Genomic DNA, 72089 nt, shown 5'->3' on the forward strand with positions numbered 1-72089 from the left:
AAGAAAGGAAAGTTGAGCCCACGTTACATCGGACCATTTGAAATCCTGGAAAGAATCGGAGGTGTCGCTTATAAACTTGCGTTACCACCCGAATTTGCAAATGTCCATAATGTCTTTCATGTATCTTCACTACGAAAATATCAGCCCGACCCGTCCCATATCTTAAAATATGAACCTTTACCGATCAGGAAGGACCTATCCTTCATTGAGCAGCTAATTTTGATACTGGATAGAAGGGTGCAAGTGTTGCGTAACAAGGAGATTCCTTTAGTCCGTGTATTATGGCAGTACCATTCAAGAGAAGAGTCGACTTGGGAACTAGAAGACGAAATCAGAGAAAAATACCCCTATCTTTTTCAGTAATCAGATACACAAATTTAGAGGACTAAATTTCTTTAAGGGGGGAAGAATGTAACAATCCTAAAATTTCAAAAAAAAAAAAAAAAAAAAAAAAAAGGAGAAAAGATGCTTTTAAATAGGTGATGGTCTGATTGAGTATGATGGTCCTTGGGGACCATCACTATTTTCAAAACTTTTTACTTGGTTTAAACTTTTGCTGCTGCTTTTGTTTGCAGCCTTTGCAGTTGCTGTTTACTGCTGGCCACGTCCTTAAGCGGACGTGGTTTTCGTATGTTAAAAGCAGACGCTTAACGCGACACCTCAGGTATGAGGTAGAGCGTAATAAAATATTATAATAATACGTTATAAGAATTTAAATAGGGGAGGTGAGCACTCCCACCTTAGAAAATTTTGAGATATCTCTCTCTCTGTGGTCGAAACACAGTGAACTCCTCTCTCGAACCAAATTTTTATCGGAAGCTCCCTCTCAAATATTTGTGAGTAAGTGACATCGTCTTCCTGAAAAATAGTCTATTTTTAATAAATAGTGATATTTTCGTCTAGGATCTTTATTTTATAAGTTTTGTGTGTAAGTGACCCCATTGTCTCGAAAAATAATCCATTCTTTTTAAAAATGAAATGAAATAATTATTTCTGCTTATTATCATGAATTTTAGGCGCGATAAATTTTATGCGCACGTGACCTCATTATCTTGAAAAATAATCTTTTAATAAAAATTGTGATATTTTATCTATGTTAGAAATTTTGAAGGCTGTAAATTAGAAAAATAAATTTATTTATTTTCTTGTTTATTGTTAGAAATAAATGTGATATTTCTGCTTTTAGTAAAATTGTGATATTTCTTTCTACTGTTCTGAATATTTAAACATTGTAAAATTCATGTGCATATACCTGCCTTATTATTTAAAAAAAAAAAATTGACATTTTTGCAATTGATTATAGTATTGTTGTGAAATGTTTATTTGTGGATTGATATCCCATAAATTGTGATAATTCCGTATTCTTGAATTTTTATACGAGTTTTTCTATACATATTAAATTGGCAATTATGCTAGAATGCCTTTACAAACTGCTACCTTTCTAAATTTGAGCCCAAAATATTTGATTGGTTATTTTTGAAATGTTATAGAGAGTGACTGTTATTAATGGTTTAAGTGAAATTCATATTAATGATTTCAGTGATATGTTGAGTACATGATATTGCTGCTTTCGAATGTTTAAAGAGATTTAGAAATAATTTAAGTATGCAAGTGGACTCATCCGGTTCACCGGTGAGGTATAAGTGGACCTATCTGGGAAGCCGGTAGGGATTAAGTGGACTCATCCGGTACGCCGGTGAGGTATAAGTGGACCTGCAGGGATTAAGTGGACCTATCTGAGACGCCGATAGGGATTAAGTCGACCCATCAGGACGCTGATGGGGTCTATAGGTGACCTACTTGGGACGCCAGTAGGGTATTTTGTGAAATCCTTTGAATTATGTACTGCCGTTAAAAGTGTTATAAGCATTTTAATTACTCGGATTATACTTAATTATGCATTTATTGAAAGTGAAACTGTTGATGCATTTCTGTTAATAGATCTCATTTTGGAAAATATTGATATCTTTCAATCAGGATTATTTTTAGGATTATGATGATCACTTACTGAGTAGCCAAACTCATCAAACTATGGTAAACATTTTTTCACGATAACTACGGATTCATTTTGAGAGCTAGTCAAGATCAACCTTGGAAGATACTGTTGTTGTGCTAGCTTTCTTTATTTATTATGTAAGACCTCGCCACTGTAAATTTGTCCTATCAATAGATGTATATATGTTTTGCCTGTCACATCTCAGGAATAATAGTACTGTAAATTCTTTGGGTGTGACACCGTGGGACAAGAGCATGTGCCAAGCTTCGAGGGACCCGAAACCATATCGATTTTGACATTGGATAATGTCATCCATCGATGTCGAAGTTTGCAAAATTTGAGGAACAGGGTCGCCAGCCTCTAGGCGTAAGGTAGCACAATCTGCTTGCTCGAAGGAAGCGAGCAGGATTTCTCTGAGCTCCACTCCTACAACTAGCTTCTCGTTATGTATACTAGGATTGAGAAAAGCAAGGGATTCAGCGCATACCTTTGCAACTCCGTTTTTAGTTGGAAATTTGAGGTCTTGATGGAGTGTAGAGGCGACCACGAGGTTTTCATGCAACCACGGTCTTCCTAACACCATGTTGAAAGAAGGTTTAATGTCCAAGACATAAAACTTTATCACTTGGATGGTAAGGTCGATCTTGAGTGTGAGAGGCAGTATGCCTTCAGCTTGTCTTTTGGTTCCATCGTATGCAACGATAGTTAGTTGACATGGCTCGAAGTCATCTGGGCTTTTGCTTATCTGCTTCATTGTTTTCATAGGGCATATGTTTAAGGATGCTCCATTATCAACAAGCACACTTTGTATCAAATATCCTTGCATGAAGATGATGATGTACAGAGGTTGGACGTGAAATCGGTTGAAGTTGGCTTAGATGTCATCGTCTGTGAACACGATTGGTGTTGGTGCCATCAGCTGGTTGATCATTCCGCACAACTCAACCAGCTGTGTGTTGCTTGGGATGTGTGTCTTGGCAAGGACCTTCTGAACCTGGGCTTTATGTGCTGATGAATTGGCGAGTAGCTCCAAGATGGAGATTTGAGCCTGGATCTTCCCAAGATAAGCTGGTAGATCGTAGGTGGTTGCAGATCCTTAAATTTTCTTGTTCGGCTCGTGATCTACGACCCTCGCTGGTTGTTTGGTTTTTGAGATATTTTTCATTCTTTCATCAAGAGTGTCGACCATCAATTGAATGGGTTTGAACACTTGGCCTCTTCGGGTTAAGGAGTCGACCTCGCTACCCTGAAGCTCGATAAGGTCAGCCTTAGTAAGAGTAATGGGAGACTTTGGGGTGTTGGCCCCTTGTTTGGAAGATGACACCTTTTCATTGGTCCTAACCATATCAATCTCTAGTGTGTCATCTTCATCATATCGATCCCATTTGGGAAGGTTATAGAGGTTTGGAGATGAAGGGCTTCCTCTTAGGAGGCTCAAAAGATCTTCTTCAGGTTCTTGAAATTGATGATCACAAGCCAATAGGAACTGTCTGGGATCCTCTTCTTCGTCTCCACACTCAATCATGTGAATGACAATGTTCTCTTTCGAGTTGTCTTGAGCTCTCGGCTTTTCGATCGTTGTGGCCATATTTTTAGGGAGAGGATTTGTGAAGATACCCATCTTTTGATTAAGCTCTTCGACAGGTTGATTTCCAAGTGCGACAGTGATGTCCCCCCTATTGATTAACCCTTGAATCACCTGTTTCAAATATATGCAGTTCTGAGTATTATGAGCATGGTTTTGATGTCATTTGCACCACCTGCTCTTATCTGTGACTTGAAATGGTGGTTCAGATGTTAGCGTGAGATAAACCATATTCTTAGCCAAGAGTAATTCCAATACTTTTTCTAATGGGTCTTTAAGAGGGGTGCAATTATCTTCTCGTCTTTGGTTATTATTTTGAGCATTGACTCTAGGCTGACCCCGTCGATTTTGATTTTGATTGTTACACTGGGCAACTTAACCTTGGGCCGATCTGTTAACGATGATCTCATTAACCTGACCAGAAGCATTCCCTTTGTTTTTGTTCTTATTTTGGGGAGCTATTATCGGCTTGTTTTCGGGCTTGGTGCTGATGGGTGTCCCTCTGGCCCTTTCATGTCGCACCACCCGCTCGATCATGGAGTGGAAAGAGTGAGGGATAAGACCTTGGCTGAAGAAGGTCCTGTACTCAGGAGTAGCATTCTCTAAGACTATGGAGATCTTGGCTGGGTTTGTAAGTTGACATTCTATGATCCGCATTGCCGCCTCGTGGAATCGACCGATGAAATCCTCGAAGGATTCTCCTAGGTTTTGTTTTGTTTTGCCCAGGGAGAGAGGTCTTAGTGTCGACCCACGGTAGTGAGAGACAAATAGGTTGAATATTTCATTTGGAGTGATGTGTGGTCGAGCGGACATTGTTCTCTGATGTCAGTTCAAGGCCTCACTGGCCAATGTTTATGAAAAGATGACCTTCAGCTGATTAGGACTGTCTTGCAAAGCTCGAACGGAGAGGAGGTACGTGTTGACGTGAGTATTTGGATGGCTCTTCTCATCGAACTTGTTTCTAAATTCTGGGACGATAAATCCCAAGGGAAGGTCTTCTATGCCTCCAAGGGTCTCATGAACATAGGCCTTTGGGGGTAGAATTTCATGCATACCCATTCTTACAAGTATATCTTACATTGCTTTTATGTTGCCTTCTTGTTGAGTATTTGGCATGGCAGTAGGCCCACTGGTTGGTGGGTTTCCAAACGTAGACTGATAAGTTGAAATTTGGGGTATATATTGGCCTGCATGGGCTTGAGATTGATGAGTCGCAGTCACCTGGGCGGTTTGATACATTGGTGCATGAGGGGGGTACTGACCCATAGGTGTCGCCACTGGTTGCGGAAATTGCACGGTTTGTTGGACCGGATGAACCAGAGGGACCGATTGAAGAATCGGCTGACTCGGCTGTGCTCAGGGTTGACCTATACCACTAACTTGGTTTGGGATCGAACCGTAAGCTGAGGCATGAACAGTGTAACTTAGGTGAACTAGACTTTTGAGGGTAGCTTGGATGCCTATCTCTCCTAAGGATCGGTTTGAGACCTCTGCTTCGTACAGTGTTTAGGACATCATGAGCTGTACTATGGTGGCTCGAGGTTGGGTTAGATCCCCTAAACTTAGGTGGGTCTTGGTTTTGAGATCGCTGCACTTCAGAGTTATCTTGGTTCGAGTTACAACCATTGGCTTTAGATGTTGCATGAATTTCTTCCCTCACTCAACTTCTACTTTGGTTGCCTAAAATCCCCTGTAGGATGATGCCTGGTCGGACTCCCTAAATATTCAAGGTTTTTCGGGTAGAGCTGGCTTTTCGAGCCACACAGATCTCAAGATTAGGAGTGGATGCTTCGAACTCTGCCTCTAATTGAAGACTTGGGCATTGGATAATAGATTGTCTTGAGGTCTGTCAATAACTTCAAGGGATTGCAGCATACTGGTCCCTAGGTTTGAGCAGGTTAAGCTTATAGTCGGTCGTGGAGCAGTCATCATGGTCGCCTTGTGTGACTGACATGGTAATTGCTTTTAGCTAGGTTCTAAAATCTAAACTTAGGTAAGATCTAAACTCGACGACTTAAGGCAAACCTAGCCTGACACTAGGGGCAAAAATCTTAGCTAAGACCTAGGCTAAGACTAGACTGGAACCTAGGCTTACTAGACTAATGGATTTTGGTTAAGACCCTGAACTAGGGTAAGCCTAGTCTAGCTTTAGAGGCAACTCTTAAGCTTAAACCTATGCTAGAACCTAGACTAAGATCTAGACTAGATAGTGCACAAGTCTCGGCTCGGACCAAAAGTGGGTCTAGGTTTGGAGGGTAAGCAACCCTAACGTATTTTATTTTTTAAATTGTTTTTTATCTTTTTAATTTTGATGAAACATAATTAAACTAAGCATAGTGGAAGCATGGAAAATATGATTTAAGTCAAAATTAGCAAACTAAAATAAAATCAAAAGGGTAGAAATAGAACAAATCTATCTGACGCAATATATATATTTTATTTACACTTTTAAAATTTTTATTTTAGGTCAAAATGGAGCTAAAAGTCCTTAGAATGGTCCTGCGGGGTCTAAGAATTTTTTTGGGACACTTGCAGTTAGGCGACACGGGCCCTTGCAGGGTGGGCGACACTGCCAAAAAATTATATATATATATATATATATATATATATATATATATATAGATATATATATATTGTTAATCTTGATGAAATAAGACTACCTTTAAACTTGGAAGAAGCAGGAAATAAAAATATTTATGATGGAATAAAGTAAAATAGAAAAGCCCATATTGAATTGAAAAATATATATATATATATTTTAAAAATTATATTTTGATATGCATTTTTTTGTTCAGTCACAAAAGAGTCTCTAAAACAGCTCCACAAAGTTCTAGAGGTTACTGAGACCTTTGAATTTGGGCGACACGTGGAGGGTTGCCTAGAAAAGGCAGGGTTTCGAAGCACTGAAACCCTGGATTCTGGTCACATATGATTTTTGAGACCTTTTGTGACTGAAAATAGTGAAAAATAGTGAATAAAAATCATATTTTGAAGCTTAGATCAAGCTCAAAATAGCCCCACGGCGGGAGCCAAACTATTTACGATGAAAATCTGACAAATATTCCCATGAAGATCTCTCGAATTTTAACACCTGAAACTAATTAAAAAGATGTAAATAAAGTGGTAGAGAAAGTGGGACAGATCGAATTCAGATCTGAGGCCAGATTTGCTCGGAAACAAGCAGATCTACTCTTAGATCTGTGGCAGAGCCAACAAGATCCAGAGCATTAAAATATGATTTTTAAGACAAGTTAACAAATCAAAAATAAATACAAGAAGCAAAACAGTAAAAAGAAGAAGAAAGAGAGAGGAAGAAATAATATCAAATCGGGCCGGATGGCTCGGGATACCTGAGCCTTCGAGGGCTCGCTCGTATCAGAACTGGTTATCGTTGCCTCTCTTATTCGGATGTTGACCAACAGATCTCTAGTGTAAAGGGTTAGATCTAAGGTTGTTGTGCTCTAATTCTAGTTTTGATTTAGGGTTTTTGTGCCCTAGGTCTAGGTTTTCTCAGTCTTGGGGTTGGGATTTCAGGAGACTAGGGTTTATATCTTCTCTAGGGTTTTCATTCTAGAGATTTTTCAAAAGCCATCGATCTTTCTGGGGTTTAGAGGAGAATTTCCTTATTTTTCTAAGGTTTTGTGATCTCTAGAAGTTGAATATAAATTATGAGATTTTCTCTAATTTTTTGGGACTTTTCCTAAATTTTTAAGAATTTTCTACGGGTTTTTCCTAATTTTGGTATTTTTGAGTAATTTTCCTAATTTCAAAAATTTCTAATTTTTTTTTGTCTATTTTTCTCTCTCCTTTTGGATTAGGGAGAGGGGGTATTTATAAGATTCAATTGATGATTTTTTCTAAATTTTTTGGAGTTTTTTCGAAATTTTTGGATTTATCTTGAAGTTTTAACCTTATTTAATTAAAGAAAACGTGTTTATTGCATCATCAAATGCGTTGACTGCATCATCAGCCGCATCTGGGCCTGTCGGGCCAGTTGCAGCCCGTCCAACTGCCTGATAGTTGGGTCTCACAGGGACTAAATTATTATTTGTTATATATTTTTATACGTAGGTTCGATTCAGGCGATTCTTGGACCGTTGTAAAGCTCTTGAGCTCTTCTTCAAATTGGGATAGGATTTGGGTAGTTTTGAGGTAATTAAATTGTGTCTACTTAGATAATATGGTCCTAAGGGTTCAAAAAACCATAGAATTTGTCAAATTTTAAATAAGGTGTCTAGAACTTGTTTGACAAGATTTTATGATATTGGAAGGGCAGACAACTGATGGAGAATATATTGGTCATCGGTTTCATAGGTCACGAAGTGTCAATCTCTTCGGCACTTGGATTCTCCCTATCTCACATCGTGAAGAAATTTTTTTCTTCATCCCATCATTTTTAATATCACAATTTTGATTCTCCCAATGATCTTTAGCATTTTTTTTTTTTTCTACCACCAAGTCTATCTATATATCCCTTCATCTTGAAGAAACCAAGATACTTTTACATGTATCATGTTTCTTCTTCTTTATGTTATTCCCTGATTGAAAACTCTTCATATAGATTGTCATATCTGACTAATTATATAATATATCTCTTTGAAGTTTTACTATAATAAATCATACTCATAGCACACCATAAAACCTTTTCAAATGAGCCCTAAAAAGATCTCCATAATTAAGAATCCAAATGTGTCTTATCATGTCGCATCTTTTAATTTACTGTATAATAGAACTTGAGCATCACATGATAAAAATATGATATCCCTCATCTCATAAAAAGTTTATCTCTAAATCCTTTTGAGTATTGAAATAGACTAAAAAATATAGTCTTCATTTTAGTGACATTTACGTCATAATGCAATTTTCTCAGCAGAAAATTAAGTTGAGCACCTCTCAATGAAAAATTTGTTTCTATCAATCCTTAAATAATTTATTCCTAAAATCTTTTGTGTTGGAAACTAGATTCAAAACTAAACCATAACATTATAGTGTGAATCCCAAATAATACTTTTCTTCAGAGAAATAAATAAGTGACATTCAAGTCACAAAATAAATCATACTGCAGAATTTCAGGATGAATACTATTTAATAAAATTATCTTTTCACTCTACCCTCATAGAGTTTTCCTTTTAAACCAATTTTGTTTGAAAGTAAACACATAATGGTAACACATATGTTTCTACAAGCCTCATATCACCCCGTTAAGTAGGCTTGATAAATATATATATTTATGTCTCAATGAAGAACATACCAAATTGCAAAAAATTTAGGATAACATCTCTTTAATCCTAAAATTTTATTCCTTTCTTCCCATAGATATTTCTCTCTCAAATAAATTTTATTAAGAAATAGACTCAGTATGAAAGTCTAAAAACTAGGTGCGGGCCATAAAACATCACGTTAAGAATAAAAATAAAATCATGACTTCCAAGTCATTGAAATGGTTTTTGTTGCAGAAAAAGGCACTTGCGTACCCTTCAATAAATAGACCATATCATTCAAACCACAAGGAATTTCTTGATGAAACTATTTTTGTTTGAAAGTATACTCAATTTGATGAATATTGTCAAATTTCAACTAGAATAATGTCATTTAACTAGTGGAAAAAATCATGGAACTCAATGGATAGTTCCTGAATTTTACAGCAGAACTGACATCCTTCATAGATGAGTCTATAACTCTAAATTCCCTTAAGATCTCACGCTGAAATTTTGTAGGTAGATCCCACTCTCAAAGATACACAATATCACTGAATTATGCAATAAAAAAATACATTATTATCTTCTTTATATCGTTGCTCTAAAATATCCCAAAATACTCATTCTGCAGAGTGCCTTTTTCGATGTTTGAATATTTCAATAATTCTTAACCTTGGGTGTATCACGTGACCGTAAAGGTTATTAGCTTTCTCATATCTCATTTTCAAGCTTGATCTAGACTCAATAAAGAGAAAAGACAACTAATGACATCAAGTATCAATAGCTCTGATATCAATGAAAGAAAGACTAATGCGATATTGCCGAGTTTTTTTTTTTTTTCTTTTCACCTATTTTCTTCTCTTTTTTTTCCTTTTCTTTTGGCAAAGATCACTTACAAGTAGTCTTATTACAATAACTCTTGCTTTAAATAAAATAAAACTAACAAATCCAATATCTTAAAAACCTTGATGTCATTAAACCAATTTTCTTTAAACAAAAAAAATATCCACAATTCTTATGCTTGAGAATATAAAGATAATATAATTAAATATGACAAGAAATCAAAAGAGAGTGCTAAAGATTACCTCAACTGGGCGTATTACACCCCACACTGAGTCACTATCATCTGATGGTGCGGGATCAATGATCAACCTTCAATCTCAACCGGGAAAGCAAGTTTAGGCGGAGCCCTCTAATGGAATTATAAACTCGTTTCCCTTAGGTGAATCCCCTTAACAACCTAATTTGATATAAATACTTCTCTTTTCTACTACAACCCTATAGTTTAAAACCCCAATAAGAGATGAGAGATCATGAGAGGGTTGAGAGGACCACCATGAGAGAGATATCAAAGATAAGATAGTAGGGTATGCCCCTTTGGGTCTCTTGAGGGAGACAGAAACTTTCTTAAGATAGAGAGAAAGATATTCTAAGTGGGGCGTGCCCCCTTTGTGGGATATGAGAGAAAGATGTGAATTAGGTGTAAGAGATAAGGTGTAGAGATTTTCGGTATAGACAAACCATTTTTATAGGCTTTGAACAAGATTATGTTTTTTTAGCGTTTTTTTTTACTTGCCTCTTCTTATGAGATTGAATATGAACCATTGATCTTAGGTGACTTATGGGGTGAGAGATTTGAGTCATCCATTTTATAGATGGGTCATCAACATTATGGAATATGCTAGAACATTTGTCCCCCATTCCTAAACCATTTTCCCATTAATAAAAATTAAATAAACTAATTTCATTCATAATATAATGCTTACCAAAATTATGCACAAGCCTTCTCATGCTTTCCAAAAATCTTTTTAAAGCTTCCTCAAGGCAAATCTTTTTAAAACACTTCAGAGCTTTCTCTTCAAGCCAAAGCTTGAACTAATACAAGGAAAGTTTCATTAGGGTGGGGTGTGCCACGCTTATCCACATACCATGGTGGGCCCACTAATATATTGGGTCTCCCATGCAATATTAAAATTAATTATATGATTTTTAGAAATCAAATTTGAATATTTAAATCAATCTAAAATCGATATCTCTGTTTTTATAAATCCAAATTTAATAAATAAAATATCCAGAGATCTAGAAGAATTCAAATAACAATTCTAAAAATTATATATCCATAAAACATACATAATTAAATTCATTAGATGAGAAAAACATCCATATAGTCTAGGAATTAAATAAATAAACGCTGGGGCACTCCACCTTCAACTGTGGACTATGGTTCACACTTGTTTTATCAAATTGACCAAGTATTTCCCATGACCCACAGTCTATGCAGAGACTCATTAGCACCAAAGTCTGACCAATGAGCCAAGGGTTAGTAATATCAGTTTGTGGATTTCTGGTTCTACCCTAGAGATGTACCAATGTCATCTAGACCTGATGCGACTACAGCTCCTATTACGTATATGGGTATCTCTCACACATGCATAAGCTTCACCCTAAAACGTGGTTCGCTTTCCCGAAATGGCTATCATTATGCATGACGTGTGATGGCTTGCGAATGAGGCTTTGATCCCCGTCTCTGAAGGCCACCATCGCACACAAAGGTCATACAGTCCCTCGACTCACTCATCTGGGCATACTCCGACATCATCAAGGGATGACCTATTAGAACCCTTATCAGATAATTTTCTATGCCAATGTAACATAAGTTTTTTCCAACCGATTTCCCTAGCTCGTCAAGCTTAGTTCGATATTAGCAAACATCGTTTGCTTAGTATGGTCCACGAGGGACCACACTCCCACTGAGTTCATGTTCCACTATATCATTTTATTTTACAAGCACTCATAAGGCTTTTAATGGCCATACTCACCCAACAACATAAGAGTAATCTCTCCCACATTTACATGTTTCCTCAATAATGACTCACTTTCCCGATATAGTTATTATATGTACATGTCATGTGATAGTTCAATGATGAAACTTTGACCCTCGTCTCTAGAGGCCTACCATTACATACAATGGTCATACACTCCCTTGTTTCACTCGCCTTCGTAACTTCAACCTCATCAAGGGATGACCCTCATCAGTTTTGTTCCATGCTCAGACAATAGGGGTTTTCCAACTTGATTGGCCTAGCACGCCAAATAATATTGAAAAATAATATTTGTCTATCTCAGTCCCTCTAGACCATAATCTCTTAGGCCCTTCGACCATATACTTACGGTGCCTCAGGCCCAAACTCCCACTGGAGTTCTTCATTCCACTATGTTAGATATTGATTACATGCTCTTATAAAGCCTTTAATGGCCATCAAAACCTAACAATAAGTTGTAAGATGTACATCATATCTTGTACCATACGCGACACAAGTTGTGTTGTATAGATCACACCCCGTGAACGGTGTACAATACACCATGCTTATTTTGGCAACCTGCAGGATTTGACTATAATTTCGAAGTAGTGTATTTGATTGAGGTGAAATTTGGACTATAGGAAATCCTTTCTTTATTACCTAAGACATGAGTTAGGTTATGGATTGAAAAGGTGTGAATCATAGGGATAAATTCTAGTAAAAGTCAAGGGTTTAGGCATGGAGTACATTAGTGTCCCAGTGATCCTATGGAGTCATGGAAAACCTTTCTATAAGTCCATAGGAGCTTTATGCATAATCCAGGGCAACGATTCTTTGACTCTGTCATGAAATAGTAAAATCTTAGGCATTTACAAGTGTGTTGTAGACACTGACAAAAGCTGAATATTCTTTAGTTGTGCAACAATGGGCTTATTATCCTAGAGTTTTACTCGTTAGGACCCATTACTTGTTGGGACCTCCAAATTTGGGACCTTTGAAACCTTAAAGACAGCAAAAGCATATGTATTTTTGGGCATGTTGTTGAAGCAAATTGTTAAGTTAGTTATTTTGAAAAAAAATTGGGTTTTCAACTTGTTTAGCTCTATTTTATCTCAGGTTGGAGGCTTAAGAACTATGTTGAACCAAATATCCTCTATTACGAAGTACAAGCTCTATGCTTAGACCAACTAGTGTGCTTTGCCATATTTTACACTTGGGGAAGGGGTTTATAATTCTCATTGCATTTCAAATTTCAATTGTGGTAGTTAATGTTAATGTCAGAAAAAGTTTATACAAGGTGCCAACGTTATGCTGCAGAAGCAAAGTGCATCTTAAGAACTCATAAAAAAAGAGTTGTTTTGATACTGAAAAACCCTCCAATTGACCATCCCGATGTCGAGATGTATAAATATAGGGAAATTAATGGATTTGTAGCATATTCTTTAATTGTCCATTTTCAAGATTTTTCAGCATTATATTTTTTTGAAATTTTAAATTCTATAATTAGAGGTAAAAGTAAATTTTTAGGCCAATATAGGTGGACACCTTGGATAAACCATACCCATTAGAATTTTACCCCATAATTTAACAGACTTAATAAACTCAGCTATGAAGGGACCAAACGCCATCAGGTTGTCATCTATCTAGCTCCATCATAGTTCGCGATCTTCTGATTGTCAAAGTCTTTAATACATAAGGGCGTATAGTATTAAGTTTTTATAGGGCCTATGCTTTATGAAAAACAAAATAAAGCCCAATCTCAAGTCCTCATCGAGAAAGCACTTTTGGCATTAGAAATCTTCTTGATGGCTCTAAAATTAATTTCTATTGGTAATAAAATTTTAAACTAAAAAATATTACAAATCTTGTGGGTGAACACTTGTTTTTAAGGCAAAATGGATGGACTTAGATGATTTATTGTAATATACACTAATTTTATAATCTAAAATCTTAATTTTTGTGTACAACCATAATGTTTAAGCTGAAAAGTTCGATTGAAAGTTTTTTCAATAGAAAAAATTACATACATATGCATTATAATTTACGTTATTATGGCTACACCAAATATTTTATGTTATTACACAACTATTCAACATTAAAAAAAAAAAAAAAAAAAACTGTTTTACCCATTTTCGATGTTCAACCTTCAAATATTTATGAAAATAGTGCCATAGTGTATTTCACTCGTCTTCCCAAAGAAAATCGAAGCACCAGATACCTTTTGGCCACTGGGAGTGTAACACCCATTACTAAAATGACTACCAGATGGAGAATCCAGGCCCATGATTCGATCTTTAGGCAAAATAAGGCCTGTATACACTGCAAAATTTGCAGAAGTGCATGAATAGGCCTGAACATTAACACCCCATTTCTCAGAATCCAAGTCAAAAGCAGCTAGCGCTCTTTCACAACAGAGAAGTTGGATTTGATCGATGAATTGGTTTCCCCCATAATACCAAGCACCAGGCAAACTCTCTGAATACTTGTTCGTAAGGTGACTCCCTAAAGCTTCTAGAACAGCTTGACACAAAATTCTCGGAAACTCTTTCAAACCCTTTCCACATGAGAGCCCATAGATGAGGATCAATCGTGGCTAAATGTTGCTTTCCCCGAGCCCTAACTGCCATTCTCCTGGCTTCTAAATCCATAGGCGATGATGAACATGATTCATGTTGCTGCCTTTTCTGAGCAGAAACCACAGAGCCTTCCTTCTCTCTTCTTCTCTTCAAGCACGTGGGGTAACCCAATATGCTGAATTCTTCTTCTCTCTGTTCCTTCACTTCTGTGACTTCCACACAATTGCCGGAATTGCCGTAATCAGATTGCTCAAGCAGCTGCAGTGGTATCGAGGAAGCAAAATTCGATGACTGATCATTGGAAAAGCTCCAATCGAGTTGAAAGCAAATTGAATCATTAGCAATGGGGGTTCGAACAAGTCCATATGCTTCATCTTTGTCAGCAAAGGAATGGGCATTAAACCATAGAGAGAGGTTCGAGCGTGTATCAGATATGTCCATTTCTAGGGTTACGGCGAGGAATTTGAGTCTTCTCCTGAAACTGAAGGGACGATTGAGGGGCTATCACTATTAGGGTGTGGAAATTAAGGTTTGAGCGACAATAAGTTTTCGGATGTTATACATCCCAAATGAAGTTTTCGGATGCACAACATCCAAAAATATCATCATTTTCGAGGTTGGACATCCGAAATTAGTATATTTTCATATATTTTACATTTGAAAATGGCTCTGTGAATATCTAGCAAGTCTGGATATTCACAGTGAAGTTTTTGGATGTCATAATTCGGATATTGAACATCCGAAAAGGAGAAAAAATACTATTGAAGCGGCATCTATTTTTGGATATTGAACATCGAAAACCGGAAAAACAATACTATTGGAGCTGCATCTATTTTCGGATGTTGAACATCCGAAATTTTCACAAATTCGGATGTTGAACATCCAAGCAAAATTGTCTTTTTTAAAAATGATATAGAAGATGAAAAACGAATTGATATGTAATAAAGAAAATCATTTGATGTAACTACAGTAATAACAACGTAACTATACCAGATTTTTAGGTAATTTTCTCTTTTCAATACATGAATAGCAAATTTTTTATGAGTAACGAGGTGAAGCTCTACTTATTTGGCATACGTGCTGCCTTATCAAACCGTTTTCCTTCGGGAATATGCCACGTGTGCCTCAGCTTGGGTAGGGTGTACATAAACCGCACATGTAGGGTCATACCAGTAATTTAAAAATAAGTAACCCGATCCAAATCGGGTGATCCAGATTAGAAAATGCCGTGAGCTTCCCGGATTCAGTAAAAAAAAAAGCCGGGATTCCGAGTACATGGACATAGGTAGTTTACTGGCTTCTTTTTCCAAATTAATCCCTCTTTGAGGGTTTTGATTTATGAGGTGGAAGGTTTGTTTAGAGAGAGAGAGAGAGAGAGAGAGAAAATGGCTGGTATTGAGTCGATTAGTGTTGATGATGATGAGAGAGAAAGAGGAATGGAGCCTAGAAGGACTTCTATCGCTTCTAATGGCGAAGCTGCCCATCTAGAGCTGGAGATCAGTCCCCTGATCGACCATGAAGAACCCCATGTTCAGAAACCCAAGATGACAATCTTCACTGTTTCTTACCCAAGAGATAAATCCAAGGTACTATCTTTCTGTCACTAGGGCACCACATGTTTTTTCTTCTTTTACCTTTGAATGTGGGTTTGCCCAATTTGGACTCAGACCATTTGAAGCTTCTATTTTCTCAATATTGGCTTGCTTTTGGTCCATATTGATCTCTCTTTCTATCTCTCTTTCTCTCTCTAGCATACATGCGTTTCTACTGTTTTAATATTGGTTAAGCCCATTTAGATGTAAAGGCCATTTGAAGCTTTTCCAGTTTCCATATTGACAGGTTTTGGTCCCTCTGAGACGATTCATGATGCAAGTTTCTTATAATTTTCTTTCTCTGTCCTCTGTCAAATTCATCTGTTTCAACTTTTGTGAATTTGGGTGGAGCCGTTTGGATTGAAGGCCAATTCAAGCATTTACAGTCTGAATCTTATTGACTGCTATTTGGAGCCTAAAGCAATTTATGATTTTGTGGTCCTTGTCATGGGAAAATACACCTTATAGTATAATCTCCATGATGTGGATAAATTATCTAAAACATGGAATTTTAAGTAAGACTTCTCACATTTTATTATTGAAATTAAAGATTCATATACCAAATGAGCTTTGTATATTGATTCTATTCTGAAATTTGTTCTACCTTGTAGAAATAACCAATTAAATTTCTTTTTTATGAGTCATTCGTTTTCTTTGTTCCTTGTATTGTTCTGCTTAGGGTCTGTTGGGCTTTTTCCTTTTTTTTTTTTTTTTTTGTTCATTGCGATGTCTGCTACAAAGATTTAGAGCTTTTATTTACGTATGATGTTTTTTGAGATTGTGGTACATTAGTAATATCTAGGGAATTCCCATTTTGAGATAAATAAATGAACCTTATGCTCACTCTTGGGAAAAGATTTAGTTTGTTACAACTAAAAGTTCACTGATGCATACTATTATGTTAGTTTATTCGTATTAACAATAAAGGAGAGAAAATTATAATTCTGAAATGCATGAGTAACCCCTTGCTTCATGTATCGTTATGAAAAGGTCTGCGTGCTTCTTTCTCTAGTCTTAAGTTTTATTTTCTCTTGATTGTATTTGAAGCTCTCTACTGTCTAATGTTCTCTATTGTCTCAAACAAATTTTGGAAATTCTGGGTTTCTCTTACAAAAGCTAGCTTCTCCATAGCCATACTAATTATGCAGTCATCATTGATTACATAGTAGTATTGAACCAAACTATTACTTGTCCATGGTGATGATTTTATTAGTTGTTACCATGGGTGATGATCTATGTGTTTTTATAAATTTTGAAGACTGAAGACCTTGCTTCATTGAAGATATGGGTTGGTGGCCTAGAAGTTATATCCTCCCTCAGTTTATATGTACCGAAGACCTCATTTTTTAGTACGGGCTCAGGGAGAACAGCAAGGTGGGACCCCACTTGAGTTCAAAGTGAAGTATTTCTGTATGGTGGTGGAATCCTTTGTACTGCAGATAGATCTTATCTTTAGTGCGCAAATCCGAAATTGAGCTCCCAAATCCTTAACTTCAAGCTATTTACATCAGAGGTTTCGGTTACCCAATTAACTTCTTTAGTAACCATGAGTGCTACCACCTCCCTTTGCTCTGGTATGTGTAGATATGGCTGTTTTATCACAATGTTACTCCACCAAAAGAACAGATCCATTATGATTTTTAAATGTCTATTGAACATGACAAAGTTTCAGGCATCTTCCTAGAATTAAGAAAGATAGTATGGTACTTCTTGAAATCTTCGTGTGGAACTATAATAGCAGTGCTTGGATCTTCAATGTCCTTTCGCACTTAAGAAACACTCTCCAGAGGTTGTTCTTGTTGGGACCCTGTGATTGGGCAACCACTCAGTATTCAAATTTATGGAAATTGGAAAATCATTTTCTTAACCCTCCGCCAAACATCATACATATATTTTACCATTAATTCCCTTTAGGGCTCAGCTTAGTGTAGTGGTTTGCCCTGGAGCTCCCAATGCCCTTTTTGTTTGGATGTATATGTGTGCATTTGTGTGTGTGGAACCTTTTCATAGACCACCCTCACCACCCACCATGTGCTGGAGTCACTCAGAAAGCAAGTGTTGATTATCTTTCCAAGTACTTCATATGTCCTTGACTTTTGGACTGCCTCCCAGTTATCCAGATGAATTCTTTGTTTGATCCTGGCCACCCATAAAAGGAAATATTGCTTCACTTTTCCATCCTCTTTGTCACATCGATTAGCATTTGCCATATAAACAACTTGGATGATTAGCCAGAGTAGTAGTTCAGAAGAGTCCTTTGTCCCATGAAATATTCATTTTCCACGTAACCACTTGCCTCATATTAGGAAGTACATGCTCCCACTTATCATGACATATTTATACACAGAGGAAAACCCAAAGAAGCTTTCAACACGGAAGGTGTTGTGCTTCCAATGTTATTGCAGTATACCATTTCACATTTACCCGTCAATCCTGTAACCTTTTACCTTGCCACTTCCTCATAGTACCTGTAACCAAACATAAGGGCCAATTGTTGTTACCTTGGCACATTCCAATTAACCTTTTACCTTGCCACTTCCTCATGGTACCTGTAACCAAACATAAGGGCCAATTGTTGTTACCTTGGCACATTTCAATTAACCTTTTACCTTGCCACTTCCTCATAGTACCTGTAACCAAACATACGGGCCAATTGTTGTTACCTTGGCACATTCCAAAGTTGACATTTCTGACTTTAATATATATGAATCTTAGCCATGTAATTGATAGTTCCCTACAACGCTCCATTATTATGATAAATGTGTAGAACACATTCAAGAGACACAGGCTTATTTAAGTTTTCTCATAAACTCCAAAATTTAACGTTTCCCATGGATCTTAGAATTTTTAAATGGAGTGCTACTCAGTAAAGTTCAATATTTGTTATGTCTATAATTTGTCTCATCTTCAAAAAATATTGTGAGATTGGTTTTGCAAAGGCTGATTCTGTGAAATTTATGTCATGATAGGAGCGGGAAGCAGTAGAAATTGACACAGATTGTTCTGTATTTTATCAATTTGTTTTGTGGACATGGAGCGGATCGCGATACTCAGGTTTCCTATGCATGGCATCATCTTCCGTGATCTATAGCATCATGGAATTTTTGTTGCAACTATTCCCAGGTTAGAATTTTCTCAGAAAAAGTTGTTCTCTTTCCCAGCATATATAGTTCAAATCCAGTTAAGTACTAAAAAGATACTCTTAGTCTCTCTTTCCATGCACCCACACACATGTATCCACACTGTCTCTGAACATTATTTTTTTCTTTCTGCATTATTGCTTTCTTATATTACCTAAAGTTTTCTTATTAGAATCTCTCCTGTTTCTTTTTAGAATCTCTTCCCTCATTTGAGAAATCTCTCCTCTTGAATCTAATTCTTGGTAAAGATAGAAGCATTTATGCGGCACGAGGGAGTAGTTGTTTTAGGAGAGAGTGGTTAGGAACCGTATTGTGAGTCGAGGGGAGTGAGAAATGTTTTTTCCACTTGCTGAATCTGTCTTTGTTACCAAGATAAGAAACAATCAGATTTTTAAAATCTTGGATTTTTTGCATAATGATTAGAAACTTCAAATTGAGACAATTCTTAGGGTACGATGTTAGTAGAGTAGCGTTAGTAGAGTAGCATTAGTAGAGTAGCACTATTTTTATAGACAATTTCCTTAGTGCCCCTATTATAGTTTGGATTTTTCATTTTTAAAATTCTAATTTGATTGAAATTATGTTTTGTTTTTGTTTTTATTTAGTTTCTATATTAAGTATTTTCCTTCTTTTTTATGTCTATGACCGCTGGGTTGACCTGTGGAGTCCTCAATCAATCCCACCAGGTGACTAACTGACTCCAGGATCTAGGTTTGCAAACTATGGTCCAGCTCATTGAAAGGCCACAGAAATTTCCAAAATAGTTAAAGATTTAAGTAATGAATAACTCAAAATATATGAGAAAAATAAGAAAGATCAACTGGTACAAGGTGAATGATCTCTACACGCTTGAACTATTAAAGTAGGGTTAAGGTTTGCTAGAAACTGAAAAGTTTCTTCACAGTTACCTGCAGAATTTCCTAGAATAAAGTCGAACTCGTCCAGTCAAGACTTTCTGAATCTGGGTTAAGACTTGGCCAAGTCTTTTGAGTTTCCTCTTTTTTTCTTTTGTATTCTCTCCACATGACTCAATGTTGTCTGAGCTGGGTAAAGCAATTCTTGGGTTGCAAAGGCAAGTTTTAAAACAATCGGTGGCAGACTCACTGAATATATGGAGAGAATAATATGCTAGAAAATATATTAAGTTGTGGATAAGGTTTAATAAATGGATACTGATCAATGAAAAGTTCAATATAGGTTTACAGCCAACTTCCTGTTATTGATATTGTGGAGGTGAACTTCTGTTGGACTAGAGCCCATACAAGCAAAACAAAAGATGGGTGATTTGATTGTCTCCTGAAAAGAGATCCGATGATGTTGAAGAGACAATTATCTCATTTGCAAACATAGTTGGGTAGGATCAATTATATGGCAGTCCTTCCATCCAGATGTCGGTTTCAAAAATTAGAATTAAGGAATAAAAACATAGAATTACAGAAGATAAGCGCATAAAAACTGGAATGAGTTCCTTTAGTTTCATTCTTCGAATATTTTACAACTATGTTGGTGATTTGTGGGCAAGTATTTTGACTAACTAATAAAAAGGAAAAGATACCATGATATGTGCATCATATTGATACTAATGTCACCACCTGCATCTGTACTCAATGGTAGATGAAGATAGTATGTTCTTCCCTTTGAGCATACAATGTCAGACTTGAATGGAAGCACCCCATCTCCACGATCTGTTGTCTAGCATAGGTGGTAGAGATAACATATTCCATATGTTGTGGAAGTATGGAACCCTTAATGATAAATGAACTTTAAGGATGAAATAGAGAAATATGAGATTTACAAAAACCGAGATGCCAAGGTAACATCTCTATTGAAGACTCTAAACTAGTCCTAGAGCATTACAGGATCCACCTTTTCCACCCTCTCATTTGCCAAGGCACCTGTATCTTCATTTGTTCCTTGAAGAGCATGCTGAGACAATGCTATATTTATTTGAATGTTGGCTTGTTTTTATTTTATACAATTTAAACATGTAGAATGAAAATAACATCAAATAAATGTTAAAAATGTTTGAAAAATTCTCTAAAGCTCAGTGAAGCTGAATTTGTAGTAAAGAGGACTGATACATGAACACCTACGCTGGCTAAGGAATCTGCCAAATTGTTCGATTCTCACCAGACATGCACAAACACTATGTTACAGTCCATAAATCTTGCAAACACTTCATCAATGATTGTTGCCAAAACAATATTATGGTTCCATTACAATATCAAAGGTCTTCATGAATAAAGACAAGAAACACCACTGAACTAGTCCCTCCATTCGTGTCATCATTGCATTCAAGAAATCCCCCTCCACCATGACTAATTGACCATCTGTCATAGACCACGATCTCCGGATAGAGTGACAGCAGCCCAACTGTTCTCAGTACACCTTGATAATCCTCTGTCTTATGTCTTCCTGAAAACATCTCCTACTCCAGCTGGATGCGGATCCCTAGAAATGTTATCTTTTATTTTCATGCAATGTTTGCTTTATATCTATTGTTAGGATTTTACATAATCTAAGCCATAAGGAGATGCTTTTCATTTTTTTCTTTTATTTCCTTTTATTGTTTGCTTCATATCCTGCATTACTACTTGAAAATCATTAGCTTTTGCATAAATTTAAGACTTAAGGTAAGGGTTTTGGATTTAATTCATATTTTGTTAAGGGCTTATGCTGTTATTAAGGGCTTATGCTGTTATGAACTATGTTGTTTGACTTATGAATAATATTGTTAATACCTATTTGTTGCCATTTCTTGACCTTGACAGTGAAATCAATTCCATTATTCGAAATTATCTTTGCAAGATGTACAATTATCTTGATCTTGTCGCTTGTGTGGTTGAGAAGGTATGGGCAACCAGTACTTGGACCACCGCATGTCAGAACTCTTTTGATATCAAGAGCACTGATGGGGTATCTATCTCTAATGACTTTTGTATATAGGTCAGTGCTCCACAAGTGTTGTTCTCTTTGATAGGTGTTAGTTTATTTTATTAAGTTCTGGATTTCTTTACTTTCTCTTGCCTTGTTATATTTGAGGTTTTTCTTGTAGAATTTGTTGTTGGAGGAGATGTTGCTAATTCAAGGACTATTTTGAAATTCGACTATGGAAATAGACTGGGCACATTATTCGTGCTGCATATTTGATGGCAATTGGCAAACGTTTTTATGCATTTGCTCCCCAAACTGAAAGGATTGTCCAAACTTTGTTCTTGAAACAAGGCGAAATGTTTTGGCCTTGAAAGAGACTGTTGGTTCTCAAGCATAAGCAATGGAGAATAATTAAGTAGGAAAGTGTGAGTGTCACTGTTCTTGTTTCGGCTCGTTTAGAGGGTATTGCAATGGATGCTTTTAGCTTCTCTTTTCATCTGCTTCCATTCACCTATGTGTATTACTCTACTTGATCTACATTTTGCTAGTTTTCATTTTCTATTTCTTTTGACTTCTTTAAGTATGTTCCTCAAGCTATTTTATTTGACAGTGTGTAGTAGTTATGCTATTCCTAACAAGGAGGATAACAGGCTAGGTTTCAATGAGTCCCTCTCACAATTTATGAAACCTAGTGATGTGAACACTATTATTAGCTTCGCTTTGTGGCAGCCAAATTGGCTGAGGTATGTGGTGTTGGATATTGGACCAAAATGAAGCTAATCCAGCCCCAAAATTTTAAAATATTAAAACAAAAATTTGGAAATATGTCTTAACATTTCAAAAAATATTGTGGCTACACCTTAAAAAATACCAAAAATATGCTTGGTCTTCACGAAATTTTTGATAATGTACTCCATGTATTGAAATTAATCTTAAAGCATGTCCACTTTATAGCTAGAGAGAGATATATATTGAGAGAAAGGTTAATTTTTATAAGAGATATATACAAATAGTCCGAAAAGGACCTAAGGCTACCCACAATAGATGGGTGCTTTTTTTACAAATAATGGGCCAAATAAACAAAAAGCCCTTAGAATTCTTTCGTACAAGGAGTAGGCTATTACTAAAAGCACCGGGGAGGTCATGGAACTGAGAGAGAGAGAGAGAGAGAGAGAGAGAGAGAGAGAGAGAGAGAGAGAGAGAGAGAGAGAGAGAGAGAGAGAGAGAGTATATTCTTTGTAGCCGCTGTTTTAGTCGGTGTTTCCATTACGGACACTGGTGTGGCTTCTCCCTGTTTGGCAAGAAAATAAGCAATGGCATTGGTCTCCCTGGGGATGTGACATGATCTCCACACAAAGTGAGGAGATATGGTCGTAATGATGGGCTAGTCTCCATGGTAGTTGGGTTTGTCACATTTCCCACTATGACGGTCTGGAGTTATCAATAAGGGTGATTGTTCTTTTCAATCCTTCTAACAAACAGAATTGTTCCCGCAGTGTTGGAGGTCAGATGGCCTATGAAGCCTCAAAGGATAAGAGATTAGTGATACAATCTCCGAAGTTACCCCCGTATCCAGCAGTGCCCATGTTCCTGGTGAGCATCCATCAAAGTTGAGTTCCAGAGAGCCTGGGAAGGAGGGTCCCAGCGGACCCTATGATGGGACAGACTAGGTGCAAAATGCAAAATATTGTATCAATTGGAGATGAAGATTGAGGTTCATAGAGCGATGCACTGCCGCAGTCTCTCGGCCCAAAACAGACTAGGGCTTTGGTCCAATCGAGGAGGTAGGCCAGAGGGTGGTTTTGACTTGAGAAGGTCCTAGCATTTGTTTCATTCCAAATAGTCCACACGGTAGCAAGCATAGTGATCCTTCATATATTGCGGCCTATTGTCGGCAGAGGTTGGGCAAAATAAGCTTGGAGAAGTTGATTCATTTCCTTTGGGCAAGCCCAAAGAAACTGAAAAAGGGGCAGAAGGTACTCCCAAAAGGCAGAGGAGACTGGGGCATGTCCATTTTATATATATATATATTTTTTTGGAATTTTCTGTTTTTAAAATATACCCGAAGACTCACACCAAATCTGCCATAAAACTGAAGCTCTTCTATTTCTCAGCCAAAAGGGAGAACGTTTTGAAGCGTCTCTGATAAAATTGGATGTGATAACATTTTAAACACCCACTCATATATGTTGACTGCTCGTGTTTATTATTTCTTATTATTTGTATCAAATTCTTACGCTATAATGTGTACTCTTTGTAAGATGGTTTTGCTTTTTAATTAAGTTTATCATGTCACATTCACTAAAATTCTTTATTAAGTACCCTTTCAATAGTTTCCTAGTAAACCATTACGCTAATGTTAGATATTTGTTCTACATTTCATGTTGCAGTATTCAAAGGTTACCACTTTCTGATGCAATTCTTTTTAACTTGAGTACTCCCATCACCGGATCAATTTTTGCCCAAGTCATCTTCCATGAGAAATTGGCTCTTGTTGATATTGGAGGTATGATTATATGATACTTCAATGCAGATTCCTATGTTCTTGTGGTAAGCTTCTTTGCCATAAGCATTGTATTTCTTACAAAATTACTTTCATAGTTTGTTATTAATATTATTTTTCAAGAATGATTGTTGTGATGAAAATAGTCCCACTATATCCCTAAAGCTTCAAGTGGTTGTCGGTCCTTCTTGAGTTGATCATTACTTTCCTTGTCTGTGGAGAAATGCAGATCCATATAGCTATTTAACATGTGTAGCATGTCATGATGCAAGAACATTTTGGGATATTTTCAGAGAAAAATCCCTATAATATATCTTGGAAACCAAAATGCAAGAGATTCATTTAAGCTGCCTATTGGTACTGCATCTAACAGTTGTGTAATGCTATCCACTACATTTTCCTTTGGTACGTCTACAGTCTTGTTTATATCATCCATAACTTCCAAGTTTACAAAAGCAGCCAAATGATTATGAAAAAATATTGAAGTGTGTAATTAGAAATTTAGATGTAGATAACTATACCTGATTCAGTGACTAACTCTTGTCCCTGTGCCACCAACGATGCCACATGGCATAGGATATTTTTTTAAATTTGAGATTGAGAAACACCTGAGGAGTAAATTTGAAACCAGTCCAGGGACAAGAAGTTTGTTTTAGTAAAGGGCTTGGGTTGGTTAGGACTAAAATATCACAAAAGTTAGTTTCTAGGACTTAAATGGATTGTTTTGGGCTTCTGCGTATGTCAAACATTTGACTAATAGTAGAGGGTCTCAAAAGCAGCAAACATATCTTGGAGTTTTACTGATTCCAAAATGGATTATGGAAATTTGTGCTTGTTTGATTTAGAAATGGTCAATTCTGGGATTTGGTGCCAGATAAGGCTTTTCATTATGAAAGCTAATGTAAACCTTATTTCCTGGTGCTTCTATATGGGTTTCAAAAGAGAGTAATTCCAACTTTCAAGAAAAGACAAAATTAGGATTTTTGGGAAAAGGCGCCTTGGGAATTTTCTAGATGGAGGGGCTTAGGATTCACTTTTAGAAAGGAGAATTACATTGGGCTGCAATTGTTTCTCTGCAAGTATCCTAATTGGTAGGGCAAAGACAGGTTGCGGAAGAGTTATTATCTGAGGTAACTTTGCTTTTAATTTTTTATTGGCTATTATGGATGAGAATTTTTTTTGAAAGTTTATAATGAACCCATTGATTTCACTTATCAAAGAAAAAGGGGCACTGCTTTTTAAAACAATAAATAATCTCCCTTTGACGAATTTATAATCAAAGATTTTTTGAGGCTTTGTTGATTTCATAAGTGAAAATGAACAAGATGATGGATAATTATATCAGACAGATTGAAGCCTCTTTGTTCTTTCTTTGGGATGTATAGGAATTGGGAGGGATAGTGTTTACTTTCTTCCAAGGTTTGTCTTTAAAGGTTCAATCATGGGTGGTTCTCTTCTCTTGACTTTTGATGAAATATAGATGAGTTTGGATTCAAACTGGCCACCTCATGTCATATTTGTCTTGGTATGTTGGGTCCTGAACATGATCTTCAATGATGGTGTCTTCTTATGTACTTTCAAGTTAGTGGATACCAAGGGAGATAGACTCATTTCAGAAATCAAATTTATGAATAGATAAGTTATGCATTGTCTTATTAAAAGACCTCTGCATTCTGTCAATGATAGAGGGGGATGGAATGAAATAAATAGGATGATTTGTTTGTTCCCTCAAAGCTGGGGGAGTCAATTTGTCATTGGGGAAATTATTGAGCTTCAAATAATGTCTTGTACATATTTGTATTGAATCTTGAGGGTTAGCCCTCCAAGATTGGTACATATATAGTGCTTTTAATAACAGGTAGGACTTTGGTGCATCAGCTGATACACCTTTTCAAATGCATCCGTGCTCCAAAAGCCATTTGGATGGATTTTGGATCCAAAATTTCACAGGTTGATAGTCTTAGCCACCACGATCATGAATCTTCAAAAAAATAATTTTTTAACATTTAAAATAATCAGTTTAAACTTTTTTTTTTTTTGGGGATAATTCACTTCAGTTCTTCTCTGATCTGGACTATTTTGGGAACTGCAAATTCATGGATCAAATGCAGAAATGCATTTGTAGTAATTTAGGGTGGGTTTTAAATCCTAAACCCATGGAAAACCAGGGTGGACTCATGCTTCACCTGACGCATAATGAAATTTTCCTTTAACAAATTAAGTGGCTAGTTCCTTCCTATGCATTCTGGAATAGTTGTCCGAAAGAAAAATTTGATTGTAGTAGTTATAATGACTTGCTGTTTTTTCTTGCTCCATTCTACTTTTCTTTTTTTGGGTAAGTCAGTGGGGGATGAGGCCCCCTACCTGATGTTTCATTAATTAAAATAAAAAGGAATTACAATGCATCGTACAACCCTAAAATTGGGCAGTTGCGCTAGATCATGGAGTAAAGGAGTGATAAAGTCTGGTGGACGGTTGCGCCATACAGTAGCACCTGGGCCAGCAACTGCTTTCTTGGATAGAGCATCAACAATCATATTTGCCTCACAATATGCATCCGCAATGGACCATTGAAGGGTCGAAAGTCTTGTGCGGCAATTATCTGTGATCGTTTGTAACTGTCAAGGAGCTTGACAACGGTTCTAAATGACATTCACTAGAAGGGTCAAATTGCTTTCAATCTGGATTGGGGAGCAATTTCTCTGATGAACCTCATGAATGCCTTCTACAAGGGCCAGAAATTCTGCGTGATTATTAGAGGAAAAGCCAGCAGTGAAACCACCAGTTGAGTCTCGGATGACCCCACCACCACCTGCTAAACCTGGATTTCCCAAGGAGGCACCATCAATGTTGAGCTTGTAATGCCTAGCCTCAGGAAAGGACCATGCCATTGGAATGGGAGGAGCTGATATCAACTGACGCCAACTTATGTGGAGGTTCCCAATGATGGCCCTCTCAGATAAATGAAACGACCACCCTTTAGCCTCTGCAAGTCCTTGAACATGTAAGATAATCTGATTCACTATTTGTTCTCTCATGGTGGTTCTGAATTCAAATGTTCGCCTGTTCCGCGCACCCCATAGAAACCAAATAGTGGTGAAGAAGATAGACAACCAGATATTGAGCAATCCATGTGATTTGAACCTGAAAAGTGACCACCATCTATGAATATTAGGGCCAGAGATACCAAGGATGAATCGCTTCCCACATCTCCGAGCTAGAGATTGCTATATTCCATGTGCAAAACCACACTGAAACAGGAGGTGAAAAATACTATCGTTGTGATTGCTGCAGAATGAGCACAAAGAATCCAGTTGCATGCCACGCTGTTGTAGTAAGGAGGAAGTCGGTAACCGGTTATGCAAGGCCAGCCATGAGAACCATTTCCCTCTGCGTGGCATTTAGAAGACCATAGCGCATGGAATATAGGTTGAGATGAACTTTGCTGTCGCACAAAATTCCATGCTCCTCTAACTGAAAACAATCCATCAGCAGAATGGATCCAAATGAAAGAGTCATTTTTGGCCTGTAAAGGAAGAGCATAAGATTGAACCTCCCTTCATATAGTCCTCATAGTATCAGATGTGGGATTAGGCACGACCCAAGACTGAGGAGAACCTTCTATAAAGTCAGAAACCCTACTCCTTGCAGGAACCCCCAAATCCTCCTTAGAAGTATCATCCAAATCCAATAGCGACTGACTCGATAACCATGGATCGACCCAAAAATCTACCATTTGACCATTTCCAATATTCCACTGTACATTGTCTTTCAAATGAGATAAACCAAGTAGAATCCCCTTCCAAGCATGATAACATCTTCTTTGTACCTTGGCCTCCTATATTGAAGATTCTCTAAAATAACGGTGTTTTGAAGAACCGGGCTACCAGAGAGGATGAGTTTCCCAGAATCCTCCAAGCTAATTTCATCATACCAGCGATATTGAAATCTACCATATCCCGAACTCGCAACCCACCTTCTACCTGAGTACGACAAACCGTCCTCCATTTAACTAGATGAACACCTTTTTTCTCTACCTCACATGCCCATAAAAAATTTCTCTGTAACCTGTATTATGTTACATGGCTTTTTTTTTTTTTTGAGTGTTATCATATTACATGTCTTGCTCGGAAGAATAAAAGACAATAGCCAAAAGATCGCTGGGGCACTGAGAACCGATTTGAGTAACTGAAGTCTGCCTGTGTGCCATGGCTCAGTCTTGCCGAACACCTTGCCCACCAAACCATGGCAATAACTATGTCTAAGATGCCCATGAAACAAGGGGAGACCCAAATAACGAACTGGTAAAGATCCTTCAAAGAACCCCAACTCCTACAATATTCTCCCATGACCTCCCTTTGGTGAGCCAAAGAAAAAGACCTTGCTTTTAGAAGAATTTAGAACTTGACCAGTAGCCCTTTCAAAGTTAGAGACAAGATCTTTCATAGCGGTGGCAGAAGAAATAGAGGCTCCACAAAAAATGAGGACATCATCAGCATGGAACAGATTAGATACCCCATAATCGCATCCTATTGGAAACGCTCTGGGCACCATACCTTGCATTATAGCTCAATCCAGCTGCTTGCTAAAGAAGTCCATGACCAATAAGAAGAGATAAGGAGATAGGGGATCCCCTTGTCTCAAACCTCGTTTTCCTCTAAAATATCCCTTACGAGAACCATTCCTCAAGATAGAGAAATAAGTGGTGGAGATGCACAATCGAACCCGTGAAACAAAAATATCAGGAAAACCAAGAGCATGCAGCCTACCTACAATAAAGTCCCAGGACACCCCATCATAGGCACTGCTCAGATCAATTTGCAGACACATCTTTGGCCTCACTGCTTGAAATCGCTTAGACACTATTTTGCTGATTATTTTGTACAAGACATTGCAAAGTCCAATAGGTCTAAAATCTTTCATCACACTAGGAGTAACAACTTTAGGAATCAATCAGATGAAAGTGGAATTAATTTGCTTGAGAGGCTTACCTTTCATGAAGAAATCCTTAAGTGCAAGAAAGAGATCCTTTTTAATTACGTCCCAGTTAAATTTATAGAATTCAACTGAAAATCCATCCCGGCCCGGGGCACTCTCACATTTCATGCTCTAGATACACTCCTTAATCTCCTTCATCTCAATTGCATCCACCAATTTAGCCTTCTGAACCGGACTGAGTAAAGAGGGCGACAAGAACTGATCAGCCATACTATGGTCCATATTGCTCTCTTAAGCCAAAAGCTCCTTGAAATATCCAATCATATGGTGTTCAATAGCAGCCTCAGTGAGTAAAGAGCTCCCATTCTGATCCTTCAAGGAGATAATGTGGTCAGTTCTTCGTCTAACCACAATAGATAAATGGAAGTATGCTATTACAATCTCCTTTCTTTAACCAACTTTGTCAAGATTTTTGTCTCCAGAAGCTTTCCTCATGTCCCTAAAGTGTCTGCAATCTCTGCATGTACTCCTTTTCCTTTGTCATGAGTGTCTCATTTGTGGGATCACTGTGCAAACTATAATGTATGGCTGACAGCTGATGTCGAATTGTTTTGATAGACTCCCCCGCATACCCAAAAACATCTTTGTTCCAGTCCTAGGTCACCTCATCCCTGAGCCTTTTAAGTTTGGAAACAAAGCGATACATGGCTGTCCCCCCAACTCTATCTTGCCAGGAATTCGTAACGACGTCCAAAACATCCGGGTGCTTCTCCTACATAGAAAAGTATTTAAAAGGTTTTGGACCAACTGATCCCAAGTCAGAAGTCGACACTGCTAAGGGAAAATGTTTTGAGGTACCTTTAGAGACTAACTTCACTTTGGACTCTGGTTATCAAGAATCCAGTCAGTAGTTGCCAATGCACGGTCCAGCCTCCATCTAATACATCTCTTGCTCAATTGGCTATTAGACCAAGAGAACTATCCCCTAACCACACCGAGGTCAGCTAGGTTACCAATCCGACAGTACTTGAGCAAAGTCCCGAAAATCTGGGGATAGAGAACCACTACCCCCCACTCTTTCCGAGGTATCCAATAGAGTGTTGAAATCCCCTTCCACTAACCATGGGAGATTATATGGTCCCACTACAAGTACGAGTAACCTCAACAATTATCATCTGCTCATTTACATCAATCACTAGGATTGAGTAAATTAATGGATTCCATGAAAGTAGAATTCTAGATCTACCATCAATATCATTGGCAATAAAGTTCTTATAGAAACCATGTTTTTTAGCCCAAATACTGTTCAAATTGATAGGTAACTTAGTTTCCAATAGAAAAAGAAGACCAAGATTATACTCACCCTTCAACACCCCAATATCTGAAACTCTTCCCCGGCCTGAAAGCCCCTGACGTTCCAGGCTATAATAGACATAAAACTTTAAAGATTATGGTGCTTAGTAAGGGAAGCCTTACCTTAAGTAGTCACTGGGCCATGCTGTGACTTGTGAGAATTCCCCTTCCTGTCGCCAGTAGCTGATAAAGAGGCTTTGAGTTGTGACCGTGTGCGAGTTTTAGGGACTTCCTCACCGAGAGCATGATTAGAAGTACTCTCATGTCACATCAACTGCAAATTTCCATGAGGAGGCAAAGATCTAGCGGTGTCTTTGATTGGGCTTTTACCACAAACACCATCCTTTAGTGTCTTCATTGTAAATCCCTTACTAGTGTCACCATCAATATCACTGTGGATCGTTTCTAAATTACCAGAACTGGTCTTGTTCACACCCATATCAACTCGCACCTTAGTGTCAACAGCTCGAGGCAAGAGGGAAGAATTGAGAGAACCACTTTCCTCCAGAATGTTTGATACTTCGATGCCATTACCAACACCATCGATAGTCAAGGCCTCAATGCCATCACCATCACCATCACCATTTAGCTCACTGACTTCAACTTGCGCAGGTTCATCATCCACCTGTCCAGTAGGTGCTTTAGGTAGTTCTTTGGGTGAGTTTGAGAGGGCAGCAGCTGCCTCAACAGACCCACCACTAATCACAATAATCGCACCCTCAGTCACAGTCAAAATAGCTTGGACATTAACATCCTTAGGTGTATTTGAGAGGGCCACAGTCGCGCCATCAGTCACCCCATCAGTCGCGCCTTCAGTCGTGCCATCAGTCATGCCACAAGTTTCCCCAAGGCGTACTGCTGCAGCAATGGACCTGCCCCCATCCTCATTGAAGCCCGCATATTCTTCGGCAATACTTTGGCTGCTATTGTCTAGGATAATATCATCGTCCACAATCCTAGAGTCACCCTCTTCCACCGCCAAGACCTGAAACCCATTAGAGGTCGGGGCAACCTCTTTCTTCTTATAAGCCATCTGTTTCCTTTCTTGCATAACTGTCCATCCCTCCTCACCCGAAGGCAAGACAATGGCAGATCCACTTCTCTTCTTAGTCACATTGTTTACCTTTACTACACCTTGAGACTTCAAAGCAACCTTTGGAGCAGCCGAATAATGACATAAATCAGCCATATGTCTAGCTTGATTGCTTGCAATTGGTTGGGATAAATTCATAAACAATCTGTTGGCAATACACCTCCCCCATGATGTCAAACCAAACCTCTTTTAGACATGGGTTGTTTAAATCCATTGCAACACAAACCCATGGTTCAGCTCGAGATCGCAAACTCATAGGTTTGTCCATTAAAATGGGCTTCCCAACGCTTGAAGCAATTCTAAATAATATCCCGGACTCCCAAAACGTGAGAGGAAGGTTTGGAAGTTTGATCCAAACCAGAACCGTTTGTCGAGTGCCTTTGGAGGGTTTAACCTAAGGGCCCCATTCTTGAAGAACCAGGCACTTTTTGTTAACAAACCACGGGCCACCCGTGCGTGCAATTTCCATCTCTTCCTATGATCTGAACCAAAAAATGAGAAATCCATCATCAAGTGAAAATATCTCAAGATCATTTTTGAGCTTCCACAGTTTCTGAAGCACGCGCTTCATATACAACCATTCGGGCCTATGGCCCAAAAAATGTCCTAGGAGACAATTCTCCCACTTTTTCAAGCAAGAATCTACCAACTCCTTCTCAATTCTCACAAAGCATTTTCCATTGACATTTTCAGTAGGAGTAACCTCCATGCTTTCAAAATAACATACACGTGATTTTATAACTTTATCACCAAAGAGGAGATCTGTAGACTTCCCCTAATTCCAGCAGTTAGAAAGGGCTGTGTCCTTCTTCTTATCATGCATCGAACCAGGGACCAAGGTGGGAAAATTCTCCCTTGCAATGACCCTACGAAGATCAGCTGCATTAGAACTAGATCCAAGGCCACCATTGTCAAAGGTCAGACATGCAAAGGTCTCTCGGTTACTTTGAGCAGCACCAGAGGGCTTGAGATCCTTAGTTTCCTTAGAAGTAGGGTCACGAGGCACAAGACAATGGACCTCATGAGCACTCGTAGAGCTGAGTACATGTTCAACCATACCATCAGAATTGTGCACAGCAGAAACACACAACACAGAGCCATGAGGACGCTGCCCATGCCCAACTCCAATAAGCGAAACAAGGTCACCGCTAGTGACAGCACCAGAAACACAACCCATAGAGGAGTTGTGACCCATATCCCCATCAAAGCTTGAAGGGATATCATTCAAATCACCACTCTGTGGGCAGCCATTAACAGCATAATGCACACCAATGCGAAAACCAGATTGCACAGATATCGCATGCTGCAATACATTGAAAGATAATAGATGAGGATTAAGAAGCATACCAGAATTGGAGTCATTTATATTGCTCGTCGAAGATTTATAACTCTTTCCAACTCTAGGAACCACCCGATAACCAACTCCAACCTTCGCAGCTACATGTTGAGATCCACCAGAAGTTCCCTTCAAAATTGCATCAGGGCCCGAGTCTATCTTCTTCTTTCCACAATCAACCTGACCCATGGCACCAAGTTCACTAGCAGGCTTGTCATTCTACTTTTCAAGCTTAACTTTGGGTAGTTTTTCTATGTTAGGGTAGTGACTGGCCATGTTGGAGTCTGGCTCACTAAAGATTAAGTGTTGTTGGGGAGAAAGAGGCTGTCACTGAGGATAGGCTTCAGACAGTAATGACGTTGTCTTTTGTTTCCCATCCTAGTTTGGGAGGGTTTTGTAGATTGAATCAGATGCAATACCATGAAGAAGGATTCATGTGGAGATTGGTTTTGAGAAAATTAGATAGCTGTACCAAGATTTAAAGGACCTTCATAACGGTACAGAATGGGGGTGGTCCGTTTCTTTTTTATGTCTGTAGAGGGCGTTATGAAGGAAAAGAATGTTCTTCTACCAAAAGACGAAAAAAAGGCGAAAAGGAAAAAAAAAAAAAGGACAATGTAACAGGCGACATTAAAAAAATGTGTACTTCTTTTTTTTTTTTTGATGAAGTTAACGGTTGTATTAAAGAAAAGAAAGGGAGAACAGAGGGCCTTCGAGGTGACCTATATAAATGTATACTTCTAATTTTGTGAAAGAAGTGATTTATTTTTAAAATAACAACCTTAATTCCCATTCTTATATAAACAAACTGTTATTTTTATTTTGTGTCATTAATTTGCTATAAAAATTTGAGACGCATTCTGGTAGGCGTTGAGTTGTCACACAATGGTTGTTTTAAAGTACATAATGGCTGTTATTTACTGCACGCACTCTGTTATTGAACTCCACACATATCCTTTATGTAATGTCATGGGTGGGTTATTTCCATTATAAACTGCAGTTATTTCTGTTTCAAAGGCCATTTTTTATACCCTGAGCTGTACTTGTTGTAAATTGTGTTTTATATTTGCTAATGCGAGCCTGGTTTCACCGTTTACTTTTGCAGTCATTTACAATCGGTGCCTTCGTAGTTTGGAAGCTTACTTTCCTAATATATTAAGGGACTTGTTGTTGGGATTGCTCTTCTTGGCTAAATCCGAAATCCTGAAAGACAATATTGTGTTTTCTTGGTCTTGGATCCCAAGTCTAGATTATAAGAAACCATGCTTTTTGAGAGATTATTATGTTGTTCTGGGTTAGATTTTGGCTTGCCTAGGCTTTACATGGCCTAAAATAATAAACCTTGTCATAATAAGGTGGGGAATCCTTTCGTTTGTTCATTAAGCAATTTGGATGAAAAACAGACCTTTGTGAGAACCTCTTTAATTGAAACCCAAAATGAGCAATGGTGTAAACATTTTCTGACCTGAAGATTTTAATTCACTTGGAACCCTGAAACACAAATATGAATTTTTCTTTAAGGCAAAGGTACATTCAAAGAATTTTGTGTGAATAAACTTTCATGGTATGAACTTTTGCAGCTGAATTTACATGGAAACCTATTTTTACTTCTTCTGCAACTGACAGATTGTTGTGCCATATTTCAGTTAATCTTTTGTATATTTGTCTTAGATGCTCTTGTGCAGAAAAATAATTGTTTCCAGTTCTACCTCACCATTTTCAGGTTTATCTTGCAGCTTTCTTGGCCTGCTATTGATTTTTCGACCGATTTTTTTTCTACAAGGTGAATATAAATTTCCTCTTTTGTAATACCTATTTGTTTGTTTCCAGAAGGATTATGAAGGAAAAACTCAGTATAATTCTTCCTTTTCTGGAATGTTAATGGGATTTCATTGATTTTAGAATGTGAGTGGGTGGTGGGGTGTGTGTGTATCCTGTACAACAATGAGTAATCGAATTTATACATAAAGTGCTCCTGGAGTGTAAGAAATTGAAATGAGACTTCCAACAAGTATGTATAACAAGTTAGGCCTCAAAAGTGGTTATTGCGAAGAGATTTTGGAATTCCTTCCTGCACGAGGTAGTCAGTCAGCTTGTTAGACTACCTTCTAATGATGCAAAATGCAGTCCTCCTCATGGTGCTATGGTGATAAGAAAATCTCATCAAACACCTTTTGGTCCTCCCATGGACAAGGTTCTCAATGACTTTCCCAGGTTATTATTATACTAGAATCCCCTTAATAATTAGCCTCTGCTTTATTTGAGCTACACTCTTATAGTGAACGTTAGTAATATTTTTCCTTGATGATCTCTCACTGTCCCTCCAACTCTTGCACTCCCCTGGTTGCTCTATCTGGGTTGCCTCTTGATCTTCCATTAAAGTTCAGTTTCACAATGCCTTCAAGAGGTGGCACCCGGTTGGCAGATATTTGATCTTTCGGTAGCTGGCCAGTGGCTATCTCCTGTCCATTAATCTCAAAGTCATTCGTAGATCATTCTAAAAGCCCATGAAGCTACAGAAAATTTAGTATGTTCTTTCCTTTGTTCCTCCCATGCATTTTTTTGGAGTTTCTTTTATTTAACACTAATAGTAAGACTCCATAGGCTTAAGCACAGCTTAGGCGGGGGGAATGCACCACTGCATCAGAGTAACCAAATTTGATATAACCCAGAATCCTGAATAAATATAGAACAAAAGCCCATATATCACACATTGTGCTACAATGTAAAAAGTAAAAACAGGTGGTTGATTGACTGCCGCCTGCTTACATAATAAACATACATTTGGGATCATGATGCAACACCTAATAAGATGATCTGTACTGTTTACCCCACGAGTTATTTGTCAAGAATGACCAGCCAAGGGAATAGCTACGTCTTTCTAGGGGCTGGAAGAATTCGGCATAGTAAATATTGACATGCTGTATATAGGTAGTTTGACTAAGGTAGATTCAATGATGGCCAAGCTACCATAAACAAGTACTTTGTGTTACATATGCCAATATTTCAGTTCCAATGCCAATATTGCCTTAAACCTCACTACCAACCCCCCCTCGGTAGGGCCGCTGTCCTCTCAAAGCCGATAACGCACACATACCTTTATGGGTCATTTGGTGCTTTGTATTTGCAAAACCTGGTTATGCATCAAATCTTGAGTAAACAAATTCCAGTATTTGTAAAACATGGTTTTAGGAACAATATCGTTTGAGTAGCTACTTTGAAATCCGATCGTGTTTTTCATAGTAGTCCAAGGGGTTGGTTCACTTTTGGACATACTTCGTTTGCTTTGCTCTTTCGTTTCGGTATGGTACTAAAACCTTCTTCAAAGACGTTTTTGCTAGTTTCGACCCAGGTTTGGATGTACAAGTAGAATTTGGAGCATTCCAAAAACTAGCACTTCCAACTATAAGGAGACAAATAGTCTGATACAACAATGCTTTGGTCTGTCTTGCCTCTATTTGGTTGGAATGGTATAAGCTTGCCTGACTGTGAGACCGACTGGGCAAACAGAGATGAAAGTCGGCCATAGTGATCCAGGAGTCCAGTGTGGAAGGGCTTTCGCTCAACGGATCAAAGGTACGTCAGGGATAACAAGCTGATGACTCCCAAGAGCTCTTATCAACGGAGTCGTTTGGCACCTCGATGTCGACTCATCACATCCTGGGGTTGAAGAAGGTCCCAAGGGTTCGGTTGTTTGCCGATTAAGGTGGTACGTGAGTTGGGTTTAGAACATCGTGAGACAGTTTGGATGCTATAGGAACACGGGGGCCCTTTCCGACCCCGAGAAGGGGCTAGCGCCGCAGTGATCCCTTGGCGGACTAGATTGAAAGGCTACATAAGAGTAGTGCTGAACCTTTGATCGACTCGAGAAGAGCGAGTCCAGGTTTACTATTGATGGGATATCAGCGCGCGTCCCCTCCTACTCCTAGGTTGCAGGCACTGAGTTAATTGTAAAACCAGGTTTTGGCAGTATAATATTATTACATTAAAATCATTATCATCGTCATGAGAGCCTCTTCCCAACTATTTGGTGCTGGCTAAACGAATCTTGATCTACCATTCCGCTCTATCAAGGACGATACCCTCAATGATGCCATAAGTCTCCTTATATTTTCTCAATATTTCCAACTATACCCTTTTGGATCTACCCCTTGCCCCTTTTTTAGCCTTCTAGTTGAACCAACTCGCACATCCTAATAGGTGTTTTGCTAGGTCTGAGCTACACATGGCCAGCCCACCTAAGTTTATTTTCTCTCATCTTATCGCCTATTTGAGCCGCACCTAACTTCTGCCTAATGTATTCATTTCAAATTTTATCCCTTCTTGTTTTGCCACTCATCCATCTCAGCATCCTCATCTCAACTGCACTCATCCTAATGGTATGTTGTTTCTTGACTGCCCAATATTCCGCCCCATCAAGCAAATGCTTGTCTCACAGTTGTCCTATAGAATTTCCCCTTTAACTTCATTGGTATACACTAATCACATATAATTCCAGTTGCACATCTCCACTTCACCCACTCAGCTCTAATTCTATGTGCGGCATCTTCCTTAGTCTCTCCATTTTCTTGGATTATCGACTTAAGATATCGAAAGTGCGCTCTTTTTTGGTAGTTCTTGGCCGTCAATATTAACTAATATTATTATATTAAAATATAAGAAAAAGTTTATGCAAGGGCGAGGCCCCAAACAATCAAATTAAGACGTACCTCAAAAATTCACTATAAGGGGTTGTTTCAATGCATAAATATCCTCCAAATGATCATCTCAACCTCAAGATGTATGGAAATGAAATAAACTGGATTTCAAGTCTTGGAAATAGTTCATTTTGTAATACATTTTTAGACCATCAATTTTCAATATTTTTTAGTGTTCATAGATCTGCTCCATCTACATTATTTTTTAAGCTATAAATTTTATAATTAGAGATGAAAATAAATTCTCACGCCATCACAAAGGTTTTTAATATTGAAACAACATCTTTCGACATTGTTTGAAGGCGTGCCTTACTTTGATGGTTAAGACTTCGGCCTTATACAAACCACACCCTGAAATATAAACTGATATGTAGTAGTAGGAATCGGAAGCGCTTCCAGTAGTAGGAATCGGAAGCGTAGAATCGCTGCCGGCTAGAAGATTCCTGTTTCTGCCGGCTGCAAGATTCTTGGTTTTGGAATTGACGTGGTAGAATTCTGATAAATGTGGAAACCAGTAATAGTAGTAGTAGGAATCAGAAGCGCAGAATCGCTGCCGGCTGGAAGATTCTTGTTTTTGGAATTGACGTGAGTAGTAGTAGTAGTAGGAATCGGAAGCGCAGAATCGCTGCCGGCTGGAAGATTCTTGTTTCTGCCGACTGGAAGATTCCTGTTTTTGGAATTGACGTGGTAGAATTCCAATAAATGTGGAAACCAGTAGTAGTAGTAGTAGGAATCGGAAGCGCAGAATCGCTGCCTGCTGGAAGATTCCTGTTTTTGGAATTGACGTGGTAGAATTTCGATAAATGTGGAAACCAGTTTTAACAAGTGTAGAATCGAGATTCAACAATTGCGGTATCGAGAATAAGTAAATGTTGGAAACAAGATTCTATAAGTATTGGAATTGAGATTCCTATAACAACTCGAGATTCTAGACTTGACAGAAATGGGTTTCATGAATATTTCTAATAAGAATCTTGAAATCGGGGAAGCACAACCTTCGGTGTGGGATTTGAGTACCTATGGTATAAGGCAGCTCCTTAGAACCTATGAGGCCAGAAAGACCAAATTGTTCCTACAATGCGAAGCGGCCAAATACCTCTTGACATTGTTATGTGAGGTAAATGTTAGCCACATTCCTAGAAGGTTCAATGCCAAGCTAGTGCACGGCAAGAGTGGGGCCAGCTATGTTACCCCCCCTGAATCAATCAGTGCATGTCTTTGTTCAAGAAAGACGCGTCCATCCCTTATCATGGGGCTACAAAGTGTGAAAGAGGTATGATCAAGAGCAGATGCCGAGAATGACAACTTGCCTGCAATTGGCACCAACCATTGATGTAATACATATGACATGGAATGTGGCCTCATGACCAAACAGGAAGAGCTGCTTTGAGAAGGACAGCAACAAGTTTTACGTTTCTCAATGATGCTTTCTGCAGGAGGTCCTTAATGGCTTCCCCCTTCGCTGCCTCTCTAAAGAGGAGGATCAGCAAGCTCTTGGAAAGGTTCAGTGGAGTACAAACAATGCACCAATTAGGTTCGAAGTTGCATCTGAAGCTTGGTCACCTGGCTGCTGCTAGCCTCCCCTGGCCTCTGATGCCATGATACATGCAAAGCAATGTTGAGTCTTCCAGATCCATACTGACTTTGTCTACCAAGCAAACAAGCCTCCCCACCCCATAGTCTCATCAAGGCCGCCTGCAGAATTGTGAGTGAACATCATGAGCCCCATGCCCCCTATATCTATCAAAGGCCGCATCCAGATACTGGCTGCCACTGATTACTTTTAGTGGGCAGAAGCAGCAGAGCTATGTCTCATAAAATAGTTGCAGATTTTGTCAATACCTATCATCTATGGGTATGGTGACCCCAACAGAATCCTTGGGATAATGGTAACTCTTGTAAGCAATGTTTCAAGAACATGGAAACAGGCACCGAGGTGCAGCCCGATGACTGACCTGGGTGGGTTCTGTAGAAAAGAGGCGACAGAATCCTTTGGGATAATGGTAATTCCTGTAAGCAAAGTTCCAAGAAAACGGAAACAGGCGCCCAGGTGTCCACCCAATGACCTGAGCGGGCACGGTAGAAAAGAGGCGTTGAGTTTTTTTTTTTTTGTTGTTGTTTGTTGTTGGGGCGGGTGGAGTGGGTAGAGGTTTTATAAATTTATGATTTTGTTTTATATGTGTATATATATATATATATATATATATATATATATATATATATATATATATATATATATATAGGAAAATTCTGAGATTAGCCCAGTTGCTCCTAAGAACATATGAGTCCAACGGCTAATATTGAATCTGGGCCGATCTGACAGTCACGACCTCATTTCATGTTTGAATTTTAATTTTTTTTACTACGAATCCAAATGCCTTGAAATTTTAGGCGTCCATTCTTCTCATCAAGACGCACCTAATAAGAATATTTCGAGAAAACTAAATTGACCAAAATACCCTCGAAACGTTTCAGAGGTATTTTGGTCAATTTATTTTCTGCAAAAATTTTTTTTTATGTTTTTAGATTCTCCTATTTTTGAATAATACACACCTAAAATTTCAAATCATTTGGATTTGTAAAAAAAAACATTAAAATTAAAATACGAAATGAGGTCGTGACCGTCAGATCGGCCTAGATTCAATCTGGGCCGTTGGGCTCATTTGAACACATATGTTCATATGAGCTAGTGGGCTAATCTCAGCATTTTTTATATATATATATATATATATATATATATCTATATGTATTATACATTTAGCCAAGTAAAGCCAAACATAGCTAAAAATCTATTATAGATTCATTATTTTGCATTGTAAATTATAGTACATAGCCATAAACTAGTTGTGAGTCTTGGTAGATTGTTAAGGTGTCCACCCACATCTCACAGCCATTTCTAGACTGATAATAATGGCTTCGTACTCAACCTCATTATTGAAATAGGCCTTCTCAAGGGGGAGAGTGAAAGGAAGCATCTCTCTATTAGGAGTTATGAGGAGGATCCTTGCACCCCCTCGTGACCCCATTGAAGTACATTTGCCATGGCGGGGGTACCTCTTAGACAGGGATCTCTTCATTCAAAGGTAATGCAGTAGTGCGCTGGAAGTATGTCTGCAAATACCTGTCCCTCACTGTGAAGTTGAGGGCAAGACATGTCTGTTCTATAGGGGTACAATTGTGCTCACTCCCAATCATCATCCTGCTGTGATAGTACACTGCTGTCTCCTTGCATTCATTATTTTGTTACATTAGCAGTGCCCCCAAAGAACTCTTTAGGACAACCTCGTGCAGTAAGTGGCCACCCCTTGATGATATATGACAACACCTGTAGGTGTAGCAAAAATCCTAAAAAAAACCCTAAAACTAAGATTTAAATATGCATCATTTGAAAGTGAATAAAAGTTAAAGATAAGAACAATTTGTCTTGCATCATTCTCCCCTAGTTGGAGAAAAATCTTCCTCGAGTTTTGGAGTAGGTTAAGATGAATTTTGCATTAGTTCAACAATCTTATTTAACCCAAACACTATGCTTCAAAACTTGGACTTGTGGTTTATTGGCTCAATCAAATGAAACAATTATGCATTGAAGCTGGGGCTTTGAAATCAATTGATATAGTCATAAGCACTTTTGAGAAACCTTTAAGGGTCAGTTTAGAGAACTTGCTGAAATTGTATTAGTTCAGCCATATGACCTTACTGAAATTGCTTAGGCTAAACCTTAAAGCATATCATAGGTGCATCTTTGAGATGAGCATTGGATTCGATGACTGAACCAACACTTTACCTATTGATTCTCCTTGGAGTGCATCTTTTTCTTCGTTAAAGATCATTTCATCTAGGAAATCTTGTTCATAATCGTAGATCGGACCCCCTTCAAGATCTTGTTCTTCATTTAAGTATGTATCAAGATTGGTGGCAAATCCCAATCTACAACCTACTGATTTTGGATACAACCCCCCGTCAAAATCAGGAACATCAACCTTAATGTCGAAAACCTTGATGCCTCCCGTATCTAGGCCTTTTGTCATTGTCCTCATTACTCAACTCCACACATAGAATGCAATGGTGAAAAGGGTTATAATCAAGATCTTCTAAGGCAGAAAGATCACCATCTTGCCCATGATAGATATTCATAAACTCCTGCGTCAACTGCTGAATTTGAGTGACAATGACCCAGGAGTGAGCTGGGAGGGTCATTGTCCCTCATTCCAAATATGACTTAATCATGCTAACATCTATTTGGTGTCCCATACACACGATTTGTACAGCTCTATACTATTGATACTAGTCTTTTATTCTTAAAGAAAATCTATTAATTGTCTATACATGAATGCTTTTCAGGGATGGGACATTATACTTTGGTATAGGACCACATGAAATATTTTATCATAAGGGTCATCAGTCAATCAATGGGTGGGATGGTGATGGAGAAAGAGTGGCACACACAAATGCGAATAATTGACTCGCTTGGTGGGCCTCACTCGCCATTCCTATGTAACCATTGATTGGACAGAAATGACCCTTATAACCGTATTTAATGTTGTCATATTGCAGTGTACTTTATGTTTTTGGATTGACCTCAACTAATTCAAATGTTGTTCACTGTTTGTTAGTCTGCCTGTGCGAGAGTTTACTTATAAAAAGCACCTGGAGTGGGTTTTAAGTACCCGTGGCATCTATATGTTTGGAAAAAGAAAATAAAAAAGGGAGTTATTATCTTTGAACTCCCCAAGTGTTATCTTTTTATTGATAATTTAAACTTTCAGGGGAGTGTTGTATTTGGGAAAGGAGTATTGTGCAGTTGCAGCATGCAAGATTCCTGCATTGATGTACTTATCATTGAAATAGAAGGTTCCCACATCACTGTACATATCAATGAAAATAAAAGTTCCTATGCCTACAATACACTTGTTGAAGTGAGTATGGAGTTAAATTTATTTGAATTGACTGGTAGAAGTGTTGCTTTGTGAGGATGCGGTCGTTCTGTTAGTCCTGATATTTCCAATTGATTCATAAACTGGTAATTTTGGGTTTTTCAATAGATCGTTAGTGGAAATTTGCCTCCATATTCTGCAGAGTAATCCTACTCTAATTCTATCTTTTGGATTTTATGCTACAATGTTTTTTGGATTTGAAGTTCTCATCACTGGTGTTATGGGCATTACTATCATATAACAATGTATCTCTTTTTCTTTTCTTTTTTCTTTTTTCTTTTTTTTTTCTTTTTCTTTTCTTTCGAGAGATGAAGGAAGAAGTTTAGTTGATGAATCTGCATAAGTTTGTGAACCTTACTTCTGATCTTCTGTCATTCCAACGTACTGGCTGACTATGACCCAATATTCTACCTGTGGCTCCTTTGACATGTCGCCTGTGAAGCACTTTCTTTGAACAATCCTTGGGTTCTGATGCTTTTTCATAGGCCACCTTTTTCTTTGTGTCTACATTCATTTATTTTGAGCAGGTCCATTGATTTGGGGCTCAACCCTACTCTCTCCTAACCTGAAGGCATGGGAACTCATTGTCGACAGGCCCCCATTTTTTTAGTATTTTTCTCTTGTATCCTCGTTGCTTTATTGATTAGTAAAAGTAGAAGACTTTTCACAACAAAAATCTTCGCATTTTGTCAGTTCATTCCCTCTCTCTTCTGATTTTGGTTGCCTTGTTTTTGATAAATGCAGGAGGATTGTCAGAAGGTGGTGAATATAGTATGGCACTTGTTTCTAAAGAAACTGTGGACAAATATGCAGTCCTAGTTGCCTTACTTTCATCATTGTATGGTGGAGTTAGCTATTGCTTGGTACGGGCAGGAGCAAAGGCATCTGAACAACCTATGTATAATCTCTAGGACTTTGATTACCTTTGGTATCAAATTTGTTTATGTATGAATTGCATGCCAACCTATCAAGTTTTCCACTCACTTTTTCTCGTTGTGGATATTCCTTAGTGAAAGTTTTTCATGATTGAATATATTGTATCACTTTCTCAGAAAGTACTGTTCCAGGTGAGTTTTAAGTCTAAAGCAGTTGATGCCATCATAAGAGGCAATGAGGCCTAAATGCTTCCCTATCCCATCCACTGTTTATAAGATATAGAAGGGAGGAAGGGATAAAGACTCCTTGTTCCAAAAGTTTGGAGGAGCATATCAGGGAAGGAACAAAGCATATCTTGTCAAATATGGTTCTGTATGGGGAAGTAAAATTATGCCTTCTTACAGGAGCATAAACATGATGCGAAATACTCCACCCTTTATCTGAAATGCCTGTAGAAGTTTGTCTCTAGTTGGTATAGTATATGCATAATCCTCTCCTTGAAAACACGAGCTCAAGTATACGCTTGTTAAAGTGTCGTGACATGGGAATTGTTTCTCCTTGAAAACACGAGCTCAAATCTACTCTGGAATAGTATTTTCTAATCAAATAATAGAAGACTTAAGATTTAGACATAAAATAAAATGCATTCATTCGCTCACTATTTCAGATTCTAGGCCTTTCTTGACAAATAAACTCACTACTTAAACCTCTATATTATGCTTGATTCACTCTATCCAGGAAAGTGTCCCAAGATGCACACATGGGCTTCTACTTCTTTCTTTTCGTGCAGCTTGAATTCCTTTGTATTATTCCACTACTTTATTTCAATTGTGCCTTGGTCTTTTTGTAGATCACTTTTTAAGCCGAATACAGTACTAAAGCTTAATTGTGTGCTTTTATCGTAGGGTTCTCATGATGGATCATTTATGGTTTTTGTGTTGCATAAAGTTGAATTAGACGCTATCCATCTTATGTACTTGTGGGGACATCAAGGTGGGACCAGGTCCCACAGTGGACCTAGCCATGGTGTTTGTGAAACTCAAGACAGTCTTACTTCCTCCTTGTCATCTATGTAAATTATTCTTGTCTCTCTTGGGTAGGCTAGAGGTGGCATTTGAACCTGGGGTGTGATGCTGCAATTGTTGGCCCCCTGACCAGTCAAGCCCTGTGCCTTGTCTCACTCTACATCGTATTCTCTCTACTCCATTCTTTTACTTATATTTGTACTAACTACTAACCAATATTTGACATAAAGGTGGCGAAGAAACTCAGAGTCCATGTATGCCACCTAGAATTTGATTTCTTTTCATTCATGTGGCATTACCAAAAATAGAGGTTCATACTTTTGATGGAAGGGTTCTTCTCCGATTTGTCGTACAAACGCCTATGAACAACTACAGGAAACTTTCTAGATCATTGGTTTCAAAACATAATATCGAGGTAGTATGTGCAGAAATGTCCTTAGCCATACAGGAAATGACTTCTATGTGCTAGTGATCAGAGATGCTGCCTAGGGCCCTAGCCATGCTACACTAGTTAGTAGCCATCATTCTCAGTAGCTGCAGCAACCCAAAAATTACATCTGAGCAGCATGTCATGATGGGACCCACTTTTTGGCCCCTACTTGATGGATATCCATTTTATGAGAGTGTTTTTTTGGGTAGATCAGTGGGAAATACAGTCCCTTACCCTTTTTTAGAAATAATTAGCGGTTTTCAAATGCGTCGGTGGGAATGGAAACCTGGACCGGTAGCTGAGGCTCAAGTGGTGCTACCACCACGACCTGAACCCCATTTTCTGAGAAATTTCCATGCATATATGGTACATGATAAACAAGTAAGGGCTCTTCGCAAAATTCACTCCCATTAATAAATTGACAGCAATTTCAATTGATTCCCAGAATGCTCTACAACTCGAAGAAGTCCCCTAGGAAATATATAAACCAAATTACATTATTGGCAAATCTAGAAGCTTCGTAGGGCCGGCCCTCTAGATAATCTGAAAAAAGTCACTGGATTGTTCTTAGTATAAATTTATTAAAATCACGGATTTTTTATGCTTCTCATATAGAACTTTCTAAAATGCCGATAGTCATGAAAATAATTATGCATGAATTATCCATGAATTCATGCAAATCATTTAGAACTTTGGGACCCAGGAGAATTGATATAATGATGGGCTTGTAAAAGCCCATAATCATTGATTTAAAAAACAGACCGCTCAGCTCCTAGGCGGTAAAACTAGGTGGTCTGTCCCGCCCAGAGGCAGAAAAAATGATTTTTTCTATTTTTCGTTTTGTTATTTTGAACGATTTAAAGGATAAGAATGCTGGCTTTTAGGTTCATTGGAACCCTAAACCCACAAGAAGCCCCTTTAGACTAAAAAAAACTCCAAAAAACTACATTTCATTGGATCGATCATCGAAACATCGAAGTGTTTCTCAAAGTTTTGGAGTTCAAGCAACCAAAGTAAGTGTATTTTTTAGATTGATTGCTTTATTTTGAGATGTCTTCTTCAGGAGTTAGTCAAAGTGGAGATCCGGGGTTGGAAATATGGATACAACCCGAAACCAAATGACAAAAATTGCATTAGATGCAATTTTTGTGAAAAAGATACAAAATGAGGCATAAACCGGTTTAAGAAACATCTTACCTGTATTAAGGCGGATGTTGGCCCTTGTAAAAATGGTCCTGAAGCTATCAGAGAGGAGATTAAGCAATTTTTAAGTTATGTAAAACAAAAATAAGATCAAAATCCTTGTCATAGATCTATTTCTACTACTCCTAGAAAAAGTGATCCGGGTTGGAAGTATGGATATAACCCAAAACCAAATGATAAAAATTGTATAAGGTGTGAAAAAGATACCAATGGGGGTACTAGCCGATTCAAAAAACACCTTGTTGGTGTTAGAAGTAATGTTGCATCTTGTACAAAGGTTCTTGAAGCAGTTCGAGATAAGATTAGACATCTTTTGAATTTTGAAGAACCAAAAACGGATGAAAATAAGCCTTGTTCTATGGAAGTATCTTCTCCAGCTTCTAGTCGTCGAAGTGGTGATCCGGGTTGGAAGTATGGCTATATCCCGAATCCAAGTGATAAAAATTGTATTAAATGTACTTATTGTGGAAATGATACTAATGAGGCATTTACCGGTTTAAAAAACATCTTGCTGGTATTACGGGGGATGTTGCCCTTCCTGAGGCTAACAAGGAGGAAATTATACAATATTTGAGTTCAGAGAAGCACAAAAAGAAGGGTACAACAACCAAGACTCTTAGGGCCTCATCTGCACAGACTATACGTATTAGTACAAGGAAGGTAGAAGAAGAGGAGGAGGAAGAGGCAGATTCAGAAGAACAAAGGAGGATGAACGTTATATTGAAGTGGGCGATGACTCTGATGATGATGGCCTCGACTCTGATGAATATGATGAGGCTTGCGCTATTGATATTCCTTCTGATGATGATGATGATTGAAGACTCTTGTCTTTTGGTGCTGAGTATTGAATGTTGAGTCTATTGATTGTTGTGTTGAGTCTGTTGACTGTTGACTTTTGTTAGACTATATAGTCTAGTCTTGAGTTGTTGACTGTTGTGTTGACTTTTGTTAGACTGTATATTTTCTAAATTTCTGTATATTTCTGTTGTGTTGGGTGTTGACTTTTATATCACTGGTATGGTTTTACTTTTACAGTTTACTGTTTTAACAATATGGATTATCCAAATTCTCTTCTCGACTTCTATTTTTTTTTCAAGTTGGATTGTTGGAATATGGTATATTGGGACAATGGGATTTTTATTTTTTTTCAACTGGGCAGCAGCCCAGGTGCTGGGCACCTAGGCTCTAGGCGGCCTGGACCCCCCAAGCCGCCTAGGACTCGCTTAGCGCTTTTTGATACATTGCCCCATAATTATTATTTGACATAAGGGGGTTATAATATACTTATCCAGTCATAATCTAGGGCATCTTACGGTCCATACCATCTATCATCTCTAACTTAAACAACAAGGATGTTGTTTAGGGCCAGTATGAAACCCATGCCAAAATGTGTTTGGGCATTGTTGGTGCAATATTTTAAGTGTGCGGTTTGTATAAAGCCAAGGCTCTAAACAATCAAAGTAAAGTGCACCTTCAACTAGTGTCGAGAAATTTGGTTTCAATACTGGAAATCTTTGTGATAGCCTTAAAATATATTTTCACCTCTAATTATAAATTTTAAAGCTTCAAAAATAGTGTAGTTCTAGTAGATCTATGAAAACTTGAAAATCTTGAAAATTGAGGGTCCAAAAATACATTACAAGATGCATTATTTCCAAAACTTGAAATCCATTTTTTTCTCGTGTCCATGCATCTTGAGGTCGAGATGATCAATTTGAGGATATTTGAGCATCAAAACAACTTCTTCTAATGACATTTTTGAGGTGAGCCCTAATTTGTTTGTTTAGAGCCTCACACTTATATAAACGTTTTCCATATTTTAAAGATTGTCGCATTTGTGCTTCAAACTGTCACTTTTGGATACCATTTCAAAATGCGTGCCTGGTGGACATGTAAAATGGCACACTTTTATGTCTAGGATAAAACAAATTTTTCTATCCCTCTTGTAAAAATCATGTTTTGATGTCTACAAACAAGTAAATGACCAAATTGTGAGTCAGTATCAAAAAACTGGCCCTTATCTTTGGTTTTGATATAAAATCAAAGTGACAAGTATTTATTCTTATTCACCATTTACTCTCATTTGTTCATTTCTCCCTCTTGTTTTGTAGTGTTTGTTGCAAACTGCATTCCAACAACTTCTGTACATGTTATAAAGCTGATAATGCCTAGTGAGGCACTCTTGATATTCTTCATGGGAACTTGCTCCTTTAATTTGACAAATCTAATTATATCCGAAATATAGAACAAAACAAGGCTGACCCACTAGTCAATTATACTCAGTGTTTCAAAAAGCGCTAGGTGGGTCCTAGGCGGATTGGGGGGTCCAGGCCGCCCAGCGCCTAGGCGGGCGCCCAGAACCTGGGCGACACAGTTGAATCCAAATAAGGATTCTGCAGTTATTTGAGTATTAAACTATCAGTTATATTCAAATTATACTACATATTAGCATGCAGCACACATTCCATAAGTATAACCATAATCCATAAGTTGGTTCATACTCCATAATCCATATCCAATTAAAACTTAAAATATTCCAACCAACCAAATTATAAAACTATGAAAGTAATACTTGAAGACTCAAAAGAATCTTCAATAGTTCAAATGTTCAATACACAATACTTCAATCAAAGTTTAAACTTCAAAGTAACAAAGTTTAATAATTATTCAACAATCAACATTCATTCATCATCAGAAAATCTTGAGTTAGTTGCATTGACATCGTATTCATCAGAGTCGATGGAGTTGTCACCCTCCTCGACATATTGCGACTCGTCTTCCTCTGTCTCTTGTGAATCTGCCTCTCCTTCCTCCTCTTCTTCCTCTTCTTCCTCCACCCTTGTTCTCTGTGTAGAAGCTCTAGTGGCCCTAGGAGGGTCAGCTGATGTCCCTAAAGCATCCATGGCCATGTCCCATGTCAATCCTTCATACCCCTTGACCTCATCATCATCAACTAACCACTCCATAGCATTGTCCATATTTTTTTATTTGATGGGATCTCTATTATCTCTCTTTAGCAAATCTGTCCTTCAATCATCGATTGTACTTAACATAGACAAGGTCATTAAGCTTTTTTTATTCAAGCTTGTTCCTTTTCTTTGTATGATCCTAACAAAATAAAATGAAAGTGCATGTATTATTTACAAAATTATACAAATTACCCTTATGGCCTTAACCCTTCAAAGGTACTCCAATTGCGCTCACAACCGGATGAAGAAGTGGTTAGGTTTAAGATCTGAATGACCAACTTTTGTAAATTTGGAGAACTACACCCACGTTGGCACCACCAATGGGTTGCAAAGAAATAAAAAAAATCATAATTCATAAATAAAAAATAGAAATACTTGATTACTTGAACAGTTGAACTTAAGAATATTATTAATATAATAATATTTAATATCTGGATTAATTTTGGTCCTTTGCCTCATTGCCATTGGACTCCCAAAAGACTTTAATGAGCACTTGTAATTTATCAGCTCATCAGCGCATATAATATCCTACATTTTAAGTTCAGGGACTAGCACCTCTACACACTCATTAAATCCATCCATAATTGTATCATTTGTTTGTATATTCTTGTCAAAATAAAACAAATCTGGGTTCAAAAAATAACCAGCTGCATGCAATGGCCGATGTAGCTGCTTATCCCACTTCTCATCAATAATCTCCCAAACAGGCTTGTAGCTTCTTCATCATTGAAATTTTGGGCTCTCTCTCTTTTGCATTTCTCCATAGCATCATATATATAGCCCATAGAAGGCTTGTCACTATCAACCATGCAAAGGACTTTGATAAGAGGAAAAAATACCTTAGGAGCGTCCTTCACCCCTCTCCAAAAAGCCTTAAAAAGTATAATATCTCTCACCTTCTTCTCAACTTGAGCCTTAGACCACTTGCATGCTCTCCACTCATCCGAGATAAACATTTGCCTCAACTGCACTCTCCTCGAATGTATGCTATCTAGGCATACGTGCCAAATCGCAAATCTCGTAACTCCAGGCCTCACAATTTCTTTCTTCTTTGTAAAGGTACACATCATGCTGAGGGTGATATGGTGGCTATAAATGAAATTCGTAACATACTTGGCCTTCTTCATTGCACCTGATATCTCGGTTAAACCGCCAAGAGCCTCAAGCATGAGGTCTATACAATGTGCTGCACATGGTGCCCAAAAGATTCTAGGATAAGCTATGCACAACAAATTAGATTCAGCAACATTAGGAGCAGAATTGTCTGTGACAACCTGTACAACAAGATGCTCCCCAACCTCCTTGATTCCCTTCTCTATCACTTGAAATATGTAATGGGCATCATGAATATGATCAAAGGCATCAATAGACCTCAAAAAAACAGTCCCTACTGGACAATTCGTAAGCAAATTCATTTGACTTCTTCTCTTCGTATCACTCCAAGCATCAGTCATAAGAGAAACCCCATACTGAGCCCATGCATCTTTCTTAAGTTCTACAGCTTCCTTCGTGGCACTCACTGCCTTTTTTAAAAAAAGCTCTGAAAGCTCATATGGGCTTGGGGGTTTCATCCCAGGGCCAAATTGGCCAATTGCTTCTACTGCAGCATAAAAGCTGCCCAAGCGAACTGTATTGAAAGGAATGCCTGCCTCATAAAACCATGTAGCGAAATAATACGCAGCTCTATCTCTCTCTTCCTTCTTGATTCTATTTTCAATGGTGGTTTTCTTTTTTGTTTTCTCTCCCGCAATCTTAGGGTCAGGCCGAGGTAAGAAACTATGCATAGGGCCTCTAACCCGAGGCTTCTTAGTCCCAGAACCAGAAGCAATTACAACTCCCTTCCCCTTTCCCCTAATAATGAATTGCTCAACCTCTTGACATCCCTCCCCAATCCTTTCCTCATCACTATCATCATCATCAAAATTGACTCGAACCCCAGACGTAATCTCTGCTATAGAGGCAAATCTCTCATCATTTTTAATTTTCACCAAGTTTATAAAATTCTTTATTTCCTCTTTAACAGCATCAGGAGTCTTTTTACATGGGGCAACATCCCCCCCTGATACTGGCAAGATGTTTCTTGAACTGGTTTATACCCCATTTTGTATCCTTTTCACAAAAATTGCATCTTATGCAATTTTTATCATTGCGATCTGTGTTATAACCATATTTCCAACTGGGATCACCACTCCTATTAGATCCCGAAGAAGGCATCTCAAAAATAATGCAAATTACTAAAGCAATAAAAAAAATAACTTACTTTGAGTTTGATTGCTCAATCTTCAACCTTTCACCTCAAAGATGTTTCTAAATACTCAAAATCTTCTTAAACACCCCCTAATAACTTTGTAAAATATCAAAAAGTAAATATAATACCAATGGGTGATGTTTTGGTCAATTTTGGTTAACTTTGAGTAACCCTTCGATCTTAAAAAATTCACCACAATCTAGTTTTTTGGTGGTTTTCTCTATCTAAATTTGGCTCAAACAAGGTTTAGGTGTCAAATGAACCTAAAACCCTAATTTTTGGGCCTTAAAAACAAAAAAAAATGAAGTAAAATGCCCTCACGAATTTTTTTTCCGCCCCTGAGCGGGGCGCAAGCCTTGAGCGGCCGCCTAGGGATTGACCGCCCAGATTGGCCGCCTAAGCCTGGGCGATGTGCCTAGGCCTTTCCGACCGCCTAGGCACTAGGCAGTCCACTCTCTGAATCACTGATTATACTGTAGCACATGTGTGGCAGACCTGCATGCTTGTTTGTTTGCTTGGGCATGCATAAATACGTTCTACTGTTTCTAGTGTTCTGAGCTCTTGATAATCCTTTGAAATGGTATACTGGCTCATTAATGCACATTAACATTCAACCTTTTCTCCAAGAAAAGAAAAAAAGAAAAAAGAAAAATTCACTAATGATTTGCTTATTTCTCTTTGCTTTGTTTTCATGTTTCCCTGCTTTGTAGTCAGTTGTATCTGCATCCCTATTAATGATGTCAATGCTTCTTAGTGATGGACAAGTTGGTTACTCACTGTGGAGGGGTAATGTTCCAGGTCATGGATTCATTCCCTTAAAATGTTGGATTTTGTTTTTCTATGGTTGCAAAGTGTTTTTTCAATGCGACAAACTGTTGGTAGAAGAATCTATCATCTTTAAATAATATAGTAGTGAGGTACTCTTCTTTATGCCTTTCTCTGGATGACACTGATTGGTTTTGGAGTATAAAAGGTAATTTACATTTCATGGCTACCCTTGATAAACCTTCAAGTCTTCTTTGTACAGGGCCACCGTGTTAGCGTTTGCTCTATTTGCCAGTCCTGCTGCATTAGTGTGTACATTAGTCTTTGAGGTTTGTGCTTCTGGATGCCTGTATTGTATTTACCAAATAGTACTTTAGATGGTTTGGTCTTGTTTTCTATCTTTTGGAGCATTCTTAACTGGGGCATGTAATGTTTCTTAAGAACATTCAAGAAGTCAATGCTATTATATTACGAGCTTTCGTCTGTGAGTGCAACTTGACATAACTAAAGAAAACACCCTAGATTTTCCAACTATATCACCAGGCTGAAGACCATATTAGCTTGGGAGGAGCTAGCAGGCACTTTTTGCTACTCTCTCCCCTTTTTCACATTATGCCGGTTATCCATAAGAAATGTGAGTGATTTTTCATGAGATATAGAACATACTACATATTCACGACCTGCCACGAACCACAATCGATCTTAAACATTCAAGCTTCCTCCAATAAAATATGAGTTGCGGAGGAAAGCTGGTTCCATTGTCTAAGGCTAGCAACGTTGTAGCTTATCTGAAATTTGGGAATTACTGTAATGTTTTGAAAGGATATGCCTATCGCATCCATTTCAGAGTTCACATTAATCAGATATCTTGTACATTATACAATGAGTGAATGAGAGGTAAGCACACTTTTTTGTAATAATCAAAGACCATTCACTTATCCTCTGACCTATATTCATCCTAGAAGAGAACATATACACATCGAATTTCCACTTTATTAGAATAATGTTATGTGGAGAAATTATAAGTTTTTTAAATATCCCTATCTAGAAACTAACTACGTCTTGCATAAAATTTCATTGCACCAAGTTTCTCCAATTTTCAAGGATATGAGAGGTAATTATGTCATTTCAAGTTTCTATTCCCTCTTTTTATGTAATTTTTTCCATTCAGGTCTATTTTGGGAGGTTAAATTTGTTTTTGCAAATCATTTCCCTTACCCCTTGTGTGCGTATGAAAAGATTCAGTAAGCACTTGGCCAAAACTCTAGATAATCACCATGGGCCAAATCCCTTGGCTAGAAGAGTTTGCTTTAGCTGAATTTTTCAAATCATGAATCCTTCATATTATGTTAGATTTCAGGGTAAAAAAAATTGCTCCAAAAACCCTAGATGGATCCTTCACTAAAAGGATGGTCTAGAGTTGTCCTTGGCGCAGATTTTATTGGAGCACTTATGGAGCTCCAAATCACTAACTTACCAAGTCCCAAACACTAGAACATTTTATAGCCATCCAGAACTTATTCACTTCTCAAAAATTAATTTGTAAAGTGCTTCAATCATAGTTCTAGCGACCATAGTCAAGTTATTCATGATGCAAGAAATTCCATGACCTTTATTCACCTCCTTAATTTAAAACTCTAGTGTTTATAGCCCACTCTTCATAGTTCTCTATGATTGACTATTCCGGTTAGATTTCTCAAATTTCTTCACGTTCTTTTTCTTCTTATGGCTTAATCAATTCCCTCAGTCCTTTCTTCCCCTTAAACTTTTATTTAGTCCTTTGAGCAAGTTTTATGCAGCATGAACACTGTCAGATGATTATCCCTTAGACAACGGCTTAATGGTGAACATCCTGTTTGAGCGAGGGAGGTCAAAGGTTAGACGTTTAGAAGTTTGTCCCATTATTCCTCACAAGCTACTATCCTTTTTCATTTTGTCCTTTAGGTTATGCCTTACTGGTAGAAATCCTGGTTTTGGTGAGGAAGGTCAAAGGTTTGAACCCTTGATGTAGTCACAAAAAACCAAAGAATGTGATCGATCTTTATATGTGCGTGTGCGTGTGCGTGTGCGTGTGCGTGTGCGTGTGCGTGTGCGTGTGCATGTGTGTGTACGTGTGCGTGTGTGTGTGTGTGCTTGTGCATGGGCGTGTGCATGTGCGTGTGCGTGTGCGTATACGTGTGCATGTACGTGTGCGTGTGTATATATGGGGAGGTTTATATTTGGGCATTGGCTTGAGTGTTTTTGTGTTGACAATTGTAACCCTACATCCAATGTTCAAATTTTATGCGGATCCACCAATAAAAGACACTGCCAGATGAGATGGCCTGTATTATATTTATGTTAATCGATTTTTCTTATTTGTGCTTTAGATATCTTCTTTTAAATTAAAAATGTCATCTCTCTGTGGATGACAGTCTCATTGGAATCCATGTTAATGTTCATAATCTTTCAGATTCATTTTCTTGTGTAGGTAGTTCAGCAGTGGGAATTGAACTTGTTGCGTAATGTTGCAATTGGTAACAACTAAACAATCAAGACCAAGCCCAATATCTATGTTTCTTCAGAGTCATACAGTCAAATTTTATTCATATGAACATAGTAATCCACATATTACCTTCTACAAAAAGTGACCAAGCAAAACGTTCTTCATTGATCATTTTAGTGGTGTATATTTTTCCTCAAATCTACTTGTCTACAATTTAATGCATGTGATATGCCTTATTTTTCTGACAAAGCTCACATTGGTTTTTGTTTTTAGGACTTCGTTCTTCCTGACATGCAAACACTTCTTATCATGATTATAGTTGGATTTTTGGCATTTGTTGCAGAGGTATGTACTTTTATCTCAAAGGATTCGATATTCTAAAGGGATAGTATTCACTTCAACTAAGAGAATTTTAGCCATCTTGTTTGTCTATACTCCATAATCATAAAGACCAGTTGTTGTGCTTATTGTTTTTGATCATTGCCTTCAGTATGGCCTTTGTGGTTTTACTTCATTTCTATTTAGTATCCATATGTGCTTGTATAATTGCAGTTGTTTTTGGCACGTGGGCTTCAGCTTGAGAAAACAAGTAAAACAACCAATATCCTATTCATTGAGGTCCTTCCCTTTCCAGCTTATGTTTATCAACCTATATGCCCTGAAGGTTTTGCAATATCAGAGGAAAACTAATTAACTAGAAATTCTAACATGATTTATATGCCTGCCATTGCTATTCAATATTCATTGGATTCTTTGAAATGTGATTGCCTGTTGTATTCACTTGTATTGTGCCTCTTTGAGACTTTGGCATTTTCTTCTGTGGTAGGCTAGCTTCTATATAATTTTTGTACTTCTCTAAGACTGCTTACATCCGGTAGTTCTTTGGAGATGTGTGTGTAAGTAATATTAAATCGCCTAATATTATTTACTGATATTAAATCCCGCGGACAAAATTGGTCTGGTAGTTCTTTGGAGGTGTGTGTAAGTAAAAGGATGAGTTGTCCTTTGAAAAACCTCAGTGTAAGTAAAGCACACTTGCTATTACCAACATCTTTCAATTCAAACTCATGTACCAAGATATGCTTATGTTGTTTTAAGCCTCATTGGCTCCAACTTTGGTGCCTTAAAAGGCCAAGTCCAGAAAATTTGTTTCCCCATTGGAAATTGGAGTTGAATTGTCTTTGCTGGCAAAGGACCACATGTTATACTTCATACAAGTAGAGTGCTCAGTATTTTAACCCAACATCCATCATCCATTCTTTCATGGATGGTGGGGTTGAGTAAACATTCCCACCAAAAAATCTGGGCAGCTATAGAAGTGGGCAGAAGCTCATCACCTAACTGTCCTTGGATAAGGATCGACGTTCAATGTTGGGCCTGATTACCCTATTCCATACTCGTAACATGTATGGTAAATTTTCACTTCTGGAAAAGGTCGTTGTGCTTACATTTAAGGGCATGTTATCCCAGTAGTTTCATAGTGTTGCTTGGTTTAAAGGTGTGACACTATTCATATGGTTTGTGGAGATTATATGAAGCTATCATCTGTTCACCATCTAGACCAAAAGGGCCAACATTTGGCTACTATAACAGTTAACATGGCAACTGTGACAGACGGATTATCCAGTCTACTTTTTTGTTGATCTTTTTATCAATGTATTATGAGAAGCTTGTCATGAATATTTCTTTGTATATGTAGCATATTTATGACAATTCACAAGCTAGAAACCACAGCATATGATTCTTCTTGGTAGGTGGGCCTTAGTTGCGCAAAACTTATATTTGGGAAGCACATCCAATCCCATTGTTGAACCTTGATATCCCCTTGGTAATTCCTAATGGGACATGATTTGTGTAAACCTTCCTGCTCCCCCTCCTACATATGTTTCCTACGTGTGTTGCCTATTTTCAGTTTTAGTAGCTCTAGCCTTGTAAAATATGTAAAACCATTGGATTGTATTGTGAATCATGCGAGTGGTTTCCAGGCCTGCTTCTTTTCCAGAATTAGTATATACACAGGATTCTTCATTGCTTGCTTTTCGAATTATTAGATAGCTACTACTTGAAATAAGTTTGTTGAATCAAATCCTATGGTATAACTACTTCAACCTTATGTAGTTTAGAAGGAACTCATGTATAGTCATCTGTAAATGTTACATTGAATTTATAACTGGAGGGAGGTATAAATGTTGCATTGAACTCGTGTATAAGAAAGAATTTGCAGGCCCATCATTGTAAATTAGCTATATCTATATCATACTCTATGAGCAGCAAAAAGAAATAAATTTTCTTAATGATCATATTTCTGGATTATCTTATACCTTGAGCTTCCCTTGTTGTTTGTTTCATTTTGAAGGCCTTGGCTTCTTTGGTTCTTCTCCTTATGAACTAATATCAAATTTAAATCAATTCCTCCAGGTCTTTCTGTCCCAAATGTCAGGCTTCACATTCCTTGGGCAGGCTCCATCCTTTCTTAGACTCGTTGGTTGTATGCTTATTCTGGTTTCAGTTTTGAGTACATTTTACTTTGGGCCTGAGAAAGTGCTGGAGTGATGGTTCCTTATGTAGGTTATATTTACCTTGTCTTAAGCTTTGCTTTAAATCATTCCAATGTAATGGACTTTTTATCTGATGTGATTGATGTTTCCTTACAAGTTTCTAAGTGTTTATCTTGATGTTTCCTTGCAAGTTTCGAAGTGTTTATCTTGTGCATGCATGCTGTCAGTGACCGCTTCCCACTTTTAGTTACTCATTCAAGCCGTCAAGAATAGCGCATTAAAACTATGATCATGTAACAACAAATTCTTAGTCAATAAATGTGTTGCATGGTTATATAACAAAACCATGTACCAATAATTTCCCAGAGAACCTGTCTTTTACAAAGTAAATGTTGTGCATGGTTATATGAGTTTAATCACTTGGAAATTCCAAACTGGGTATAAACTTTTCTGCAGGCCACTCTGGATTGCTGAGCATATTGGTGGGGACCAGGTAGGGATTCTATTTCTTTTATGAAAAGGCATAAAATACCTAACCATCCACTGCAGAGCTAGAGAATCCATTGTTCGTCATTAGCGGCAAGTGAAGATTCTTCTCCGTCTCCCTCAATCTCTTCAGTGTTGACCATCGATTTTGAGTTAGCAATTGCAACTCCTAAGCTACAATTTATTTATGGGGAAATATCTCCGTATACTTTTTTTTAAGTTTTATTTCTCAAATGACCTCGAGTTTCGAACCATATCCCAAGGCATAAAGATCTCATTTATTTTATCTTCTAACTTCACATTTTTTTAATCCAATTTTTTTATCCCAAGCAAAAATTTTCTTTTCCTTTTTATACCGAACATGGTTTGAGGCCAAGCCCGCATATGTAGAAATGTGGACCTATTAATAAATTTATAACATGTAGATGATGAAAAAATAAGTAAATTTTAAAAATTAAAAATAATAATTTTGGTAAGAAAACATTTAGACTGTTGGTTTACCCAAACCTCTCTACCCCTTCCACTCTATCTCTCTCCCCCGATTTCCCAAACCTTTCTCTGTACCCCCTCCTCTCTATCTCTCTCCCATGTGAGTCTCAAACCCCTCTCTGCCCCGTCTTCTCTATCTCTCTCCCTGTGATTCTCTAAACCCCTCTCTCTCCTGGTGTTTACCCCAAACCTCTCTCTCCCATATGTTCCCCCCAAACCTACCACCCAATGAACATGCTCAAGAGAGAGAGATTTTAAGGACTAGCTTGGCCATGGCAACAGCCATTAAAGAGTAGGGCACTTTAATGATGTAATGAGGACAACCGAACTAGACACCCCAATTGATATATCTTTAGCAGGGTCTGTCTCCTCTGCCATTGTAGAGACTGCATCATAATCTATGTAGCTTAGGTAAAATAATGGCGGCTCTATTTTAGACGCATGTTGCACCAAGGGAAGAAGCCCCCTTCTTTTGATGGATTTTGGGGGTGCGTAAAATTCTTGGAGTCGCCTTTGCAAAACCTCCTAATTATGATAAACAGCATAAACAGTATGTGCAAGCCTGTTAATGTCAAGAATGGTTAGTACTGTAAAAAGATGGAGAGAAGAAGTTTATAGTCATGATTAATGAAAAATTTCACTGGTTTTAACTCCAATTAGTGAGATAGAACTGGGTTAAGCTGAACTAGAGAGATGATATCGTTAAATGCCCAGAATTATGAGAAGTTTCATGGGCTGGAGAGATGTTAATGGGTTAGAGAGAAAGGAGTTAAGAGGGCTTAAACTTTAAACAAGAGATATTGGGTTGGCAATCAATGAAAGAGATGTAAAGAGGTTAGGTGAGAAAGAGAGCCCAAGATTCCAAGGAAGTACCATTGTTTTAGACTCTGAGAAGAATCATAATCAGTTTTATGGCTGTTTCAAATATTAATTAGAAAGAAGCTAATGGGTTTAAATCTGTAACAAATAAAGAAGGTGATGGCTAAGATAATGGTGACCGTTACAAAGTCATGAGAGTTGTAATTTTGGATAGACTGACAAATTTTATTCTCCATTTTTCAGTAGTCACAATACCAAAAGTTGAATCCAAACTCGCGACTCCATATTACCGTCAATCACCCGAAAGTTGAATCCAAACTCGCGACTCCATATTACCGTCAATCACCCGATGACCGCCAATGGACGAGCCTCTTCCTCAACTTCTTCATACGACCATTGCTTCCTATTTGAAGATTCCCCTGCCTCAGTAACCGTAACCAGTCCCTTCTCCATATCATTCATCTCATCTTCCTCAATATCAATTTTGATGACCTGGTCCTGTGGCCAATCACTCCCGTCAGACGCATTTGATGGCTTTGGCTTAAACGCCACTTCAGCCTTTCTGTAAAGAAGAAACCTCTTCATATCGTTTAAACCACCTTCTCTATGCAACCAAGCTAATTTCTGCACTGGTTCACCATTTCCATTTTTGCTTATTAGCCATACTTGTAATCTACCCTCCTCACCGACCCCCTTGCAAATCATCAATGCCAACCATCAAAACAGCCGGCATTTTCATTTTCCCACACAACTCCTCGCCCTCACCCTCGCCCCCTTATGTAGCCTCCACCTGTTTCTTACATCTCGTCGATGACAGATACAAAAGATACCCCCCTGACATCTTCATAGCTCCCCATTCAGAATTACCTAAATACCCCTTCAGAGTTCCTAATCCACAACTATTGTCATCGATGATCTCCTTCATCCTATGGCACTTGATAGCCATCATCATAGATCCTACACACTAGTGTCCATAACACCGTTCACTTTGTCTATATTCTCCGGTCCGTTCGATCTTTGTACGGTCGCTTTTTGTCTTTAAACTTGCCTCTCCATTTTACCGCCTTTATTGCCCATTTGAATTCCACCGCCGTGATTCATTCATATGTCCCGCTCTTTACTATTGCATGTGATGTTTCTCTGTAATTCTCTTATAACCGCCTGCCATTGATGAACCTTAATCTGATCTGTTCTCATGACATCACTTTCTTTATTTTCTTACCAACCTTTTGCAATCCATTCAAATTATTTGACGTTGAAACTTGTTCCTTCCCTTTATCAGGGGCATCCTCTCTAACTATTTTTTGAACTATATCATCACCTTCAATCCTAAATTTTACCAAAAACTCACCGTTCTCTGCAGTTAAAATAATACGATCTGGAATCACTTTGCTATGAGTTTTTTCAATCGGTATACAAATCAAGCCAATTCTATCTCCAATTATTGAATTCCAATCAACTTCAACAAACTTACCACACATATCAGCAATTTGTTTGAAAATCTCAAAGTTCCAGACATGGATAAGTAATCCTTCCACATTTATCTAGCATCTATCAGAATAAACTTTTGAAAAATTAATGGATTCCAACCAATCTTGAATTTTCAACAATTTACCTCTATAACGTCAATGTCTATTCTTTAAAATGTTGTTACTACTATCCTTACCATCAAGATAGATCAAGACAAATCGATCCAGAAACATATTGCATTTGGGTTTTGCAGAGAGATGCCATACCTTCATTACCCATTTGTCAAAAACAGACATACATGATATGGGAGGAGAAAAAGAACCTAAAATAACTTATTGCAACACCTTCATATGATCTCGGCAAATCGCATCCCTCAAATCCTCCACCCTGCAAGATTGAATTCTAGCCGCAAACGTCACACTCGCTTGCGACCCATCTCTAGCCACCACTTGTGCATAGGACAGCCTACCACCATTACCAATATCTTCCCTCAGGCTCATCCTCTCTCTCTCTCTTGCATAAGTCATTATCGACAATCCTAATTAGGGGCACTTATATGATTAGGGCTGCCACTGGGCGAGACGGGCTGGCCCAACCTGGGCCTGGAAAAGCCCAAAATAATTTTCAGCCCGGCCCAGAAAAATGCCTGAAATTTATGATTGTGTGGGCTCAGCCCAAAATATGTTATTAAGCCCAGCCCAACCCAAGCCCAAGTAGGAAAGTGCCTTTTGGGTTAGACCTCGGCCAGCCTAAATATGTCCGTTTTGACCCAATTAGAAATGTCCTTTTACTTTTATTTTCGTTCCTTATTTTTTAAGATCTCTCTCCAAAGATTTCTTGTTAGTAAGCCAAAAAAACAAAAAACGAAAATCCATAGAAAATTATGCTAAAACAGTTTTTAAAAGCCCTTAAAAGGTATTGGGAAATAAAAAGCATTCGAAAGAAAAGGTGGGGACACTTTGCCACCCATCCACCTCATTACCCCACTCGTATCTCTCTATTAAAACCTGTCGAGGATTGATGTCTTGTATTTTAAAGAAATAGATTTGCCAAAGTGGAGTAAAAAAGATGACTCCGGAGGGCTGTTAAAAGCCTGAAGGCCAGTAGGGCTTGACGCCCGGAGGAGTCATCTTAACAGGTTGACTTAGCCCTTGCAGGGGTTCGGGGGTGGCAGCTCTCGAGAAAAAATTCGGATATATCCGTACATGGGATTCGATATATTTGAGACATAATATATATCCGTACAAGGGTATTTTAGTAATTTATACCATCTATCTGAGACTCGATATATATTATTGTTGATTGGGGGTTCATCTAGGGTTAAGGGTCAAGGGAAAAACGCAGATCTCTTTGTAATTAGATAAAAACAGAGAGGCGTGAGGAAGAGAGTGTGTTGTAACCCTATTTTCATTGCTAGTAAAGAAGCTCTAATCTCCCGTGGACGTAGGACCGAACTGCGTATATCTTTGCGTTGTGGTTGGTTGTCTCTTTCTTTTGTGTTTATTTGTTCTTTTTGTTTTCGTGGATTGCTTTTCGTTTCTACAAAACCTATTCACTCTCTCTAAAAACATGTTTTCTGACCCACCTGTTGGGTGAGTGTGGTCATTAAAGGCCTTATGAGTGCTTGTAAAATGAAATGATATAGTGAAATATGAACTCAGTAAGATTGTGGTCCCTCATACACCATACAAAGCAAAAGATATTTGTTGATACCGGACTGTGTTTGACGGTCTCGGCCAGTCAGTTGGGAAAAATCCATGTTACCTGGCCATAGAGTATAAACCGATAAGGGTTCAAATGGGTTATCCCTTAATGAGGTCGGAGTATGCCCGGATGAGTGAGTCGAGGGACTGTGTGACCCTTGTATATGATGTTGGCCTTCAGAGATGGGGGCCAAAGCCTCATCCACGTACCACCACATGGCATGCATATTGATAGACCGTTTCGATAAAACAAACTGCCTTTTAGGGTGCAGCGTATGCATGTGCGAGAGATACACCTATGCACCAAAAGAGTTGTGGTCGCATCAGGTCTAGGTGACCTTAGCTCGTCTCTAGGGGAGAACCTGAAATCCACATACTGGGATTGTGACCTCTTGGCTCATCTGTCAAACTTTTATGACCCACTAATGAGTCCCTGCATAAACTGTGGGTCATTGAAAACACTGGGTCGGTTTGATAAAGCAAGTGTGGCCCATAGTCCACAATTGAAGGTGAAGTGTCCGAGATTATTTATTCCTAGACCATATGAATCCTTATCCCATCTAATGAATTTAATTGTGTTTATTTTATGATGATATGATTTTAGAATTATTATTTGAATTTTTCTAGATCTCTGGATATTTTATTTATAAAATTTGGATTTATAAAAATGGAGATATTGCTTTTTAATATTTTAAATATTCAAGTTAATTCTAAAATCATTTATTGATTTTTAAATATTTAAAAATAGTATTGGTGGTCCATTATGCACATGGGCCCACCATGCCTTAAATTGTTGGGGGCAACAAAAGCCACCACATGGGTGGCACGTCCCAATTTTTGGGGCTTCCTATTCCCATGCGTGGCACTCCCCACTTTTAGGGGGTTTCCTATCTTTTATGGGATAAGTGGTTAAAGAAGATTTGAATGAATCGTTTAAAAGGTTTGATAAAGCTTGTGTATATTTTTGGATAAAACACAATATTATGATTAGTGGATAAAGGTTCTAGCACATTCCATAATATTGATGGCTCATCTATAGAATGGATGGTTCAAATCTCTCACCCCACAAGTCACCCAAAATCAATGGTTCATATTTAATCTCACAAAAAGAGACAAGCTAAGAAAAACAATAAGAAACCATAATATTGTTTAAAGCCTATAAAAATGGATTGTCTCTACCCAAAATCTCTACACCTTATCTTTATATCTCTCTCCTAAGAAAGTTTCTCTCCCTCTCTCTCTCATGAAAGCCCATAGGGGGCATGCCCCCCTCTCTCATCTTTGATCTATCTCTCTCTCCCACATTGTAAAAAGGGGCTAAGGGGTTATTCTCTATCCCATCTCTCAATTATGGATTTATGGCTAAAGGTTTTATTGTATAGAAAAAAAAGTATCAATTTCTCTCAAACTAGGTTGTTAAGAGAATTCACATAGGATTTGAGTTTATGATCAAAGGGATTCATGTTCTATTAGTGTGGCTTGGCCTAAACTTGCTTTTCCGGTTGAGATTAAAGATTGATCATTGATCTCGTGCCATTGGATGATGGTGATTCGATGTGGAGTGTAATAAGCCCGTTTGAGGTAATCTTTGGTACGCTCTTTTGTTTCTTATCATATTTAATTTTATTGTTATTCTAAAGTATAAGAATTGTGGATATTTTCTTTGTAAAGAAAATTGGTTTAATGATATCAAGGTCTTTTAAGATATTGGATTTGTTGGTTTTATTTTCTTTGAAGCAATAGTTATTGTAATAAGACTACTTGTAAGTGATCTTTGCCAAAAAAAAAGAGGAAAATAAAAGAAAATAGGTTAAAAGAGGAAAAAAAAAAAAAAAAAAATTCCACAGCAAGATCACATTAGTTTTTTTTTTATTGGTATCAAAGCTGTTGATGCTAAATGCCATTAGTTATCGTTTCTCTTTACTGAGTCTAGATCAAGCTTGAAAATGAGATATAAGAAAGCTAATGATCTTTGTGGTCAAGGAATACATCCACGGTCAAGAATTATTAAAATATTCAAACACTCTGCAAAATGGGTATTTTGAGTTATTTTGAAGTAGTGATAAAAATAAGATAATGATGTATTTTTATATTGCATACTTCAGTGATATTGTGTATCACTGAGAGTATGATCTACCTGCAAACTTTCAGTGGGAAATCCTAGGGGAATTGAGAATTATGGACTCATCAATGAAGGGTGTCAGTTATGACCCTGCAAAATCCAAGAGCTGTTCATTGAGTTCCGTGATTTTTCCTACCAAACATATGATTTTATTTCTTGCTGAAATTTTACTGTATCTCATAAAATTGAGTATACTTTCAAACAAAAAAGGTTTCATTTAGAAAGTCATTGTGGTTTGAAAGATATGATCAATTTATTGAAGGGCGAGCAAGTGTTGTTTTTTGCAACGAAAACTATTTTCATGCCTTATGAGTCATGATTTTATTTAAACTTCTATTTTGAGTCTAGGTTCTAATAAAATATATTTGAGAGAGAAATATCTATGGGAAGAGAGGAATAAAAATTTTGGATTGAAGAGAGGTTATCCTGAATTTTCTGCAATTTGGTATGTTCTTCATTGAGACATGAATATCTATCTTTATCAAGCCTACTTAACAGAGTGATATGAGGCTTGTGGAAACACATGTGTTACTGTTATATGTCTACTTTCAAACAAAATTGGTTTTAAAGAGAAACTCCATGAGGATAGAGAGAAAAAAAACAATTTTTTTAGATAATGTTCATCATGAAATTCTGTAGTATGATTTATTTTGTGACATGAATGTCACTTATTTATTTCTCTAAAGAAAAATATTATTTGGGACTCACACTATGATGTTATGATTTTTTTTTTAGTCTAGTTTTCAACACAAAAGATTTCAGGAAGAAATTCTTTGAGGATTGATAAAAATAAATTTTATTGAGAGATTCTCAACCTGATTTTCTACTGAGAAAATTGCATTGTAACATAAATATCACTAAAATGAAGACTCACTAAATAGTATGATGTAGGGATGGAACTGAGCACTATTTTATATTTTTGAGTCTATTTCAATAATCAAAATGATTTGGATATAAACTCTTTATGAGTTGAGAGATATCATATTTTTATCATGAGATGCCCATGTTCGATTCTACAGTAAACTAAAAGATGTTGCATGTTAAGGCACATCTTTGGATTCCTCATAATGAAGACCTTTTTAGAGCTCATTTAAAAAGTTTTATAGTATGCTATGATTGTGGTTTATTATAATAAAACTTCAGATAGAGGTATTACAGAGTTGGCAAGATATGACACTCTATGTAAAGAGTATTCAATCTGGGAATAGCAGAAAGAAGAAGAAGGAAAATACCTATAAAACCATCTTGGTTTCTTCAAGATGAATGGATACATAGTTAGACTTGGTGGTAGCAAAGAAACACTAATGAGAATCAAATTTGTGATATTTGAAATGATCGTATGAAGAAGAGAATTTCTTCACGGTGTGAGATAGAGAGAATCCAAGTGCCGAAGATATTGACACTTTGCGACATGTGAATTCGATGACCAATTTATTTTTCATAAGTTGTGTGGTCTTCCAAGATCACAAAAACTTGTCAAACAAGTAAAAGCAATGAATCAAGAAAGTCCACGTACCACACTACATAGTTTTGAGGTATAAAATATATCTCACATTTCATGGTAAGGTTATATGGGGAAGGAGGATTCAATAACTTTTTATTTTATGCTTTGGTTACATTTTGGCCAATTGTTTTATGAATATATATGGAGTGTGTGGACATTAAGTAATAGGTGCTAACAAATTTGAATGAGCCAATTGTTTAATACCTTGTGTTTTAGTGCCTCATTGTACTAGAGTATGAACTACTTAAGGTAGTAATACACATGGAGATGTGATTTGATAAAGGGATTTGAGCCCTAAGGATGAAACACGAGAGATGGGTGTGGCTCATTCAAATATGTAAGCACAAAAGGAATGTTCTGATGAAACTTAATCTTAGTGACCATCCTCCCAATAATGTCTATAATATGATGTGTTGCATGTGATGATGATCTCTTGATAAATTATTCATATTTGCCAAAAAGGAAGTACTTTGTTAAGGCTGTAATAACCATTCTTTAGTAATGCTTTATTTTTTATAAGATGGTATATATAAGTTGTTTTTGTGGCCATAGAGTTCATAGGAAATTAAAGGTGACTGCAAAAAAATGATTTATGAAGGTTAAGCATATATTTTAAAATTAAATTGGATGATTTGAGAAAAACCTATGTTTATAAATATGGTATTGAGAAAACTACATAGCCTTGCAAAGTCCTCTAAGTCTTTATGAAAATCATTTTAAACTATCATACTATTATCTAACTATTGCTTGTATATATATATATATATATATATATATATATATATATATATATATATATATATATATATATATATATATATATACCAAATCAATAGTTTTTTTTTTTATTAAAAAGATAAGCATTGTGTCTTGAAGGTATTTATAAAAATGGGAGAAAAATTGTCATGCACTGATTTTTAAATACCAATATGTCTGGACCCATATTTCTAGTTATTTAAAATCTTCGATTACCTAAGACCTTGAACCACAGGGAATGTTGAAGGAATGTCATCGTGCTAGGCTTCATTGACACATGTTGTGTTGATTAAATAACTTGGTTTGTATGGATTTACCGTTAAGATGACTAGTGTGGTTGAACCTTTATGGTTTATGAAAGTTTTGCATATTATGAAACCAACGAGTTTTGAATTACTTTTTGCATAAGAATGCTAAGAACATATATATTGTGTGTGCAATAATTGAGTGGGAGCTACTACAGTCCCACAATTTTTTAGCTGCTTGGTTATTCATATATACAAGTACAAGTTATCTCACGGATCCAGATGATGCGAAGTCTACATCTAGATATGTGTTCATGCTTGAAGGGGTGCATTTTTGTTGGAAATCAAAGAAACAAGATGTGATGGAATTGTCCACCATGGAGGTGGAGTATGTGGTATACTGTTTGGTGACTAAAGATGTCGTAAGGATTAATAAATTTATTAATCACCTTAACTTTCACCCCATCCATTGTGAGGCAACAAGGATTTTTTACGACAATACGGTGACGATATGCGTGTCAAAAGAGCGACGATTCCGTAAGTACTCCAAACATATAAAACTATGTTTCTATCACCTTAAAAATGAGATGTGTGGCGCTGATTGTATAGCTATAATAGGGAGCACCTTATTTGAAGAACTCTTTTGAGCCCATGAGCATATAACCCCATGCAATGAGGGTACGCGATTCTTTTCAGCGATAACACGTCTATGATTCGCGATGCGCTATGAAAGATGGGTTACAACCAATTTTGGGATGAGATCTGAGCACAAAGAGAAAAAAGACGTTGCCTCTAATCTTTTTTATAAAATGACTGATGGAGAAAGCCATGATTAATGTATTGAGAGAGAATAAGTGAAAAATACTTGAGAAATAGATTATAATTGGGAGAGAGAGATGGGGATGAGAGAAAGTGTGGAAGAAAGAATGTAAGCAAAGGCCAAGTGAAAGATGTTGGGTGAGTGTGGCCATTAAAGGCCTTATGAGTACTTATAAAATGAAATGATATAGTAGAATATAAACTCAATGGGAGTGTGGTCCCTCGAAGACCATACTAAGCAACGGTGTTTATTGATACCGGACTGTGCTAACGGACTAGGCCAGTCGGTTAGAAAAAACCCATGTTACCTGGGCATAAAGCATAAATTCATAAGGGTTCTAATGAGTCATCCCATGATGAGGTCGAAGTATGCCCGGATGAGTGAGCCAATGGACTGTGTGACCCTTGTGTGTGATGGTGGCCTTCATAGACGGGGGTCAAAGCCTCATCCATATACCATCACACGACATGCATATTGATAGAACGTTTCAGAAAAGCAAGCCACCTTTCAGGGTGAAGTGTATGCATGTGCAAGAGATACCCCTATATGCCACAGGAGCTGTGGTCGCATCAGGTTTAGGTGACCTTAGCCCGTCTCTAGGGGAGAACCTGAAACCCACAGGCTAGGATTGCAACCCCATGACTCATTGGCCAGACTTTGGTGGCTCACTAATGAGCCCCTGCATGGACTGTGAGTCATGAGAAATACTGGATTAGTTTGATAAAGTAAGTGTAGTCCGTAGTCCACAGTTGAAGGTGGATTGCCCCAAATTATTTATTCATAGACCATATGGATCCTTATCCCATCTAATGAATTTAATTGTGTTTATTTTATGATGATTTGATTTTAGAATTATCATTTGAATTTTCTTAGATCTCTAGATATTTTATTTATAAAATTTGAATTTACAAAAACAAAAATATTAATTTTTAATGTTTTAAATATTCAAGTTAATTCTAAAATCATTTATTGATTTTTAAATATTTAAAAATAGCATTGGGGGCCCATTGTGCACATGGGCCCCCCATGCCTTAAATTGGTGGGGGCAACAAAAGCCACCACATGGGTGGCATGTCCCAATTTTTGGGGCTTTCTATTCCCATGGGGTGGCACGCCCCACTTTTAGGGTGTTTCCTATCTTTTATGGGATAAGTGGTTAAAGAAAATTGGAGTGAATCTTTTAAAAGGCTTGATAAAGCTTGTGCATATTTTGGATAAAACACAATATTATGATTAATATTATTTTATCTAATTTATATTGATGGAATAATAGTCAAAGGAAAGAAAGGGATAAAGGTTCTAGTGTTTTCCATAATGTTGATGGCCCATCTATGGAATGGAAGGCTCAAATCTCTCACTCCACAAGTCACTTAAGATCAATAGTTCATTTTCAATATCACAAAAAAAAACAAGCTAGGAAAACACTAAGAAACCCTAATATGGTTTAAAGCATATAAAAAGGGATTGTCTCTACCCAAAATCTCTACACCTTATCTTTATATCTCTCTCCTAAGAAAGTTTATCGCTCACTCTCTCATGACTGCCAAAAGGGGGCACACCCCACTCTCTCATCTTTGATCTCTCTCTCTCTCCCACATTGCAAAAAAGGGCTAAGGGTTTAGGCTATGAGGTTCTTCTCTCTCCCATCTCTCAACTATGGATTTATGGCTAAGGGTTATATGGTATAGCAAAAAAAGAATCAATCTCTTTCAAACTAGGTTGCTAAGGGAATACACATAGGGTTTGAGTTTATGATCAAAGGGATTCATGTTCTATTGGTGTGGCTTAGCCTAAACTCGTTTAAAAAAAATTAGTTTAATGACATCAAGGTTTTTTAAGATATTGGAATTGATAGTTTTATTTTCGTTAAAGTAATAATAAAGCTACTTGTAAGTGATCTACGCCAAAATAAAAGAAAAATAAAAGAAAATAGATGAAAAGAAAAAAAATAAAAAAATATATTCCGCAGCAAGATCGCATTAGTCTTTCTTTCACTGCCATCCCCTCTCTCTCTCTCAAAAAATCCATTGTCTCTAAAACCCCATTTTTAAAAACTTTATTATCTCTTTAAAACCCATTTTCTCTCTCTAGTTTTCTTCTCTATAATTGCAAAAAAAGCCCTCCATCGGAAACCAAAACCATGAGAAAATGTTTGGCGGGATTGAGGTCGAAGTGAGAGAGAATGAGGGATTTAGGTAGTAGTTGGTGTATGTCAAATGAAGATAATAGGAAGGAGAGAGAGAGAGGGGAGTGGACGATAACTGTTGTATTATGATCGAAATCGATGGAAAGACGAAAATGTGGAGAAAATCTAGAGATGTTCTATTCCTTTAAAGGTCTGAGCATTCCTATGGCTCCTAACTTGGCCTGAAAAAGGTTGCCTTTCCCTGGCTTGAACTGAGCCTAGCCTGAAGCCCGTATTAGGCCCAAAAATGGCCCAAATTTCCAACCCGGCCCAAAAGCTCGAGGCTTGGCGTGGACCATTAGCAGTCGTAAATATGATTATGCAAAGTGTAATTTAAATGCTTTTGTGGCACAACTCATACTCTACAAGAGGCTTTTTTTTTTTTTTTTTTGGATAACTTAGTGGGAAAGACAGGCCTCTGACCGTTTTTTCAAGTAGATTAGGAGCTAGCTTTCTGAAGGTATTATTGGGGTTATATTAGTGGTGGGAATCAAAACCACAACATGGTGACTAGGGTGTGGGGTGCTACCACCATAACCCCAACCCCTTTCTTATGCTTTTCTTTCTCCTTTGTCCTGTGAACATACACTTTAGGAATATTTTTTTACATGTACATGACAACCTCTTTCCATATGGCTAATATGGCACTAAATCCACCATTTTCTCTCTAGAATATCACAAGGAAAAATATAAAAAAGAGATCATATCCTTTTAGTACAAGGAAATCACAAACTCTCTAATCTATCAGATTTTAAATCATGCAGTTGTAAGAGTATCATTGACTAGACTCAAAAGTGTTTTTCTAAAAAAAATTAAACTTGGGGACACACCCAAGACATCAAATTTGACATCTAATGGCTAAGAGTAACTGTGACGGCTTTGTAACAAATAAATGGTTTCATAGTTTACGATCCCATAATATAAAAAGTCACTTTTAGCCAAAGTAAAGAAAACAAAAAAAAGAAGAAGAAAAAGAAGATAAAGAAAGTAAAGGGTGAGGTTTGTATAAGGTAACCTTATAATATTGAAGTAAGGCGCACCTCAAAACTATGCTGAAAATGTAGTTTCGATGCCGCAAAGCCTTGTGATGATATGAAAATCTATTGTTGCCCCCACTTATGAAATTTAAAGTTTCAGAAATAGTGAATATCAACTAGATCAATAAACATTTGAAAATCTTGAAAATAAACGGTCTAGATAATGTATTGGAAGATTAACTATTTCTAGGACTACGAATCCCATTTTTTCATGTCTATGAATTTCAAGGTCAAGATGATTGATTTTTTAGGGTTTTTCAGTGTAGAAACAACTTTCTCAATTCGGATTTTTTAGTGCACCTTATTCATACAGTATAAGGTTGACACCTTATGTGAACTTTTGGACATAGTTTCTATGCGGCCAGCCCACATATTGTACAAATGTAGGCTCGGCAATAAATATATTTTTTAAATATAATTTAATCCTAATTTTTAGATTGGAGATCATGACTACGCAAAAAAAATGAAACTAATAATTCTATTAAAAAAAAGCATTTGAATCAATAGTTACACTTGTTTTTAGATGGACCACCTATTTGCATCCATCATTAAGATTGATGCTTTATACAGCTGGACCGCATAGAAATATGGTCCAGCCCGCATCAAACAAATTCCTAAATATTTTCCAAAAGTAAATAAGTAATATCTAAATAAAAGAAACTCTATTCTTTATCAGTGTTTTCATTGCATTCATCGTATAAGTAAAGACAGTTGGCTAGAATAGAAGGAAAGCAAAGGATTGCATGGGAAATGGATTGTGCAAGAGGGATGATGAGGGATGCTTGTTATATTCTTTTGCGCAACTTTTTTTTTTTTTGACAAGATCATAAAAATTTTATTGATCAACGAGGAGCAAAATTACAAGAAACATAATTAAATACAAAGGAGATAGCCAAAACCCCTTCTATTACTAGAAAATGTGCCCAATCATTTGCCACCCTATAGATTGAAAGAAAGACTAAAGCGATCTTGTTGGAGAAATTTTTTTTTTATTTTTCTTCTTTTCACCTCTTTTCTTTTCTTTTGGCAAAGGTCACTTACAAGTAGTCTTATTACAATGTGAGAGATAAATCTCAAAGATGGGAGAGTAGTATGTGTCCCTTTGTTGGGCTTTCATGACAGAGAGAAACTTTTCTTAAGAGAGAGAGAGAGAGAAATTCTAAGTGGGGCATGCCCCTTTGTGAGATATGAGAGAGAAAGATGAGAATTAGGTATAAGAGATAAGGTGTAGAGATTTTGGGTAGAGACAATCTTTTTTTTATAGGTTTTGAACAAGATTAGGTTTTCTTAGGGTTTTCTTTGGCTTGGCTCTTCTTGTGAGATTAAATATGAACCATT

At 37.5% G+C, this 72089-nt stretch overlaps 1 protein-coding gene and 1 pseudogene across 28 annotated transcripts; one reads left to right on the forward strand and one right to left on the reverse strand.

Annotated features, from left to right (window-relative positions):
- Nucleotides 1-13709: 13709 nt before the first annotated feature.
- Nucleotides 13710-14725, reverse strand: LOC110006738 (serine hydroxymethyltransferase 7 pseudogene; annotated as a pseudogene).
- Nucleotides 14726-15494: 769 nt separating this feature from the next.
- Nucleotides 15495-57305, forward strand: LOC18428177 (Nodulin MtN21 /EamA-like transporter family protein). Of its 28 annotated transcripts, none has more exons than XR_002279968.2 (11): nt 15495-15742; nt 18718-18871; nt 21660-21834; nt 24153-24268; nt 34709-34768; nt 43361-43514; nt 52395-52461; nt 54603-54796; nt 54891-54962; nt 55170-55235; nt 57036-57305. XR_002279968.2 is itself a non-coding variant. In XM_020663558.2 (11 exons), exons 3-11 carry the CDS (start codon nt 18814-18816, stop codon nt 57168-57170), a joined length of 903 nt encoding a protein of 300 aa, XP_020519217.1. In that variant the 5' UTR covers nt 15495-15742; nt 17007-17122; nt 18718-18813; the 3' UTR covers nt 57171-57305. The 28 variants fall into 28 exon arrangements, 18 of the variants coding, with proteins under 18 accessions (XP_020519217.1, XP_088706281.1, XP_088706282.1 ...); XR_016043220.1 differs by having other exon boundaries at nt 54603-54730; XR_966469.3 differs by having other exon boundaries at nt 54603-54648.
- Nucleotides 57306-72089: the final 14784 nt, after the last annotated feature.

Source organism: Amborella trichopoda, chromosome 10, assembly GCF_054954075.1.
Source record: "Amborella trichopoda isolate Santa Cruz 75 chromosome 10, AtrichopodaSantaCruz75HAP2 v2.0, whole genome shotgun sequence".
Classification (NCBI taxonomy): domain Eukaryota; kingdom Viridiplantae; phylum Streptophyta; class Magnoliopsida; order Amborellales; family Amborellaceae; genus Amborella; species Amborella trichopoda.

Excerpts from the sequence above, each read along its gene's own strand:
- LOC18428177 (XM_006837179.4), top strand. The coding sequence starts at position 15,542 with ATGGCTGGTATTGAGTCGATTAGTGTTGATGATGATGAGAGAGAAAGA. Across the intron at positions 43,515-52,394 it reads AAGGCATCTGAACAACCTAT|GGCCACCGTGTTAGCGTTTG; the intron begins GTATAATCTCTA and ends TTCTTTGTACAG. Across the intron at positions 54,963-55,169 it reads TTTTGGCATTTGTTGCAGAG|TTGTTTTTGGCACGTGGGCT; the intron begins GTATGTACTTTT and ends GTATAATTGCAG.